Source organism: Macaca fascicularis, chromosome 5, assembly GCF_037993035.2.
Source record: "Macaca fascicularis isolate 582-1 chromosome 5, T2T-MFA8v1.1".
In the NCBI taxonomy this organism is placed as follows: Eukaryota; Metazoa; Chordata; class Mammalia; order Primates; family Cercopithecidae; genus Macaca; species Macaca fascicularis.
This window is the reverse complement of record NC_088379.1, coordinates 125,657,178-125,729,266: the sequence shown is the minus strand read 5'-3', so window position 1 is coordinate 125,729,266 and position 72,089 is coordinate 125,657,178. Positions and strand designations below refer to the sequence as shown.

The following is a 72,089-nucleotide window of genomic DNA, read 5'->3' as shown; positions in this document are numbered from 1 at the left end:
TACTTTTTCTGCATCAATTAAGATGATCATGTAGTTTTTATCTTTCATTCTGTTAATGAAATGCATCATGTTGATGTATTTGCATATGTAAAACCAGTCTTACATGCCAGCAATAAATCCACTTGGTCCTGATGTAGGTACACACTGTGAAATGATTACAGCCATCAAGGTCATTAACATATTCATCATCTCACATAGTTAACATTTGTGTGTGGTGAGAATATTTAAGATCTACACTCTTGGAAAATTTCAAGCATACAGTGTATTATAATAATAACTACAGTCATTATGCTGTAAATTCAGTTTCCAGAACTTTTTCATTTTATAACTGAGAGTGTGTGCCCTTTAACTAATATTTCCCCATTTCTTCCACTCTTTGACATTTGATAATTACTCTTCTGTTCTCTGTTTCTATGAATTCTACTTTTTAAGATTCCACATATAAGTAAGATCATGTGTTTTTCTTTTTGTACTTGGCATATTTCACTTAACATAATGTCCTCTAGGTTCAATAATATTGTCCCATATTGTCCTTCTTTGGAATATGCGTGTGTATATATATATACACACACACATACACACATATGTATAAACACACATATATATGCCTCCACATACAGACACACACACGCACACACATGTTTTCCTTATTCATTCATTCATAAAAGAACATTTAGATGGTTCATTTTTTGGCTTTTGTAAATATTGCTGCAGTGAACATGCGGGTGCAGATAACATTTTTAGAAAGTATTTTTGTTTCCCTTGGACATATACCCAGAAATGGGACTGCAGGATCACATGGTAGTTTTGCTTTTTTTTTCAATTAAAATATTTTTAAAATGTGATTCCATACGAATTTAACCCCTTGTAAGACATACGTTAGCAAAAATTTTCTCTCATTCTGTAGGTTGCCTTTTTACTTTGCTGATTGTTTTCTTTGCTGCACAGAAACTTCTTAATGTAATGTAGTCTCATTTGTTTATTTTTGCCTTTATTGCCTGTGCTTTTGGGGTCATACCCCAAAAATTATTACCAAGACCAACATCAAGGAGCTTCTCTCCTATATTTTCTTCTGAGTTTTATGGTTTTAGGTCTTATATTTAAGTCTTTAATTTTTATTGATTTTTGTGTAGGGTATAAAATAAAGATCCTACTTATTTATTTATTTATTTTTTGCAGTTGGATATCCAGTTTTCCAACACCATTAATTAAAGATACTATCCTTTCCCCATTGTATATTCTTGGCATCTTTGTGGAATATTAGTTGGTCATATAGGCACAGATTTATTTCAGGACTTTCCATTGTATTTCAGTGCTCTGTGTTTTTGTTTTTGTGCTGGTACAATACTGTTTACTAGTGAAGGTTTGTAATAGAATTTGAAATTAGGAGGTGTGATGCCTCCAGATTTGTTGTTCTTGCTCAAGACTGCTTTAACTATTCAAGGTCTTTTGTCACTCCATATGAATTTTAGGATTGTTTTTTCCTATGCTGGCAAAACATGCTATTGAAATTTTGATAGGGATTGCATCAAATTTATAGATCACTTCAGATAGTATGGATATTTTGACAATGTATATTTTTTTGATCTATGAACACAAAGTGCCTTTCCTTTATTTGTGTCTTCTTCATTTTTTTCATTAATGTTTTATAGTTTTCAGCGTACGGATGCTTCATTTTCTCATTCTTTGCTCTTAAAGCTTAACTGTTGTAATGGGAATCAGAGAATTTGAATGCTTCAAATTTAAAATTTAAAAGTTAGGCTTCAGTTTTAAAATGGTAGATTTCCTGCAGACCCTTATGTGATCTCTCCTAACTTTCTTCTAAAACAAATATAAAGATGGGCCAGGCATGGTGGCTCATGCCTGTAATCCCAGCACTTTGGGAGGCCGAGGCGGGCAGATCACCTGAGGTCAGGAGTTCAAGACCAGCATGACCAACATGGAGAAACACCATATCTACTAAAAATATAAAATTAGCCAGGCATGGTGGTGCATGCCTGTAATCCCAGCTACTCAGGAGGTTGAGGCAGGAGAAATGCTTGAACCCAGAAGGTGGAGGTTGCAGTGAGCTGAGACCACACTGTTGCACTCCAGCCTGGTCAACAAGAATGAAACTCCATGTCATAAAAAAGAAAGAAAAGAAAAGAAAAAAGAACTATGAAGACACAGATAATGATGAAAACACTCATGATAAACATTAGAACTAATAACTAACCCATAGCAAGAATCTGAAAATTTCATTAAAAACAAATTTCATGGAAGTAGATTGCACAGGGTAATGCAGAGCCCATACTTCCAGAAAACAGAGAATTTGACATAGTTTTTGAAAACCCTGTCATAGTCTCAATATCTGTCTCCTGGCTCAGAAATACCAAAATTATACCAATCAGAAAAGTGTCAAACACACTTTTAAGGTGTGGGCACTGCTTTCTTGAGGTTGCCAGAGTGCTGCTTCCCATCCTACCCCCAGGCTTCACATTTGTGTCTTTCTTCCTACATTCAGTGACACTGCCGGACAAGAGGCTCGAATAGGAGTTAGGGAGGGGGATGAGCAATGAGGCCGAGGGGGCTAGAGATCATCCTTTATATACTGGATCTAGGAAGTGTTCTTTTAGGAGTATAACCTGGAGATTTTATGTTATTAGATACCGGTCTTTATTTTGTGTCCAACAATGAGGCAGTAAAGGGAAGTAGCAGATTTTGACTTAGGGCAGCAGAGTTGTAGTAATTGAAAAGATGAGAGATGCCGGTGGTCTAGCTAGGAACTATGCATATTAACCTGCAGAAGGGAGATAGTGTTTCTCTGAATATTCAGAGCAAGGTCATATTTCTAAAAACATTGAAATATGAGAACAGGAAACAATCTTACAGAGCTGTTTGGTATTCTTAGTAGGATAACAGAGGTATGAAACAGAAACCCATGCAAGAAATTGAAAAATAAAAATGTAAGCTTTATGAGGGCAATAATTGTTTCATTACTGCTCTATTTCCATCGGCTTGTTTAACAAAAACTGATGAATGAATGAATAAGATAAAAAGATAGATGGATGAGATAAAGAAATATTTCTGGGAAACTAAATGTAGAAATAACAGAAATGAAATCTGCGGTAGGAAAAGACTAAGAACTGGAGTAAGTATTGAATGTAAAAAATAAACAAAATCGGCCAGGCACGGTGGCTCACAACTGTAATCCCGGCACTTTGTGAGGCCAAGATGGGTGGAACACAAGGTCAGGAGTTTGAGACCAGCCTGGCTAATATGGTGAAACCCCACCTCTACTAAAAATATAAAAATTAGCTGGGCATGGTGACGGCGCCTGTAGTCCTAGCTACTCGGGAGGCTGAGGCAGGAGAATAATTTGAACCCAGGAGGCAGAGGTTGCAGGGAGCCGAGATCACAACACTGCACTCCAGCCTGGGTGACAGAGTGAGACTCCGCCTCAAAAATAGAATAAAATAAAATAAAATAAAATAAATTTAAAAACACACAAAAATAGGCAAATGAGCAAAGTTATTTAAAATATATGTTGAAATATTTTTATTACACTAAAAGATATACCTATAATAACTTAATATATAATATAGATAATTTAATTCCAGGAAAAGGTGAGACAGAGATATTATGATCAACATACAAAAATTAGAAAATAAGCAAAGGAACATTGCTTATGAAGTAAGGAACAATCTATCTAGTAAGAGAAAAATATACAAAGTGATAATTCTTACACAATATGATAATTGCCAGCTTAATATGATAGAGCAATTTGGGTCACACTGCACGAGGAAGTGACATATAAACTCTCTTGAAGCATGCATAGGATTTATCAATGGGAAGGGCATTCCAGAGAATTTTTAAGGATGTAGGGTATTTAGGAAATAGTAAATAGTTTGGTATGGCATGAGTAGAAGAAGTGAGGAAAAAATACTGCAGAAAATTCATCTAGAAAAAGCAGAAATAGCAAGTTTCCCCTTTTAAGTACAAATATTTATGTGTGTATATAATTAACTTTCTTGAACATGTGTGGGGATTAGTCATTTTGCTTTCAGGAAATGTAATGTGATATAGCTTTCATTGTTGTCTTGAATCTATATACAAATATTTTGTCATTTATGTTTACATTTTAGTTCCCTAAATAAATTTATGTAGGGACCCCTCTTACACTTCTTGCAAAGTACAATGAAAAAAATCCTGAGTATTGGAGTTGGAGAGATCTGGCATCCAATCCACATTGCCAGATGTTGACTTTGATCAAGGCATTGTACTTATGTAAAGCACGCTGTGTGACAGCCTGTGATTATGATGGCTCTTAAAATCATTTGACTTGGAAGAGATAGCCTTATTGTATGACTTACAAATTTTGACTTAGGCCCATATAATCCTGCATTGGGCCTGGAGCACAGAGTAAGTTCTATTTCTATTAATTTCTCTCTGTGGTGTGTGTTCAACACAGTTAACTACAGGTCCTTTTTAATATTAATAGTAGGATCTCTGGAAGTAATGTTTACAGTAAATTAATGTGACGGGGGAAAGAAGCCTTATGTCATGGTTAAGAAGGCAGACTCTGGCACCAGAATGCCTGGATTTGCATCTTGGCTCTCCCACTGATGAGCCATATGACCATGTGGCTTTCTTTCTCTGTTTCTCCATCAGTATGATGGAGAAATAATGACTTACCTTACAAGGTGGTCATATATTAAAAGAGTGAATATATGTAAAGCACTTGGAAGAGTGGCTGGTACAGAGAGAGCACTTAATAAATGCTGGCTAATATCATTACTGAAAAGCTAGGGTGGGCACGGTGGCTCACACCTGTAATCCCAGCACTTTGGGAGACCGAGGCAGGCAGATCACAAGGTCAAGAGATCAAGACCATCCTGGCCAACATGGTGAAACCCTGTGTCTACTAAAAATACAAAAATTAGCTGGGTGTGGTGGCATGCGTGCCTGTAGTCCCAGCTACTTGGGAGACTGAGGCAGGAGAATCACTTGAATTTGGGAGTCGGAGGTTTCAGTGATCCAAGATTGCACCATTGCACTCCAGTCTGACGACCGAGCAAGACTCTATCTAAAAAAGAAGAAAAAAGAAAAAAAAAGAGATAAAAAATTTGTTGCATGATTACCAGCAGAAGTGTGTCTTCCTCATTAATTACCAAAAAGGTCTATATTATCTTCCTGTGATTAGGTATAAACCCAAATTTCTTTTTTTTTTTTTTTTTTTTTTTGAGTCGAAGTCTTGCTCTGTTACCCAAGCTGGAGTGCAGTGGCACAATCTCAGCTTACTGCAGCCTCTGCCCCCGGGTTCCAGCAATTCTCCTGCCTTAGCCTCCTGGGTAGCTGGGATTACAGGTGCATGCCACCACACCTGGCTAATTTTTGTATTTTTAGTAGAGATGAGGTTATGTCATGTTGGCCGGGCTGGTCATGAACTCCTGAGCTCAGGTCATCTGCCCGCCTCAGCCTCCCAAAGTGCTGGGATTACAGGCATGAGCTACCGCGCCCGGCCTGAACTCAAATTTCTAAAGTCAGAACAGAATAAGATCTGCTAATTCACATGTGAATTCGGAAGCCATCTTAATTATATGTCACTTGAGAAACTTGAGAAACTGTTGATATCTCAGTTTTTTTATCTGAAAAATAGACATAATATTACCTACTTCTACTTTTGATATTAAATCTGTGATAACACATTCAAAGTGATGATCTAAATGCATAACATAATAAACAATCAGCTCTTGTTACTATTATTGATCATTTTCAAATGACCTTTTTAACATTTCTGAATAAGTGTAGGAATATGGCTGTTGAATCCAACAGCCAAAACTTGAACTGTTTTCCTGTTGTAATCTAATCTAACACCAGTGAAATCAAGTACACTTCTTTCATTCTTTGATAAGGCCAGGTTGTCAAATATTTATGCATACTGATAACAGGAGAAAAATATTTTTTATATTGACCTTCTCCTCCTAAAACTCTTTTATTTTTTTCCAGTTACATAGTCATTTATTATCATTATCAAGTGTTACGTGTTGTACGTCATTCTATGTGCTATGCTTTTCTTTCTTTTTTATTATTATTATACTTTAAGTTCTAGGGTACATGTACATAATGTGCAGGTTTGTTACATATGTATACTTGTGCCATGTTGGCATGCTGCACCCATCAACTCGTCAGCACCCATCAACTAGTCATTTACATCAGGTATATTTCCCAATGCAGTCCCTCCCCCCTCACCCCTCCCCATGATAGGCCCCAGTGTATGATGTTCCCCTTCCCAAGTCCAAGTGATCTCATTGTTCAGTTCCCACCTATGAGTGAGAACATGCGGTCTTTGGTTTTCTCTTCTTGTGATAGTTTGCTGAGAATGATGGTTTCCAGCTGCATCCATGTCCCTACAAAGGACACAAACTCATCCTTTTTGATGGCTGCATAGTATTCCATGGTGTATATGTGCCACATTTTCTTAATCCAGTCTGTCACTGATGGACATTTGGGTTGATTCCAAGTCTTTGCTATTGTGAATAGTGCCGCAATAAACATACGTGTGCATGTGTCTTTATAGCAGCATGATTTATAATCCTTTGGGTATATACCCAGTAATGGGATGGCTGGGTCATATGGTACTTCTAGTTCTAGATCCTTGAGGAATCGCCATACTGTTTTCCATAATGGTTGAACTAGTTTACAATCCCACCAACAGTGTAAAAGTGTTCCTATTTCTCCACATCCTCTCCAGCACCTGTTGTTTCCTGACTTTTTAATGATTGCCATTCTAACTGGTGTGAGGTGGTATCTCATTGTGGTTTTGATTTGCATTTCTCTCATGGCCAGTGATGATGAGCATTTTTTCATGTGTCTGTTGGCTGTATGAATATCTTCTTTTTAGAACTGTCTGTTCATATCCTTTGCCCACTTTTTGATGGGGATGTTTGTTTTTTTCTTGTAAATTTGTTTGAGTTCTTTGTAAGTTCTGGATATTAGCCCTTTGTCAGATGAGTAGATTGCAAAAATTTTCTCCCATTCTGTAGGTTGCCTGTTCACTCTGATGGCAGTTTCTTTTGCTGTACAGAAGCTCTTTAGTGTAATTAGATCCCATTTGTCAATTTTGGCTTTTGTTGCTGTTGCTTTTGGTGTTTTAGACATGAAGTCCTTGCCCATGCCTATGTCCTGAATGGTATTACCTAGGTGTTCTTCTAGGGTTTTTATGGTATTAGGTCTAACATTTAAGTCTCTAATCCATCTTGAATTAATTTTCATATAAGGAGTAAGGAAAGGATCCAGTTTCAGCTTTCTACTAATGGCTAGCCAATTTTCCCAGCACTATTTATTAAATAGGGAATCCTTCCCCCATTTCTTGTTTTTCTGAGGTTTGTCAAAGATCAGATAGCTGTAGATGTGTGGTATTATTTCTGAGGACTCTGTTTTGTTTCATTGGTCTATATCTCTGTTTTGGTACCAGTACCATGCTGTTTTGGTTACTGTAGCCTTGTAGTGTAGTTTGAAGTCAAGGTAGCGTGATGCCTCCAGCTTTGTTCTTTTGACTTAGGATTGTCTTGGAGATGCGGGCTCTTTTTTGGTTCCATATGAACTTTAAAGCAGTTTTTCCAATTCTGTGAAGAAACTCATTGGTAGCTTGATGGGGATGGCATTGAATCTATAAATTACCTTGGGCAGTATGGCCATTTTCACGATATTGATTCTTCCTATCCATGAGCATGGTATGTTCTTCCATTTGTTTATGTCCTCTTTTATTTCACTGAGCAGTGGTTTGTAGTTCTCCTTGAAGAGGTCCTTTACATCCCTTGTAAGTTGGATTCCTAGGTATTTCATTCTCTTTGAAGCAATTGTGAATGGAAGTTCATTCATGATTTGGCTCTCTGTTTGTCTGTTATTGGTGTATAAGAATGCTTGTGATTTTTGCACATTGATTTTGTATCCTGAGACTTTGCTGAAGTTTCTTATCAGCTTAAGGAGATTTTGGGCTGAGACAATGGGGTTTTCTAAATATACAATCATGTCATCTGCAAACAGGGACAATTTGACTTCTTCTTTTCCTAACTGAATACCCTTGATTTCTTTCTCTTGCCTGATTGCCCTGGCCAGAACTTCCAACACTATGTTGAATAGGAGTGGTGAGAGAGGGCATCCCTGTCTTGTGCCAGTTTTCAAAGGGAATTTTTCCAGTTTTTGTCCATTCAGTATGATATTGGCTTTGGGTTTGTCATAAATAGCTCTCATGATTTTGAGATACGTTCCACCAATATCGAATTTATTGAGAGTTTTTATCATGAAGGGCTGTTGAATTTTGTCAAAGGCCTTTTCTGCATCTATTGAGATAATCATGTGGTTTTTGTCTTTGGTTCTGTTTATATGCTGGATTATGTTTATTGATTTGCATATGTAGAACCAGCCTTGCATCCCAGGGATGAAGCCCACTTGATCATGGTGGATAAGCTTTTTGGTGTGCTGCTGGATCTGATTTGCCAGTATTTTATTGAGGATTTTTGCATCAATTTTCATCAGGGATATTGGTCTAAAATTCTCTATTTTTGTTGTGTTTCTGCCAGGCTTTGGTATCAGGATGATGTTGGCCTCATAAAATGAGTTACGGAGGATTCCCTCTTTTTCTGTTGATTGGAATAGTTTCAGAAGGAATGGTACCAGCTCCTCCTTGTACCTCTGGTAGAATTCAGCTGTGAATCCATCTGGTCCTGGACTTTTTTTTATCGGTAGGCTATCAATTATTGCCTCAATTTCAGAGCCTGTTATTGGTCTATTCAAGAATTCAGCTTCTTCCTGGTTTAGTCTTGGGAGAGTGTAAGTGTCCAGGAAGTTATCCATTTCTTCTAGATTTTCTAGTTTATTTGCGTAGAGGTGTTTATAGTATTCTCTGATGGTAGTTTGTATTTCTGCGGGGTCGGTGGTGATATCCCCTTTATCATTTTTAATTGCGTCGATTTGATTCTTCTCTCTTTTCTTCTTTATTAGTCTTGCTAGCAGTCTATCAATTTTGTTGATCTTTTCAAAAAACCAACTCCTGGATTCATTGATTTTTTGGAGGGCTTTTTGTGTCTCTATCTCCTTCAGTTCTGCTCTGATCTTAGTTATTTCTTGCCTTCTGCTAACTTTTGAATGTGTTTGCTCTTGCTTCTCTAGTTCTTTTAATTGTGATGTTAGAGTGTCAATTTTAGATCTTTCCAGCTTTCTCTTGTGGGCATTTAGTGCTATAAATTTCCCTCTACACACTGCTTTAAATGTGTCCCAGAGATTCTGGTATGTTTTATCTTTGTTCTCATTGGTTTCAAAGAACATCTTTATTTCTGCCTTCATTTTGTTATGTATCCAGTAGTCATTCAGGAGCAGGTTATTCCATTTCCATGTAGTTGAGCGGTTTTGATTGAGTTTCTTAGTCCTGAGTTGTAGTTTGATTGCACTGTGGTCTGAGAGACAGTTTGTTATAATTTCTGTTCTTGTACATTTGCTGAGGAGTGCTTTACTTCCAATTATGTGGTCAATTTTGGAATAAGTGTGATGTGGTGCTGAGTAGAATGTATATTCTGTTGATTTGGGGTGGAGAATTCTATAGATGTCTATTAGGTCTGCTTGCTGCAGAGATGAGTTCAATTCCTGGATATCCTTGTTAACTTTCTGTCTCATTGATCTGTCTAATGTTGACAGTGGGGTGTTGAAGTCTCCCATTATTATTGTATGGGAGTCTAAGTCTCTTTGTAAGTCTCTAAGTACTTGCTTTATGAATCTGGATGCTCCTGTTTTGGGTGCATATATATTTAGGATAGTTAGCTCTTCCTGTTGAATTGATCCCTTTACCATTATGTAATGGCTTTCTTTGTCTCTTTTGATCGTTGATGGTTTAAAGCCTGTTTTATCAGAGACTAGTATTGCAACCCCTGCTTTTTTTTGTTCTCCATTTGCTTGGTAGATCTTCCTCCATTCCTTTATTTTGAGTCTATGTATGTATCTGCATGTGAGATGGGTCTCCTGAATATAGCAAACTGATCGATCTTGACTCTTTATCCAGTTTGCCAGTCTATGTCTTTTAATTGGAGCATTTAGTCCATTTACATTTAAGGTTAATATTGTTATGTGTGAACTTGATCCTGCCATTATGATATTAACTGGTTATTTTGCTCGTTAATGATGCAGTTTTTTCCTAGCCTCCATGGTCTTTACATTTTGGCATGTTTTTGCAATGGCTGGTACCGGTTGTTCCTTTCCATGTTTAGTGCTTCCTCAGGGTCTCTTGTAAGGCAGGCCTGGTGGTGACAAAATCTCTAAGCATTTGCTTATCTGTAAAGGATTTATTTCTCTTTCACTTATGAAACAGTTTGGCTGTATATGAAATTCTGGGTTTAAAATTCTTTTCTTTAAGAATGTTGAATATTGGCCCCCAATCTCTTCTGGCTTGTAGAGTTTCTGCCGAGAGATCTGCTGTTAGTCTGATGGGCTTCCCTTTGTGGGTAACCCAACCTTTCTCTCTGGCTGCCCTTAAGATTTTTTCCTTCATTTCAACTTTGGTGAATCTGGCAATTATGTGTCTTGGAGTTGCTCTTCTCAAGGAGTATCTTTGTGGCGTTTTCTGTATTTCCTGAATTTGAATGTTGGCCTGTCCTACTAAGTTGAGGAAGTTCTCCTGGATGACATCCTGAAGAGTGTTTTCCAACTTGGTTCCATTTTCCCCCTCACTTTCAGGCACCCCAATCAGATGTAGATTTGGTCTTTTTACATAATCCCATACTTCTTGCAGGCTTTGTTCATTTATTTTTCTTTTTTTTTCTTTAGGTTTCTCTTCTCACTTCATTTCATTCATTTGATCCTCAATCACTGATACTCTTTCTTCCAGTTGATCGAGTCAGTTACTGAAGCTTGTGCATTTGTCACGTATTTCTCGTGTCACGGTTTTCATCTCTGTCAGTTTGTTTATGGCCTTCTCTGCATTAATTATTCTAGTTATCAATTCTTCCACTCTTTTTTCAAGATTTTTAGTTTCTTTGCGCTGGGTACGTAATTCCTCCTTTAGCTCTGTGAGGTTTGATGGACTGGAGCCTTCTTCTCTCATCTCGTCAAGGTCATTCTCCGTCCAGCTTTGATTCGTTGCTAGCAATGAGCTGCGTTCCTTTGCAGGAGACAATGCGCTCTTATTTTTTGAATTTCCAGCTTTTCTGCCCTGCTTTTTCCCCATCTTTGTGGTTTTATCTGCCTCTGGTCTTTGATGATGGTGACGTACTAATGGGGTTTTGGTGTGGGTGTCCTTCCTGTTTGTTAGTTTTCCTTCTAACAGTCAGGACCCTCAGCTGTAGGTCTGTTGGAGATTGCTTGAGGTCCACTCCAGACCCTGTTTGCCTGGGTATCAGCAGCAGAGGCTGCAGAAGATAGAATATTGCTGAACAGCGAGTGTACCTGTGTGATTCTTGCTTTGGAAGCTTCCTCTCAGGGGTGTACTCCATTGTGTGAGGTGTGGGGTGTTGGTCTGCCCCGGTGTGGGAGATATCTCCCAGTTAGGCTACTCAGGGGTCAGGGACCCACTTGAGCAGGCAGTTTGTCCGTTCTCAGATCTCAACCTCCGTGTTGGGAGATCCACTGCTCTCTTCAAAACTGTCAGACAGAGTCATTTGCGTCTGCAGAGGCTTCAGCTGCTTTGTTGTTGTTGTTGTTGTTGTTGTTTAGCTGTGCCCTGTCCCCAGAGTTGGAGTCTACAGAGACAGGCAGGACTCCTTGAGCTGCTGTGAGCTCCACCCAGTTCGAGCTTCCCAGCCACTTTGTTTATCTACTTAAGCCTCAGCAATGGTGGGTGCCCCTCCCCCAGCCTTGCTGCTGCCTTGCCGGGAGATCGCAGACTGCTGTGCTAGCAATGAGGGAGGTTCCATGGGCATGGGTCCCTCCCGGCCAGGTGTGGCATATAATCTCCTGGTGTGCCTGTTTGCTTAAAGCGCAGTATTCGGTGGGAGTTACCCGATTTTCCAGGTGTTGTGTGTCTCAGTTCCCCTGGCTAGGAAAAGGGATTCCCTTCCCCCTTCCACTTCCAGGTGAGGCGATGCCTCGCCCTGCTTCAGCTCTCACTGGATGGGCTGCAGCAGCTGACCAGCACCAATTGTCCTGCACTCCCTAGTGAGATGAACCCAGTACCTCAGTTGAAAATGCAGAAATCACCTGTCTTGTGTGTCGCTCGCGCTGGGAGTTGGAGACTGGAGCTGTTCCTATTTGGCCATCTTGCTCCTGTCCTAAAACTCATTTTGAAACAAGAGAAGTGACAGGTCCTATATTCGGTTTGACATTGTCTGATAGTTACTTAAAACAGTACTTTCATTATTTCTGTTTCTCATATTCAACTAATTGCTTACTTCATTTTTCCTGTCAGTATGTTCAGTTGGATAAGGAATTGATTCTTAACTTGATGTTATTGTAATTTTCAGGTATAAAGCTTTTCATCTTACATTACAAATTAGACTAATAGCTGGTTTCTTCTTATTGTCTCATCTTTTAGTCTATTTCTTTTCCCAGGTTGATGTTATTTACTCTATATGGTAAATATTTTATACTATGGTATATAATTTGGGAATTATAATTCTGAATATAATTTGCTTTAATTAATCTAAAATATTTTATATTATTTGATTTTGACTATTTAAGATGGACACAAAGGAGCTAATTTTTTTTTTTCCATCAAAAATCCAGAATTGTCGCCTACGTAGTAGCACTATTAATATCTGTAGAGGCATTCTGCTTTTAAGTCAAGTTCTACATGTCCAAATTAGTTCTCATATTAAAAGTATCTTAATTATTTAAAGTATTTAAAGTATTAAATTTATTCTAAAAGAACAAATTTATAACACAAAACAAGCATCTACACTATGACTAAAACATCTGATTCCAACTCCAAAAAACATTGACAGTTCTCATTGTCAGTATTTATTTTGTATGTTATACAATCTCTCAATGGTAGGACAAATAAAAATAAACATCTTGAAACTTGTACTCAAACTTATTATTCATATACAAAAGATCTTGTTTGGAAAGTTAGGAAAGTATATACTCCTTTCTGTTTTTGTAATTTAGCTTTATTTAAGTGTTTTGAAACTATGTCTAAAATAATCATATGTAGAATAAGAATAAGTTTCGAAAAGGAAAGTAAAATATGCCTTTCTCTCTTTGTAAATAATAAACAAACAATAGTACTGTTACTATGAAGATCTAAAAAAAAAATGTTAACTTTACTATATCTTATGGTAAAACAAGTGACTGCAGGGAAGGAGAGGTGAATGTTCCCAAGGTGGAAGCTCCACTTGTCCTCAGAGAAGGAATACATTTTGACTATGACTGTGGGGAAGGCATAAGCTGGCTTAGAAAATTGAGAGCTACTTACTTAGTGTTTTAAATAGCCGATTTCTTCAAAGTGAAAAAGTTTCAATACAATGTGAAGTCAACATTGCTTTTATAGACATTATTAAAACATAATCCCAAACTCGAGTAAAGTTTTATGTAAATGATTGTTTTGAACCTCTAAAAATTTAAAATTCAACTTAATTTATTTTTATTAGATGAGATCCTGGCTAGGTTCCACTTCCTAAGGCTTATTATACTGAGTTTATTTTTATGACTAATTATCCTCACCTACATAAACTTCTTAGATTTTGGAATACTTAATTGACCAGTCAAGTGTGTTTGCTATCTAGATGACAGTTACCTATCATGGATCTTCAAAAGGACCCAAAATTTGGACCAGATGCCATCTCCTCAAGGGTACAGGAGGAACCGAAGCATCAAACTGTGACGGTATTGGCCAACATATGTAGCTCATCACTGCGAACAAGTGCTCAGCCTGTGTATGGAGTGGTGTACTGTCACCATGATCCATAACTATTGGAAGAGTTCCAGAAACAACACAAGGGATTACGCATTAATATAGAGCAGGTGGCAGGTAAGCACTGACGATAGGTTAAATGAGTGAAGGAATGAATGTGGGGTTGAATGAATTACAGGTTGACATAATTTGAATATGTAGGCAAATTCCTAGCCAAAAAAAAAGAGTACTTGTGTTTAGAGACTCATTGTGCAGAAGTTGGTCTGGAACCGATACAAAGAAATTGGATTTTAAGTGCTCTAAGCAACTAAATGTCTTATAAGATTTGCTGTTTTCATCACAAATTCATAGTTCCAGGATGGCCTTTATTTTTTTCTACATAAAGGGAAATAATAGTAATTTTATATCTTAAAGAGAAGAGCAAAATCTTTAATATTTGCCTTTTAAAAATAAAATGATAGGGCAGCTCCAGGAGATCCACATGGGCAGGTGAAGCTCCTATACCTCCAATCTGAATCATCTGAATAACAAGAAAATCTCACATCTCTTTAGATTTCACAGGCTCAAGCAAATGTGAAATATTTGACATCTTCGCCTTAGTATTTTCACACATAGAAAAGACACCTTCCAAGGGTAAGTAGCAAATTTTCTTTTCCTGTTGAAAGCTAGTTTTGCAACTCAAAGAGCAAAAAAGGAAAAATATTGCTTTAGAATTTTCTGAAATGCTGCAACTCACATGCGGTTAACTCTTCCTCCACTGAGTGTGTCTGCACGAGGCCCCAAATCAGAATCTTAGTTGTTGAATTGCTGAAAATTTAGAACTCATCCTTTTAACCAGTCTACCATGTACGTGAAAATCAGAAAAGGTGTAAAAATTTTACATTTACAGTATTAAATTCTTTCAGTCTTAGTTACACATTAAGTTGTCACTTAAGTTTTAACTGGCTAAAATTAGGCTTCTTAATTTTCAATAACACTCGGTAATTTTAATTGTGCAGCAGCTATTTCATTCATGCTGGTTGTGGCTGCTACAAAATTAAAGACAAGGTGGTTTTTGCATATATGTATCATTATTTTTTGAAAATAAACTCAGGGATCATACGAGGCTGAGATTTGTGGTCTATAAGATGTTGAAGATAAAAAAAAAATCTGCTGCATTTTCAAGGAAGAATGGGGTTCAATGGGGGCAAATAAGGCATTTAGGGAAGCAGTGAAGAAAAGTGAGAAAATTCTAGAATGCCATTGACACAAGGGAGAGGAGTATATATTTAAAACTTTAGTCTACAGGAAATGATTATAGAGATTTAGGAAAGGGTGCAATATAATTACGGTTTTGTTATTAGGGAGGGTATTTTGGCAACTGTGTAGAATAAAATACAAATAAGAAAAACAAGGACTTGGAAATGTGGTGCTATGTAAGGATAAGCATCAGGCACTGGTTTCAGACAGACCTCTGTTTGAAACACAAGCCGAATAAGCACACATTGCAACCTCTTGTTTCTTTCTGGACTTGAGCACCAATCACATTATGCTCCTTCAGAGGTACTAGCAGTGGCTGAGTGATACCTGCTCCTCTTAGATATGTCCTCCACCTCCACAGGGTCCACCATCTCAGCTCCCTGGGTTCCCAGCCACCAGGTGTCATCCTCTTTTCAAAGGCCTGATCATGAACTCTATGAGCCCCTACCTCAAACTCCCAGGGTCTGTATTCTCAATCTCCATCATTTTATTCCCTTAGTCCTAGTGGAACTGTTTCCTGCAGTTATCTGTTTTGAGTTTTAGTACCTTTTGGCTTTTCTTTTTTTTAGGACTTCAGAGCATGTGTGAGCCAATCTCTATATTACAGTGTTGTATTGCAATACCCATGGTAGTTTCTGTTTTCCTGGCTGGACTTTGACAGCATGAGGATGAGCAGGTGTATTATCTGTGTAGACAACATGGCAGGAACATCAAAGGATAAAAGTATGGGACATGGTCAGGGAAGACAAGTAATAGGATGTGATTAGACAACATAGCTGAGCATGAGATGTCCTGAAAGTTCAGCGAGAGGACAATTAGGGTGGGATTTTTTTTGCTGTATTAAGTATCTCACTGTATAGTAATGGAAACAAAACTGATTCCCATAACTTCTATCATCCATCCCAGTAATTTCCTCAGTGATACACTGATACAGTCTGATTCTTAAAATGTGACAGTTTTAAAAATATATGGAGATCTTTAAGCTTCTCTGTCAGATTACGTGGCCTGTAGGAACATTAAGAGAGATGTCTAGTAGGCAGATGGATATGTGGTTCAGAGCTTCACAAGGGCAATCTAGACTAGAGATATGTATTTTGAAATCATCAGTATGCAGATGACAATTAAATTTAAGGAGGTCATTGAAGTCACCCAGAAAGCAGGCAGAGAGAGAGAAGAGAAAGAGAACATTTATGGTAAAATGTGAGAAGCAGCAATAATTTCCATTATTTCTCAGTAGGGTTGCCGTGCTTTAAATAAGCCAATCTGATTTCTGTTTCTCATGTCATTTACAAATTCCTGCCTATATCCCTGGAATCAGTTACCTGCTATTTTCCAGCAATACTTGCTGAAAAGGCAACATAGGATAGTATAACAGGCATGGGCTTCATTTCGTAAGGCCTGGAGAGTTTGAGCTCTGCTTATATTTTTATTTTTTATTTTTAGAGATGGGGTCTCACTCTGTCACCCAGACTGGAGTACATTTGTGTGATCATAGCTCACAGCAGTCTCCAACTCCTGGCCTCAAGCAATCCTCCCACCTCAGTCTCTAGAGCAGCTAGTACTATAGGTATGCACCACCATGCCCAGCTATTTTTGTTGTTGTTGTTGTTTTGTATCTTTGTTTTTGTGTCTGTATGTTTTGTTGTTGTTGTTGTTGTTGTTGTTGTTTTGCTTCTTAATGGTTAGGGATACTCTAACTTCTAGGATGCTCTGTTTTCTCTTCCATAATATAAATAACGGCAGTACTTTCTTCTCAGGGTTGTTGTATGCATCGAGTCATACAGAAACAAATTGTTGGAGAGTTGCTAAACATCAGTTTCCACTAAGTAGTCACTGTAGGTAGAAAGAGGAAGAAGTGCTCACAATCCCGTGGGACAGACAGATTCATTATTTGATGAATATAATGCCTTGTACAAAGTGGAACAATATAGAATGCTTCAGGTATGGGACAGGGAAGAACTGACAAAAGAGATTGTCTTTGTATAAGCTGGGTCTTGAAGAAAATATGGGAGTTAATGGAATGAAAATATCATAGTACGGTATTTGGAATTTAATGTTTAGTAAAGAAGTTTATTTATTCCCCTTTGACTATCTTCTTCTAACCCTGGCTTAAAATTTAACTACTTCAGAAAGATTTCCTAAGCTACTTGGCTTCCTCTGTACTTCCCTTTAGTTCTTTATTCTCTTGAGCATGCATATATTATTCATTTTTGTCCATATTTTATTTTTAAGTAGAAAGAAATCTTATTTGGGAAAATGATTTTTAGTATTCTTTTGGAGTCTGACAGTGTTCAATAAATAGTAAACCCCTTATAAATTTTTAAACTAATTTTATCACACAAATAGCAGGCTAAGTGTGTTAATGAAAAAGATATTTACAATCTTTTTGATATTTAGTGAATATCCAATTTTCTCTTACATAGATCACAGATCAAAAGTAGGTGATGGCAATGTGAAGATCATTGAGAATATGGCAACAGCAGCCTTCACAGCATGGTAGGAAATGGGTATCTGAGTGCAGTGGCTGGAGGAAGGATTTTTGAGATGAGAAAGTAATGACAAACTCTATAGACAACTCTCTCTGTGGGTTTTGCTCTGAAGGTAGTATATGAATATGGTGGTACTTAATGGGAAATATAAGGGCTGAGGATGTCATTATTTTTTAAATAGTGGGAGGGTTGTAGAACATGTTTGCATATTCATTGAAATGTCCCTGTAGAAAAGGGGACATTGATGACATAGAAGGAATCCCTGAGGCCCTTAGGAAACATCTTTTCCCTCTTCTGGTAAATTGCAGAATCTGAAATTGAAGGCCACCAAACTATTTTTAGGTTAAAAATTATCCTGTAATTCCATAACTCTTTATCCTTTTGTTTTGGGATCATTATCCTACAACGGATATAACTATATAACTGTTACAGCATTACATTTAAATATAATTATATTTCTAATCAAATATGAAGTAAACATATAATAGGATGTTACTCTGATTTTATATTGTATGTATCCGTCTCAAATCACTAAAAATAAGACTTTGTATTGTTCAATGAAATTTCTAGTACATATAAAACATGATAAACTTTTTAGTATAAGTTACTCAAGAACTTTGAAGGCAGAGGAAATATTTTCACAAAGATATATCTGATAAACCAGGCAGGGTTCTTGTTACACCCTCCTGAAAGAGACTTATGTTAAGATCTGACGTCTACGAGAATCACTCACAGCATGGATTAGGAAGTGTACCCCACTTTTCAGGAAAGTATTTTCACAACCTGTGAAAAGGAGGGGGGCAAGTGGCTTGACTTTCGTTAAGTGAGCCATTTCTGTTTACTCTGAGGAAGAGTAGGCTGGCTGTGGCATCTCTCACTCCATTGACAGCTAGTGTTTTGTCTGCAGACTTTTCTGTCTGGGTGACTCCACTTCCTCTACCACCATACATTGCGGGAGCCTGAGAACTCACTGTGTACATTGGAAACAAAAAGCAGATTTGCTTGATCCTTGAAGAGAGGGAGAAGAGTTTTGTTTGTCTGATCCCTTTGGCCACCCTCTGTTCTGTTTTGGAAACACTGATTGTTGCAAAATGTTCTCAAAACCACACTCACCTTCACCCCTGAGTTATGCTTCACAAAAGAGACTGGTACAAAGCAATATTTAAAATGTTTTCACGTGATCAGTGGTTTCAATTTGGAATCTGGGGCTGGTTTATGGAAGAGATGAGAAGGAAATTTTTTCCTGTCCTGGGGATTTTGTATGTTTTTTCTGTCTCTTAGATTTTCCCTTTAAAATGTGGTTGTGAAAAGCAGATGTTTAGTAAAGCTGAAAGCCTTGGAAATATGCATCATTGCGTGGTAACTCAATACCTTAGGGTAGATACTGTCTGTAGTAGCAAAATAGATCTTTTTTCTATGTCTACCATGAAATGATAGCCATTGAAATGATGCAAAATATGACCTGTATATTTAGTCTTCATTCAAATCTATTTTTTGTTTAAAGAAACCATGCAATGCCAATTAAAACAGTTTTTTTCTTTAACAAATCAACTGCATATTTATTTTGCTAATGAAAGAGAATCAGATAAAAACACCAAAAATTAAATTTCTGCCCTAAGTATCATAAATGAATACCAAGGTCCTCTTAAAAGCTTAATGAGATCTCAACCTGGCCCCTAATAGCAGTGTCTGATGTCTGACATGTTGGCAATATATAGTGAAATGTCATTATGACTGTTATTATGGTATAGTATCATAGAGAGCTAGAAATGCCCAGGACATCAATTGTATTCTTTGTATTGTTGTAAGGTGTCCTTAAATCTCATGTAAACAGTTGCAGACATTCAAAGTTTGGATACTTACCTAGCAGAAACATTCAAAATATGGAGTGTTTGTTCAAATCATTGTTCTAGTGAAAATAACATATTGAAACCACTTTGATTTTCTGACATTTGTCTGTGTAAGGCATGTAATTCATTACACTGATTTTATATTGAAGAAATAAATTTGAAACAAACATTTTATTCCAGCAGAGGCTAAAATTCATAATTGTTTTCCTGAATACTAGGTAGCTAATCAGTCGCTGATACATTAACAAGTTATTCATGATTTTCTTGCTTTCACTATGAAGTAAATAAAAAGAGGCAGTTTGGCTAGGATATCATAATATTGTAATGATACAGTGCTGATGATAATTCTGTTGGGGAAATACAGTAGCTGTCCTTGCTTTCACCAAAGTAATAAATAAGCAAACTTCCATCTTATATATAATCTTTTCTCAGTTTGTTACTTTCTGAAAATTGCTTTGAAAGTCTATTAGAACTGTGTAAAATACAGCATGCCATTTCTTAAGAATAGCACACAATGTGGAGAACACTTTATTAAAAAGTAAAACGTTTATTTCACTGACTGGATTTGGTAGCATTCTCCTACAGTGTCAACTCAATCTTTTTTGAGTAACCCAGCCTCTCCACCCTTATTTAATCTTAAGTTTGTAAATTGAGCATTGTGGTTATCTACTGCTGAATGTGTATTTGAGAGCTGTTTCTTATTTCTGATTTTGGCGATATCATGTTGGCTTTTGTGTAATGCGTATAACAACAAAGACAGTGCCTCCTCCCAGAATGTGTTCACTGGATGTCTTGTCACCTGATTTTACTAATCAACCAAATGTATTGTTCTTTAGAGCTAGCCCCTTTAAGTCATAATTGTCCGATATTGAATTATAAAAATACAATTTCAGGCTAAATTAGCAATAATCCTTTTGGATGCCTATGTATACCAGAGAAAAATGAGGGCCTTGTGTCTTCCATGTTATAAGTTGAGGAATCTTTCAGCTGTATGGAGAGCAAGGAAAGGGAGAGGCTGTAGGAAGTGGAAGGAGAGGCAAATATAGCTACAGAGACAAAGGGAATAGCCACAAAGGCAAAGGGTCAGTGAGCTGTGTGAGTCTGATTTTATTGAATGATCAATATGAACCTTTTTCTAGATGTCAGGCTTTTGAGTATCTGATTAAAACTGTGACTGATCCTTTAAATAAACACAAATATACACATACACAAAATTGTTGCATAAAATTTCTAGCAATTCTTAGGTCTCTGGAAGCCTCAGGTTAAGAACTCACACTGGGACCAATGGGGAGGGGGTTCAAAGCAGAAAAAAAGATGGAGATCAGCATTTTATCCTACTGGGAATCTCTCAGAGAAGAAAATAATAAGGTCAGAATAAGAGGAAGATGCAAAAGGGTTCACATAAGGCAAACTAATGGCATTGGAGCAATCACGGCAAGATTGAAAGTGAAATAGAACTGCATAAAAATTATCTGGAAGATTTGTTATTTTATGGGAATCAAACGGATGGGAAAATTGTTCAGAAAAACTGAAACTTTTTCAGAACTCACTCTGAAGGAGATACGATTTTGACAGATCTTGAGTTCTTGGCAGACTCTGAGAAGGTTATCTGGGTTGCTTGAGTTGCTGACTACATCAGAGTCAGAAGGGATGTGGTTGCCCTTGGTAAGAAAGAGTTTAGGAAAGTTAAAAATTTCATATGATTATGACTTTGGGATCTACTGAGAAAGCAGAAGCAGGGTACTGGAGTTTAGTTTAACAGGGAAATGTATTTGGGTCAGGGAAGAAAATGTGCAATTTGAAGTGTCCCTCAGCAATTCAGTGTGATGGGAATCATGGTGGGTGGAGCATGGAGTCCTCAACTGAACTGAGGGCAGGACAACACATGGTTTGAACAGCATGTGGTTATGCCCTGATGCTGATTCGGTGACGTGAGAATCAAGAGACTCAAGTGCCAATGCTGGATTTACCACGAGCTTGTGAATTTAAGAAAGTTATTTTACTACTCTGGACCTGTTTTTTCCTGCTCAGAAAAGGGCCACAGGAGGCCTAAATAATCTCAAAGATTCCTTGCAACTCTAGAGATCTATGACACTGCAGAGAATCGAAATGAATAGAAAGAAGAGCCTCAATACATCAACAATGTTTTACTTATTTTCAAAAAAGATTCCTCTCTTTGATGCTGACTCAGACCTGTGGATGTGTGATTAAGAATTCTAATTATGTTAATATCATCAATTTCCTGAAGTAGAAGAATGACAATTCTCCCAGGGAAATCTTGACAATTGAGTGTTTCCACTAGCAGTTGAGAGTCCGTATGTTAGTTAACATTTAAAAAACCAAATACTTCATTTATTTACTCTGTTTGCTGTGTGGAAACTTACCACTGCCAGCTTCAGCCACAGAAACATTCTATAAGAAGCAGTGTGGTTTCCAGATGAGGGCAAGGGGATAGTGTTTTCCAAGCCTGCTTCAGGGAGCATCTGAGGCATTTCAGAACATTTTACATCTTGGCACAGTGAACCTGCTGTGAATTCTCTGTGCCTGACTGCCTGTCTGCTACCCCAATCATTACCCTCTTATTTGGGGAGACAAGCACAACTGGCAACATGTGTGGAATCAAAGAGCTTGTTCCAGTAGTCTCAGCAATGCCTCATGTCTTCTGTTCAGTAGATTCCTGCAGAATGAAGCTGGAAGGGCCACTTAGAGGATCTGATTCTAACCTCTGCATTAAGGAAAAATCCAGCTCCTTTTATTCCTTAACTGGAATCTAGGGTCTCATAGTGCCACTTACTGTTTTGTAAAGTGGAGTGAAGATTGTACCAATAAGAAATAAAGAATAGTTATTTCGTGTGTACTTAAAGCTGACATGTACTTTGCATGTTGTGGTCAGTAGGCCTTTAATCAACCTACACCTTGCTATGTGCAAACCTATTGGTCCGTAGTCTTGTCTAAAATTTCCAAGATAATTGTCCTATAGTATTTTAGAAAAGAAATAATTATTTGACAACGATTGTGGTGGTCGGGGGAGGACACATTTGACACACAGTTGTGGTGGTAGGGGAGGACACATCACATCTGAGATCTTTATCTCATTTGGTGGTTAAAATGTGGGATAAAATACATGAATTCAGACTGAAAAAAGAGATGTGAGCTCATTCTACTCTCCAGTGGACAGGTACCATCCATAGCAATTCCCATCCTGGGTGTTTTGAATGTTTGGAGAAATGAATGTACAGAATTATTTAATAATATCTGGCTTGGTGGCTCATGCTTGTAATCCCAGCACTTTGGAAAACCCAGGTGGGAGAATTGTTTGAGCTCAGGCATTCAAGACCACCCTGGGCTGTACATAGTGAGATCCTGTCTCTACCAAAAAAGTTAAAAATTAACTGGACATGATGGCTTGCACCTGTGGTTTCAGATACTCGGGAGGGTGAGGTGGGAGGATCGCTTGAGCCCGGGCATTCAAGGCTACAGTGAGCCAAGATTGCATCACTGCACTCTAGTCTGTCTCTAAAAAATAAATAAATTTTAAAAATCACAATATGTGTTACTCAAAATGTATAATAATTATTGCCTGTAGTTCAATTGAATAAAAGTATAAAACTAACTAAAACATTTCTTATTTCTGATTTCAACAAATCCACAACTCACAATCTTCATGGTGTTCATATGCAGTCACCTTTTGTTACAAGGGCACATGGTTCAAGATGTGGACAAACAGTTTGCTCAGGCTTGAACAGTCTGAAGAACGAGAGAGGATGTTTGGAGTTCCACATCCCATCCAGACAACACTAGCAGCAGGATCCCATGTACAGAAATGCCCATATGTTCTTTAGTAAATGTATTTATGTCTTCATTTTATTTTCTTTTTTAAATTATACTTTAAGTTCTAGGATACATGTGCAGAACGTGCAGGTTTGTTACATAGGTATACAAGTGCCGTAGTGGTTTGCTGCACCCATCAACCCATCATCTACATTAGGTATTTTTCCTAAAGCTAGTGTCTTTATTTTTTTAATGATACATGGGTCCTCTAAAGTATTAAGTCAAAGAAAGAAGCCTCTTTTTCTTGTGCCTAAATCAGACTGATGGACAACCCTCAGATTTATTTTTAAAATATAGCATATTTTGAAGAGGAAAGATTTATAATGTCATTGAATGCTATAACAGAGGAAAGAAATATGATCTATTGTGTAACATAATATATATATATATATATTTCTAAGTCCTAGAGTATTATCCTTTAGCACCATCATATTTATAGCAGTGATATTTTTCTTCCCTTATCTAAAGTACTGCTTGCATTTAATTATTTATTTTCAAGTTGGTATTTTCCTTAGTTGGTATTTTCCTTAGTACTGAGATGGGCTGTGTTATCACTAAATTTCTGCACTATAAAGTTACCTTTACCTTTTTGCAAAGTATATTTTGTGTGGAGAGGTACTTTGAGCTATGTAAACACCTCAAAAACAGCTTTGAATTTATTCATATATTTATTTATATCCATAAGCCCTCAATACTTCCTATTTTATTTAATGAGTTGTAATCCATTATTATGATTTCTTTTGACGCTTAAATTATTGCCAGTAGGAGCCTGTTCATGCTTCTTGGCCTTTTTTTTTTTTTTTTTTTGATATGTTCTCATTATTCTTTGAGCATTTCATTTCTGGAACAACAAAATGTTCTAGACTCATCTTGCTGAAGCTTGCTTCCCCAAACCTAGAATTAACCATTTTTTTCCCTAAAAGTTCTGGTTCCTTTTACTTATTAGTAAAATATTTAGAAGCCATGATCTGAGAACTAGGTGTGCTGGTTATTATTGGAATGTCAGCATCCAGGCTCTCTCAGTGGACAGCACTAAGGAATATAAGTGTGCTTATAATACTCTTATTTATATTTAAATTTCTATCTATCTACATATCATCTATCTATCAATCTACTATCTATCTATCTATCTATCATCTATCTGCTATCTATCTACTCTCTATTTGTCATCTATTTATAATACTACATGGTTCATTCTAGTTTTCTCCCCTTCTTTATTTATTAATTCACTTCTTTTGACAGTGAGAAACTTTGTTCTCATTAGTGAATTCCTTTATATGTAACCAACTTCTCACATTTGTTGCTACCATCTCTCCCATGTGGATGCCCTTCTACCCTGTTGTCTCCATGTGCTAAGATGCTTTTCTGCATAAATGTTCTTTCTACTCCTTTGGGGTCCATCACTCCATGCCAGTGCACATGGACACCCTACTCACCTTTTTGGAAGTTTGTCACTGTGTGTTTGACTTTCCCTTCTCTATCCCATTTGTCCTGTGGCGATAGCCTCTTCATTCTCCTTAGGCTTTGATATTCAATGTCACGTCCCCCTTCTGCATGGACTTCCTCTTCATTCTGCTTGGGCTGTGATGCCCAGTCTCTTCTGTTCATGTATGTGGGTACCACGCATGCTCCAGTCTCCATGGCAAGCCACCTCACCATGTGGATGCTGTCTTCGACATGCACAGCTGTGACAGTCCCAGCCTGTCCTCCTAGAGAAGACCTCTTTCTATGGCTCTGACATTCTGCATTGGGACACCCCAGGTATAGCTGCTTCTTCAATCAGTTTGAGCTTTGAATCTCTGTGCCAAGCTCCCTCTCTCTGCAAGTACGCATACTTTCCTTGGTTTCTGTTACCCAATACTGAAACACTCCCCTGCGTGAAAAGCCTTCTTACCCCACTTAGGCTCCAACATTGTAAGTCAGGCTGGCCCTAGGTGTGGATTCTCTTTTGCATACTGCTCGAGTTCTAACACCCCAGGCCAGGCTGCTCCCACATGTGAATGCTCTCTTCACTATACTTTGGACTTGACACCCTGCATGGTCAGTGTTTCTATGGGACACTGCCTTACTCTGCTTGGGATCTAATACTCCATATGCTGATGGTCCATGGAACCACTATATTGCTCCTGCTGAGGCAGTGACACGCTGCTCCAAGCCACTGTGGCCCCACACATGGCCAGAACAATGATCTACTGTGGCAGGCAGAATAATGGTTTTCCAAAGATGTCCACATCCTTTTCCTTGAAAGTTTTTAATGGCACAGGGGAATTAAGGCTGCACATGGAATTAAAGCTGCTAATCAGGAAGTCTTGATATGGAGAAATTATTCTAGATTATTCTGGCAGATCCAATCTAATGACAAGATCCTTATGAGTGGCAAAGGGAGGCAAAATAAGGAGAATTAAACAGATGGCAGCTTGAGAAAGACTTAGCCCAATGTTTCTGTGTTTGAAGATGGAAGGAAGCCATGAATCAAGACGTGCAGGGAGCCTCTAGAAGCAGGAAAGGGTGAAGAAATAGATTTTCCTTTAGAGACTGCAGAAAGTAATGCAACCTTGCTGACACCTTGATTTTAGGTCAGCAAGTGCCATTTTGGAATTCTAAATTCCAGAAATCTCAGATAATACATTTGTGTCATTTTAAGTTTCTTAGGCTTTGATACTCAATGTCATGTCCCTCTTCTGTGTGGCCCTCCTCTTCATTCCACTTGGACTCTGACACCCAGTCTGCTCTGTCCACATATGTGAACACCTAGATTTGTAGTAATTTGTTATGGCAGCAATAGAAAACTAATACTTACTTGTTTTGTCACACCCAACAGCTTGAGGACAGAATTGCTCAGAAAGGGAAAGGAAGAAAATGAAGAAAGGAAATGCATGTTTTTATCTTTTGGAGATAATGTCATAACCAAAATGAATAATCTTGATTGTAGAAACTTTAATTAATGGAAGAATGATTTGATTTTAGAGTCATTTCAAGGGTAAAGAGGGCCTTGCAGCACTTCTGAAATCATACTTCTTAAGTAACTAGTACTTTTGTTAGTGTATGGGATGCGCATGAAGCACATCACAGCCCAAACTGGAACACTGTCACAGTCAGAATCTCTTTTACACAGGCAGAATATACACTTTAAGGCATGTTGAGGCAGAGAAAAAGCCTTCAAATATAGAAGAATTGTTAGTTACACAGTGTCATTCAATTTGTCAAGTGTTTCTGTGTAGCTCATTTATTCCTCGTAATGAACTTTCTCCATTTTAGTTTATGATTAGTTAAGGAGGCTCAGGAATATTAAGACATTTGTCCAAGGGCTTTTGAGTTACTAAAACTGGAGAATTTTAGTGTCCTGACCCTGAGATCAGGGCTCTTTTTCTCTATTGTGACATCTTAAGTCCTCTAATGACATTTTGCCTGCTTGTCTCTTGCAGATTCATTTCCTATTTTCTGTAACTCTTATTTGATTTGTTTGTATACTTAATTTATTTGTTTATACCTTTACTTGAAATTTGCACTCATCTACATTATAGGCCATGAACACAGGGCCAAGAAAACTTAGCAAGCACAAACATGGATTCTGACAGGAATGAGTATTTTTCTTCAGTTAGAAGCACTCTGCCTGTTACTCAGGTGTGTCCTCATTTCCAGGGCTCAGGAGGGAATATGTTGTACATTATATCCTTAAATTCTGCTAAAGGGAAAGAACTATAATTTTGCAATGGAATTGCATGGCCACCCTGTGGCTTTTCCATTAAAAACGATTCAAAAACAATTTAATTCAGTTTAACTGCAGTTGGGCATCGTAATAATTGTAATAAAGAAAGTAATCAGGATGCCCATTGATTTTGCATAATCTCAATAGCTCCATCCAGAATTTCAGAGAACATATTTAAAATTAGCAATTTACTTTCAAGTTTTCTTTTTGGAGAAAGTTACATGTACTCTAAAACATGTCTCCAGGATTGTGAAAAATATATTTTAATTGATAAGGAATTACTAAGATGAAGAAACATATTCTCAATATTCCGGAATGTGTAAAGTTTTTTTTTTTTTTCTAATAGTTGACAGAGCTAAACTGGGAAAATTTTTATAATAGGAACATTTTAAAATAGGAACTTCCTATTCTTTGAGAATTAAACTCAAATCAGATGATGATTCAATTAACACAGAATCAGAACGAAGAGTATAAGATAACCGTTAAGAATAATTCAGAAAGCTGTGAATATCCCAGCGAGCCATCTTTTTCAGTTATAGAGACATACTTCCCATGGGGAGAAAACTAGAGCCCAAAAGTCCCTATACACATGAATAAATTCTTATACTTTTAATCTTTATTTTCTACAAAGTCAGAATACTATAACAAAGTATTATTTTTTCACTTTTTATTATGACAATTTTCAACAAAGCAGCAAATTTTTAAAAAAATTACAGTAAACACTAGAATACTTACCACCAACTAAATTATACCATTAACATGCAATGCTTGGGGTTTTTTTTCAACTTTTATTTTAAGTTCAGGAATATAGGTGCAGTTTGTTATACAAGTAAATTGCATGCTGTGGGGGTTTGGTGTACAGATTAATTCATCATGCAGGTAATAAGCATAGTATCCAACAGGTATTTTTTCAATCCTCGCCTTTCTCCCATCTTCCATCCTTAAGTAGGTCCCTGTGCCTTGTTTTTCCCTTCTTTGTATCCATGTGTACTTGATGTTTAGCTCCCACTTATAAGTGAGAACGTGCAATATTTGGTTTTCTGTTCCTGTGTTAGTTTGCTTAGGATCATGGCCTACAGCTCCACCCCTATTTCTACAAATGATATGCTCTTGTTCTCTTTTATGTCTGCATAGTATTCCATGGTGTAAAATATACCACACATTCTTTATGCAGTCTACGGTTGATAGGCATTCAGGTTGATTTCATATGTTTGCTATTGTGAACAGTGCTGCAATGAACATACACATGCGTGTGTCTTTATGGTAGAAGGATTTATATCCCCTTGGATATATACCCAACAATCGGATTGCTGGGTTGTGTAGTCATTCTGTTTTAACTTCTTTCAGAAATTGCCAAACCGTTATCCACAATGCTGAGCTAATTTACATCCCCACCAGCAGTGTATAGGTGTTCCCCACTTACAGTGGGCAAAGGACATGAACAGACACTTCTCAAAAAGGGGTCAGATAGTGCCTGGCACATAGTGGATATTCTATATAAATTTGCTGAATATCACAACTTGTGAGATGCCACTAACAAACACTCAACAAACTAATTATGACCTAAATATTTATTGTAGGGAAGAAAAAAGGCAGGAAATAATCTAAGTTGTAACTCAGTGATTTCCAGCTCATATGCTGACCTAATTTTCTTGGTCATCTTTGCATGGCTGTTTTCTAGGCACATAAAATTCAACATATCCAAATAAAGTATCATCTTCAAACCCTTCTGTATTCCTCATAGTGTGAATGGTGCCAATATCCACAGAGTTATCTGTGCTGAAGACCTATAGAAATACTTTTTTGGGGGGGGGGACAGGGTCTCTCACTCTGTCAGTCAAGTTGGAGTGCAGTGGCATGGTCATAGCTCACTGCAGCCTCAAACCCCTGGGCTCAAGCAATTCTGTCGCGTCAGCCTCCTGAGAGTAGCTGGGATTATAAGTGCGCATCACCATGCTCTGCTAATTTTTAAATTTTATTTTTGTAGAGACAGAGTCTCACTATGTTGCCCAGACTGTATTCTTATATTTCTATGTCCAAGATCCAGGGTTTACACACAGCATTTCTCATCTGTTTTGCTTACTGGTTTCCTAAGTGATGTTTTTGGCTCCACCTCAACTCTTCCCCCACAATCCATTCTCCACATGGTAGTTGATATGGGCTGATTTTGTCTCCTCAAATTTGCTCTCCTATATGTTGAAGTCCTAAATTCCAGTACCTCAGAATGTAACCTTATTTGGAGATAGGGTCTTTATAGAGGTAGTCAAGTTAAAATGAGGTTATTAGCATAGGCTCCAATTCAATATGATTGATGTCTTTATAAAAAGAGAAAATTGGATACAGAGAAAATGTAGAGGGGAGAAGATATGAAGACACCTAGGGAGAAGAGCCATCTACAAGGCAAGGAGAGAGGACTGGAATAGATGCTTCATGATATGGTTTGGATTTGTGTCCCTGCCCAAAGCTCATGTTGAATTGTAATCCCCAGTGTTGGAGGAGGGGCAGGTGGGAGGTGATTGAGTCGTGGGGGTGTATTTCCCCCTTGCTGTTCTCATGGTAGTGAGTGAGTTTTCAGAAGATCTGGCTGTTTAACAGTGTGTAGCACCCGCCCCTGCTCTCTCTTCCTCCTGCTCCGGCCATGTGAGATGCACCAGCTTCCCTTTAGCCTTCCACCATGATTGTACGCTTCTTGAGGCCTCCCCACTCATGCTTCCCGTACAGCCTGAGGGACCGTGAGCCAATTAAACCTCTTTTCTTTATAAATTACCCAGTCTGAAGTAGTTATGTATAGCAGTGTGACAACAGACAAATGCATTTCCCTCAGCCCTCAGAAGAAATCAACTCTGCTGAGACCCTGATTTCAGACTTCTGGGCTCCAGAACTGTGAGATCATGAATTTCTGTTGTCTAAGCCACTCAGTCCATGGTATTTTGTCATGGCAGCCCTAGAAAATTAATACAGTTGTCAAATCAATAATTATTTAAAAAATGCATTTGAAAATCTTCAAATTATTTAATAGCTACCGACTGCTGTGACAAAAATATAAAGCCTTATCTGTAATATGGCTTTCAGTGTCTCACATCTCGTTTCAGTCTCCCTCATTTTTCCTCTTGTGTTTCTCTCTATCCTTTTGCTGAAAGGATGAAAAAATACAGATATCTATTATTCTTCCACATAGAAGCGTTCCATTTTATTAATTACAATGTCTAATTAAATTAGTATCTGGGAATAGTATCCAGTCACGTAAAGGATAATTTTTTTTTGCATTCATAAAGATTTCCTCCTTTTGTAATGTGATCACAAGACCCCTTAAAGCAACATATCCTCAAAGGTTTGTTTACAGATGATGAAGTACTTTATTGAAGGGCCTAAAACCTGAATTACTACTGATTTGAAGTATTAATTAGAAATTAAGAATAAGCAACCACGTAATTATAAGAAGTAATAAACAATCAGATGTGTGTCCGTGAAAAGATTTTAAACTGAATGTAAGCTAAAACACTGAAATAATGTACCAACTAGATTAAAATGAGACCCCTGCCAACCTAACCACAGTATCCCTGTATATACCCCTGTCTCTGTAAACATTGTGCCTATAGCCTTTGCATGTGTTGCATCTTCTACCTGTAATAGAATAGTCTTTTCTTTATTTCTCCACCCTCCGTGGGACAACTAGATATTCTTAGTTTTCTTCGAGGCTTACATTAGCTTCTTCCCATAGATACCTCTGTGGAATACAACTGAGGTCTGGTTAGATATCAATCATTCTTTAGACAAATATTGACTGAAGGTCTACTAAGTGTCTATGATAGGTCTATGATAGAGGCTGAGGATACAGTGATGAAGTTTGGAATGGCTTCTGCTTTGGAGAACTTATAGGCTAGTGATAAAATCAGGTAACAAAGTGAGTAAACCAAATAAAGGGAATATTCAGTGACTGTGATCAGTGCTGCCTGTAACAGCCAATAAGGACATTACAATATAACCTGAGATCTGAAGGACTAAAAGGATGAGAAAATGCTAGCAATTAGAAATGTTAAAGGGAGAATATTCTTGGCAATTGAAAAATTTAAGATTCAGAATAAAAGTGGTATTTAAGGCCATAGCATTAGATGAGATTACCTAGGAAGGAAATATATATGAGCAAGGATGGAGGAGGAAAGATGTTGGGCAGTGGGGAGGTATGAGAGAGAAGAAGGATGAGGAAGAGGAGGGAAAAAGAGAAGAAGGAGAAAAAATAAGCATGTCGAAAGCTAAACCCTGAGGAAAACCCGTATTTAGAGGTTGGAGAGGGAAGGAAGAACCAGCAAGTGTTCTTATTTGACATAAAGTGTCTTCTGAAGTAGGAGAAAATCTGAGACTGTGGTTTCATAGAAAAGAAGACATTTCAAAAGAGAATGAATGGCTTACTATGTCACATACATCTGAAAATTTGTGTAAGATACAGGCAGAAAATTACGTGTTAAATTTTGTAACAGGAGGTCATTAGTTACCCTGACAAATGCCCTTTTTTATGAAGTGATGAGGTGAAAACACTACAAGTTGTTTGAAGAGTGAGCAAGAGAGAAAGAAATAAAGACAACAGTTTAAAATGTTTGCCTATGAAGAGGAGCAGATAAAAATGTTTTGCGGTTTGGGTCTCTCCTAAATGCCTGCATATTACCCTATAATTTATCCATTGTGATCCAGAGTATGCTATGTGGTAAATGCCTGCATTCATTCATTTATTCACTCACTCACTCATTCACTCCTTCATTCAACAAAAATATATTGGACCACAGACTATTCTACATGCTGAGTGCCCAGTTAAACTGTGAACTCGGATTTATACCCAGCAGTTTTACAGATGTGTCCCAAGTTCTCAGCATAGTACCTCTCATGTAGTGATGCTCAGTAGGTTTTCTTGGCTTGGTAGCTGGAATTTTTAACAGAACTACCCAGCCACTGGGGATCATTGTGTTCAGCATGGTGTTAATGGTATGCTCAGGAGAGTCAGTTTCCTGCTGCTGAGACCCCTCAGGAAGGCCTGGTTCCTACTCCTCTTTAGGTTAGGTTGTTCAACATTCCCTCCGATTCGCTGAGATAATCCCATAACTTCCCTTTTGATTTAAACTGGCCCAAATCAGATTGTCTTATTTAAAACCAAAGGACCTTAACTAATGCAATTTCCCCCATTGTCATTGTGAAACTACTTAGGCTTTCTCCACCTGGGGTTCATAATAGTCTACAAAGGACTAGATCAGGAAAGAGGGCCATAGGACTTAAGAAGCCTTCTCAAGGTGACCAAATTAGTGAGGCACCAGGCAGGACTCACCTAGGCAGTCTAGTCACAGACTCCTTTTCTTTTGACCACTAGCTCTTCTGAGAAAAGAGCTCTTAGTTTCTTCTGCGAAACCAAAGAGTTGATGTAGTATATTCAACATGCATCTTCAAGCTTACTCCAAAGAACTATTCTTAAAAGTTGGTTCCTGAGAGAACAATATGAAGACCAAACTTTGGTCATGAGGGCTTGACCAGGCATAGAGGTTACAGTATTTGGAAGTGAATTCTTGAAATAATCCTCCTGAGTATTTGTTCTATATCAGTGCTTTTAATAAACATTGAGTAACAATCTGTTCTAAGTTGTATTCAATGTTAGGAACCTGGAACGTGACTGTTTTCTTATTGCTAGCTAAATATACAGTCATATGCCTTCAAAGACGTTTATGCAGGAGCTTTATTTTGAGGAGGAAGTGAATAAAAAATCTAAGCGAATGCCTGTAGACAACTCAAAGAGTCTCCTTTGAAAGGTGTTTTGAATCTGCTTTTGTGAACAAATGAATGGACTTAAATTCTACTCTATGTGGCATGGCTGCAAAACCCGAGCACATCTGCAGGTGGTGTTGAGCTCAGAGGTTAGTCATATCTGTTCTGAGAACTCAAATCCACACCCAAAGCTTTGACCATCATATTCTCCATAGCTATGTTGGAAATACTCCATACCAATTCACTATTAAGACTTGGAAAGAAATTCAGAAGCTGATACTTTTGAGATTAATATTGCTTTCATGTACAGTAAGTTAAAAAGCGATAAACCCAGGCAATATCTGTGATTTGGCAAAACACGTTTTGAAGCAGGTCACCTTGCTTGCTGTGAAAGTGTAAATTAAATATTTGTCTACTTAATGTAGAAACAAAATAGTTAGTATCCATGTTATAACAGCAGCAGAGAAAGTAGGGAGGTGGGGCTTGCACTACAGATTGGTGGGAAAGGACACTCAGGAAGAAAGGAATATCACCCTTTGCCTTTTTCCTCTCTGTGACCTACATATGACTCATAAGACTTCTTCGAATGCTTTTCCTCCTAATTTAAACAATCGCCATTTCACATAGTACTGCAAAACGTTGTTGACTCAGCACAAGTTCTGCAAATATTTTCAGGAGAAGCAACTGCCCATCTTCCCCCATCCCATGCTTTTGTGTAACAGTAGCTTCGCATTTTATGAGGCTTGGATACAACACATTTTAAATACATTCCAAGCCAATTCAAATGTGATTCTACTTGCAAGTATCTTCTGGGATGGTGATGAAAAAAAAATTCAAAAAATCATGGAAATGGAGGCCGTTTTTACATGGAACATATTTTCTACAAGTTACCTTGCAGTTTTGTTCTTTTTTCTTCCTTATGTGTTTTTCTTTTTTTCTCTGCCTGGTATTGGTGCTCATAGTGAAAAAGTAACAAGCACAGAAGGAAATGTTAATGTGGTTTTAGAACTTGTGTTTTTTTCAACAGAAGCTTTAGGGTAAACAGAACTTTGTTCTCACTGAGCTAAATCTATAGAACATATTTTGATCTGATAGCAGTTTTGATCATAAACACAAATACAGATTTTAGATCGGAGGAAGATATTGGTAAAAAGCACTCAGTAGAATACATTCCACATTCTCAGAGAACTCAAAGAGAGATATTTTGTCCAGATCTTGTTCATCTGGTATTTAAGTACGTTTCCCTATAAACTCTGGGTGCCTTAGCACTGGCATGACAGTGAGTACAACTTCCCATGGAAGGCTGCTGACTCCCTCATTTTTTAGATACCTGCTCAAAGAACCTGCAGGGGGAGAGGGGGATGTCTTTGCTTCAGTGAGTCACAAGAAAGCATGACTATAGTTTAAAGCTTAAAAGAGAGACACAAAAGGTAAGAATACAGGTTATTTTAAAAGTAAAATTTCAAACATCTTTATAGAGAACTATAGATGATACTGTTCTCATGAGGCGCCAACTGAGTTTCATAAAGAGAAATGTGTGCAATAGCTCTAAAACGGTTACATTAGCTCACATCCTCCCAGAACTCCAATTCGAGTTGGAATTGCCCCTAAGACCAATTTTTCTCTTTTCATATTGTATCCTCCATTCCAAAAAAGTTTCTACAATTTTGTATTGCCAAGCAAGGTGTTTTTCACTCCTTGTCCCACAGATGTGAGATAATATCAGATGGGAGGAAAAATGAAACCAAGTGGTCTCTAGAAGTGGATATGATTTTTATAAGCATGTGAAATACAATATATATTTAACACAGCACAATTTTTTGAACTCACTTTTCAGCATAAGCTCACATAGGAGTTCAGGGTTGGATGATGTCATTTTGCTAGAGGGGAAAGTGACAAATGTGTTCATTGACACAAAGGTGCAAATGATAAAAAATGATTAGACTGACTTACTTTAATTCTGCCTTTTAAAAGATATGTATCAACATAAATGTGGGAAGAAAATAAAATATGCTGGATTATTTTACTCAAGAACATATCTTGGGATTCATTTTGAAGTAGATGAAGCTCTTTCTAGATAGGAAAAATATGAAGAAGAAAAGTAAGAGACATTTTGACTGATCATGCACTCAGTGTACAACTGTGTTTTCATAGTTGTTCAAAGGCAAACCTGTAATGTTAGAACAGAGAAAATACCAGCAATCTACATTGGCATTGGTGATTTACAACGATAGTCTCTGTACCATGCAGTCAAAACATTCTGTGGTGTGTGACTGCAGAAGATATTTTGGAAGACTGAATTTCCTCAGCTTAATGGTGACCTTGTAAGAGGTTGGAGCTTGGAAATTTTGTACAAATACTATTGTGATGAGAGCAAAATGCTGTGTCTATAGAATTAATCCATTGGTGCTCATCAAGTGAATATTACTGATGTGATGCCATGCTGCCTAATGGTTGTATCCTCATGGTAATAATGGTTATATTTAAGTTGAACTTTCCTACTCAGATTACATTTTGAAAATGCCTTGGGATTTAAGTGGTTTTCACAACTATCTCATCACTTGATCAATAGAAAACAAAGCATAAGTCCAAACTATCTATTTAGAAATAAGTGAGCATCTATTCACAGCTTAGCTACTCATCTCAATATGTGTCACTATCTTACATGTGGTGTAGGACATTCTATTTCTTTTCTATCAACTTCAATCCCTTTGTGAACTTGATTTGTTGACTTTACTCCTTGGGAATGCTCTCTAAACTTCCTATGAATTCAGGAAACCTGATATGAATTTCTGTACAGGCTATGAAATTGCCTCATAAAATACTCCAGATGGAAACAAAGCAGTTGGGTTTTAAAGGAGGAGTGGAGCAAGAAGTGAATTGGAATATTATAGTGTTCTTCCATAAGAGGTAGATCTTATGGTTCTTTGCATACTTTTGTGCATGTGTGACACATTTTATAGTGTGCTCATACCACCCCTATACAGAAGTTGATTGCAACAGGGTACAAAAGGCAACTTACAAGGTATCCCTTTCTGAACATATCATGATACATACTCTGGTTCACTTTGACTTAGAGATAAAATTGAATGTGCCCATAATCTGGCTACAGTTATTTAGAATTTTTCCTTTATCCTAAAATAACAACAAATAAGCTTGAATTTTTGACCGGTTTCGTATGTAAATCATCCCTTCGGATCACTGATTGACAAGCATAGACCAAAATTTATCAAGTAAATATGAAAAACAAAAGCAAAAAGTGAAATAAATAAAAAAGGATGAGGCATTCTGTAACATTTATTTATTTTAGTTATGATTTTTAGTTTTTGTGGGTACATAGTAGGTATACATATTTATTAGATGTTTTGATGCAGCCATACAACATATAATAATCACATCATGGAAAAATGGGGTATCCATCTCCTCAAGCATTTATCTATTTTGTTACAAACAACCCTATTATACTCCTTTAGCTGTTTAAAAATGTACAATTAAATCATTATTGACTATAGTTACACTGTAGTGCTATCAAATACTAGGCCTTATTCATTCATTATAATTTTTGTGCCCATTAATCATCCCCATACCCCCACCACTACCCTCTCCAGGCTCTGGTAACCATCCTTCTACTGTCTATCTCCATGGGTTCAATTGTTTTGATTTTTAGATTCCACAAATAAGTGAGAACATTCAATGCTTGCTTTTCTGTGCCTGGCTTATTTCACTTAATATAATCATGTCCAGTTTCATCCATGTTGCTGCAAATGACTGAATCTCATTCTTTTTTATGGCTGATACTACTCCATTGTGTGTAGGTATCCAGTTTTCTTTATTGATAGATCTGTTGATGGACACTGAGGTTGCTTCCAAATCTTGGCTATTGCAAACAGAGGTGCAACAAGCATGGGAGTGCAGATATTTATTCAATATACTAATCTCCTTTCTTTTGGGTATATCCCCAGCAGTGGGATTGCTGGATTGTATGGCAGCACTATTTTTAGTTTTTTGAGGAACTTCCAAACTGTTCTCCATAGTGGTTGTATTAATTTACATTCCCACCAAAAGGGTATGAAGATTCCCTTTTCTGCACATCCTCGTCAGCATTTGTTATTGTCTGTCATTTGGATATAAGCCATTTTAACTGGGTTGAGATGATATTGTAGTTTGGATTTGCACTTCTCTGATAATCAATGTTGTTGAGCACCTTTCCATATATCTGTCTGCCATTTGTGTGTCTTCTTTTGAAGACTGTATATTCAAATCTTTTGCCCATTTTTTGATCAGATTATTATAATTTTTCCTATAGAGTTGTTTGAGCCCTTTATATATTCTTGTTATTAATACCTTGTCAGATGGGTAGTTTGCAAATATTTCCTCCCATTCTGTGGGTTATTTTTTCACTTTGTTGATTGTTTCTTTTGCTGCGCAAAATCTTTTTTAACTTAATATGATCCTATTTGTCTATTTTTAATTAGATTGCTTGTGCTTATGGGTATTACTCAAGAAATCTTTTCCCAGACTGATGTCTTGGAGAGTTTCCCCCAAGTTTTCTTGTAGTATTTCACAGTTCGATGCCTTATATTTAAGTTTTTAACCCATTTTTATTTGATTTTTTTTATATAACAAGAAATAAGCATCTAGGTGCATTCTTCTGCATATGGATATTCAGTTTTCCCAACACCATTTATTGAAGAGAGTGTTTCTCCTCAATGTATGTCCTTGGCACCTTTGTCAAAAATAAGTTTCCTGTAGGTGTGTGGTTGTGTGGATTTGCGTCTGGGTTCTCTATTCTGTTCCATTGCTCTAGGTGTGTGTTTTGTTTTGTTTTGCCAGTACCATGTTGTTTTGGTTACTGTAGCTCTGTAGTATAATTTGACGTCAGGTAGTGTGATTGCTCCAGTTTTATTCTCTTTGCTTAGGATAGCTTTATTCTGGGTGTTTTGTGGTTCAATATAAATTTTAGGTTTGTTTTCTCTATTTCTCTGAAGAAAGCCACTGGTATTTTGATAGAGATTGCATTGAATTTGTAGATTGTTTTGGGTACTTTTGACATCTTAAAAATATTGATTCTTCTAATCCATGAACATGGAATATCTTTGCATTTTTTGTGTGTCCTCTTCTATTTATTTCATCAGTGTCTTACAGTTTTCATTAAAGAGATCTTTCACTTTTTGGGTTATGTTAATTCTTAGGTATTTAATTTGTGACTATTGTAAATGAGATTACCTTTTGTATTAGTCTGTTCTCACAATGCTATAAAGACATACCCAAGACTGGGTAATTTATAAAGGAAAGAGGTTTAATTGACTCACAGTCCTGCAGGGCTAGAAAAGCCTGAGGAAACTTACAATCATGGTGGAAGGGGAAGCAAACATGTCATTCTTCACATGACAGTAGGAAGGTGAATGAGATCCGAGTGAAGGGGAAGCCCCTTATAAAACCATCAGATCTCATGAGAACTTACTCACTATTACAAGAACAGCATGGGTGAGTGATATCATCCCCATGAATTAATTACCTCCCAGTGGGTCCCTCCCATGATACATGGGGACTATAGGAACTACAATTCAAGATGAGATTGGGTGGGGACACAGCCAAACCACATCATTTCACCCCTGGGCCTTCCCAAATCACATGTTCTCACATTTCAAAACACAATCATGCCTTTCCAACAGTCTCTCAAAATTTCAACTCATTCCAACATTAACCCAAAAAACCAAGTCTAAAGTCTTATCTGAGACAAGGCAAGTCCCTTCTGTGGGTGAGCATCAGCTGAGTTTGGTCCAGTCTTGCTTTCTGATATAACAAGGGCAGCACTGAGTCCAAAGCCTCACAATTTACTGAGTTCTCCCTCTCCCCATCTCCCAGAAATGCTCTCCACACCACACCACTGCTACCAGGGGTTGGCAGAGGGGTGATGTCAGTGATTCAAGACTATTTTTCCTGTGTCTTCAGTGACTCTTTCAGAGATATGAAGTTAAAACTAGGTCCTGTAAATGCTCCTCTCATTTTTGGTTCATATGAAAGTATGTGTGTGTGTGTGTGTGTGTGTAGATAGTTGTTAAATTGGTGTCCTTGTTGGGGGATGATTGTTAGACTCTTTTATTCTGACATCTTATACCACCTGGAGTCTCCACTCTAATTTTTAAATCTATCTCTAATTTTTAAATCCATATGTCTAAATCCAAAGCCTATGATGTTTATATCCTTAAAATATTTGGAACCCATTATTTTCTGTTAATTTTCATTGTCACTATTTGATTCAAGTTATCATTATTTCTTGTTTGGAACTCTGCAAATTAGTTTAGACTTTCTTTCCCTGATTCCTAGTCCTCTCTCCACTGCCACCAGAAGGATCCAGGCAGAAATGTATATCTCAGTAATTATCCCACCACCCAAAGCCATCAATGTTTCTTCTTCATTTTGTAATAAAATCACTCTTTGGCTTGGCACTGAAGACCATTTGTGACTTGTTCCCAGTCAACCTGTATATCATCAGATCTTGCCAATCTCTATTCTCACCTCAACCTGCAACTGATCCAAAATGTTTGCTATTCACTGGGCATATCATATTCACCATTGTTCTGGAGGCTTTCTATGAATAGATTTCTTTTCCCCAAAAGACAATTCTAGTGAAAAGACCCTTGTGTATGATGTATCTTCTTATTCCAAATATCATGTCATCCCAAGTCTTTTTCTGACTCTTCAGTTCACAACTTCTTGGTCACCCAGGGAGAATTAGAGAACTTGCCATGCTATAGTGGAGAGAACACGGGGTCTGAAGTCAGACAAATTTGGCTTGGATTACTCACTCACTCCACCATTATCTAGCAATGTGATCTTGATCAAGGTCCAAGATTTCTATGATCTCAATTTCTATTACTCCCAGAATAGTTGTCAAAATTAAAAAGAGATTTTGAGTAAAAATATTCAAACAATGCCTAGAATATGATAGGAATTCGATTCACATTTCCTTTACCTGTCACCTCTGTTTTGTGATAATATCCCTATAAAATCCCTGTTTTTATATCCCTATAATATATTTGTTATGTTGAATTGCATTCTTGGAATACAACATCCTTCAAGGCAAGGACTATTTAGTATTTATCTACATAAACCCAGTACCCCATGCAACGTCCACATTAAGTAGGTATTCAAAACATATGGGATGAATAAATCATAAACTGTTGCTCATATTTGTGCAAGAAGATATTAATTATTATGTCCTTGTGCCTATAAAAACATGTATGAAAAGTTCAATGTTTTATTAAAAATTATTTCATGGCTGGGTGTGATGGCTCACGCCTGTAATCCCAGCACTTTCGAAGGCCAAGCTTGGTGGATCACTTGAGGTCAGGGGTTTGAGACTAGCCTTGCCAACATGTTGAAACCCTGTTTCTAGTAAAAATGCAAAAAGTAGCTGGGTATGGTGGCACAAGCCTATAATGTCAGCTACTTGGGAGGCTGGAGCAGGAGAATTGCTTGAACCCAGGAGGTGGAGGCTGCAGTGAGCTAAGATCGTGCCACTGTACTCCATCCTGGGTGACAGAGTAAGACTCCATCTAAAAAAAAAAAAAAAAAAAAAAAAAACTATTTTATATGTGTTAGGGGAGGACATAGAGATTTAAAAGGTGATAGAAAACCTTAGTATCAGAATTGAGAATTAAAAATATATACTACAGGGGCGGAGCAAGATGGCCGAATAGGAACAGCTCCAGTCTCCAACTCCCAGCGCGAGCGACACAGAAGACCAGTGATTTCTGCATTTTCAACTGAGGTACTGGGTTCATCTCACTGGGGAGTGCTGGACGATTGGTGCTGGTCAGCTGCTGCAGCCCGACCAGCGAGAGCTGAAGCAGGGTGAGGCATTGCCTCACCTGGGAAGCACAAGGGGGAAGGGAATCCCTTTTCCTAGCCAGGGGAACTGAGACACACAACACCTGGAAAATCGGGTAACTCCCACCCCAATACTGCGCTTTAAGCAAACAGGCACACCAGGAGATCATATCCCACACCTGGCCGGGAGGGTCCCACACCCACGGAGCCTCCCTCATTGCTAGCACAGCAGTCTGTGATCTACCGGCAAGGCAGCAGTGAGGCTGGGGGAGGGGCGCCCGCCATTGCTGAGGCTTAAGTAGGTAAACAAAGCTGCTGGGAAGCTCGAGCTGGGTGGAGCTCACAGCAGCTCAAGGAAACCTGCCTGTCTCTGTAGACTCCACCTCTGGGGACAGGGCAATAACAAACACAGCCGAAACCTCTGCAGATGCAAACGACTCTGTCTGACAGCTTTGAAGAGAGCAGTGGATCTCCCAACACGGAGGTTGAGATCTGAGAAGGGACAGACTCCCTGCTCAAGTGGGTCCCTGACCCCTGAGTAGCCTAACTGGGAGACATCCCCCACTAGGGGCAGTCTGACACCCCACACCTCACAGGGTGGAGTACACCCCTGAGAGGAAGCTTCCAAAGCAAGAATCAGACAGGTACACTCGCTGTTCAGAAATATTCTATCTTCTGCAGCCTCTGCTGCTGATACCCAGGCAAACAGGATCTGGAGTGGACCTCAAGCAATCTCCAACAGACCTACAGCTGAGGGTCCTGACTGTTAGAAGGAAAACTATCAAACAGGAAGGACACCTACACCAAAACCCCATCAGTACATCACCATCATCAAAGACCAGAGGCAGATAAAACCACAAAGATGGGGGAAAAAGCAGGGCAGAAAAGCTGGAAATTCAAAAAATAAGAGCGCATCTCCCCCAGCAAAGGAGCGCAGCTCATCGCCAGCAACGGATCAAAGCTGGACGGAGAATGACTTTGACGAGAAGAGAGAAGAAGGCTTCAGTCCATCAAATTTCTCAGAGCTAAAGGAGGAATTACGTACCCAGCACAAAGAAACTAAAAATCTTGAAAAAAAAGTGGAAGAATTGATGGCTAGAGTAATTATTGCAGAGAAGGTCATAAATGAAATGAAAGAGATGAAAACCATGACACGAGAAATATGTGACAAATGCACAAGCTTCAGTAACCGACTCGATCAACTGGAAGAAAGAGTATCTGCGATTGAGGATCAAATGAATGAAATGAAGCGAGAAGAGAAACCAAAAGAAAAAAGAAGAAAAAGAAATGAACAAAGCCTGCAAGAAGTATGGGATTATGTAAAAAGACCAAATCTACGTCTGATTGGGGTGCCTGAAAGTGAGGGGGAAAATGGAACCAAGTTGGAAAACACTCTTCAGGATATCATCCAGGAGAACTTCCCCAACCTAGTAGGGCAGGCCAACATTCAAATTCAGGAAATACAGAGAACGCCACAAAGATACTCCTCGAGAAGAGCAACTCCAAGGCACATAATTGCGAGATTCACCAAAGTTGAAATGAAGGAAAAAAATCTTAAGGGCAGCCAGAGAGAAAGGTTGGGTTACCCACAAAGGGAAGCCCATCAGACTAACAGCAGATCTCTCAGCAGAAACTCTCCAAGCCCGAAGAGAGTGGGGGCCAATATTCAACATTCTTAAAGAAAAGAATTTTAAACCCAGAATTTCATATCCAGCCAAACTAAGTTTCATAAGTGAAGGAGAAATAAAATCCTTTACAGATAAGCAAATGCTTAGAGATTTTGTCACCACTAGACCTGCCTTACAAGAGACCCTGAAGGAAGCACTAAACATGGAAAGGAACAACCGGTACCAGCCATTGCAAAAACATGCCAAAATGTAAAGACCATCGAGCCTAGGAAGAAACTGCATCAACTAACGAGCAAAATAACCAGTTAATATCATAATGGCAGGATCAAGTTCACACATAACAATCTTAACCTTAAATGTAAATGGACTAAATGCTCCAATTAAAAGACACAGACTGGCAAACTGGATAAAGAGTCAAGACCCATCAGTCTGCTGTATTCAGGAGACCCATCTCACACGCAGAGACATACATAGGCTCAAAATAAAGGGATGGAGGAAGATTTACCAAGCAAATGGAGAACAAAAAAAAAGGGGGGTTGCAATACTAGTCTCTGATAAAACAGACTTTAAACCATCAAAAATCAAAAGAGACAAAGAAGTCCATTACATAATGGTTAAGGGATCAATTCAACAGGAAGAGCTAACTATCCTAAATATATATGCACCCAATACAGGAGCACCCAGATTCATAAAGCAAGTCCTTAGAGACTTACAAAGAGACTTAGACTCCCATACAATAATAATGGGAGACTTCAACACTCCACTGTCAACATTAGACAGATCAACGAGACAGAAAGTGAACAAGGATATCCAGGAATTGAACTCATCTCTGCAGCAAGCAGACCTAATAGACATCTATAGAACTCTCCACCCCAAATCAACAGAATATACATTCTTCTCAGCACCACATCATACTTACTCCAAAATTGACCACGTAATTGGAAGTAAAGCACTCCTCAGCAAATGTACAAGAACAGAAATTATAACAAACTGTCTCTCAGACCACAGTGCAATCAAACTAGAACTCAGGACTAAGAAACTCAATCAAAACCGCTCAACTACATGGAAACTGAACAACCTGCTCCTGAATGACTACTGGGTACATAACGAATGAAGGCAGAAATAAAGATGTTCTTTGAAACCAATGAGAACAAAGATACAACATACCAGAATCTCTGGGACACATTTAAAGCAGTGTGTAGAGGGAAATTTATAGCACTAAATGCCCACAAGAGAAAGCAGGAAAGATCTAAAATTGACACTCTAACATCGCAATTAAAAGAACTAGAGAAGCAAGAGCAAACACATTCGAAAGCTAGCAGAAGGCTAAAATAACTAAGATCAGAGCAGAACTGAAGGAGATAGAGACACAAAAAACTCTCCAAAAAATCAATGAATCCAGGAGTTGGTTTTTTGAAAAGATCAACAAAATTGACAGACCACTAGCAAGACTAATAAAGAAGAAAAGAGAGAAGAATCAAATCGACACAATTAAAAATGATAAAGGGGATATCACCACCGACCCCACAGAAATACAAACTACCATCAGAGAATACTATAAACACCTCTACGCAAATAAACTAGAAAATCTAGAAGAAATGGATAATTTCCTGGACACTTACACTCTTCCAAGACTAAACCAGGAAGAAGTTGAATCCCTGAATAGACCAATAGCAGGCTCTGAAATTGAGGCAATAATTAATAGCCTACCAACCAAAAAAAGTCCAGGACCAGATGGATTCACAGCTGAATTCTACCAGAGATACAAGGAGGAGTTGGTACCATTCCTTCTGAAACTATTCCAATCAACAGAAAAAGAGGGAATCCTCCCTAACTCATTTTATGAGGCCAACATCATCCTGATACCAAAGCCTGGCAGAGACACAACAAAAAAAGAGAATTTTAGACCAATATCCCTGATGAACATCGATGCAAAAATCCTCAATAAAATACTGGCAACCCGGATTCAGCAACACATCAAAAAGCTTATCCACCATGATCAAGTGGGCTTCATCCCTGGGATGCAAGGCTGGTTCAACATTTGCAAATCAATAAACATAATCCAGCATATAAACAGAACCAAAGACAAGAACCACATGATTATCTCAATAGATGCAGAAAAGGCTTTTGACAAAATTCAACAGCCCTTCATTCTAAAAACGCTCAATAAATTCGGTATTGATGGAACGTACCTCAAAATCAGAAGAGCTATTTATGACAAACCCACAGCCAATATCATACTGAATGGGCAAAAACTGGAAAACTTCCCTTTGAAAACTGGCACAAGACAGGGATGCCCTCTCTCACCACTCCTATTCAACATAGTGTTGGAAGTTCTGGCTAGGGCCATTAGGCAAGAGAAAGAAATCAAGGGTATTCAGTTAGGAAAAAAAGAAGTCAAACTGTCCCTGTTTGCAGATGACATGATTGTATATTTAGAAAACCCCATTGTCTCAGCCCAAAATCTCCTTAAGCTGATAAGCAACTTCAGCAAAGTCTCAGGATACAAAATTAATGTGCAAAAATCACAAGCATTCTTATACACCAATAACAGACAAACAGAGAGCCAAATCAGGAATGAACTTCCATTCACAATTGCTTCAAAGAGAATGAAATACCTAGGAATCCAACTTACAAGGGATGTAAAGGACCTCTTCAAGGAGAACTACAAACCACTGCTCAGTGAAATAAAAGAGGACACAAACAAATGGAAGAACATACCATGCTCATGGATAGGAAGAATCAATATCATGAAAATGGCCATACTGCCCAAGGTAATTTATAGATTCAATGCCATCCCCATCAAGCTACCAATGAGTTTCTTCACAGAATTGGAAAAAACTGCTTTAAAGTTCATATGGAACCAAAAAAGACCCCGCATTGCCAAGACAATCCTAAGTCAAAAGAACAAAGCTGGAGGCATCACGCTACCTGACTTCAAACTATACTACAAGGCTACAGTAACCAAAACAGCATGGTACTGGTACCAAAACAGAGATATAGACCAATGGAACAGAACAGAGTCCTCAGAAATAATACCACACATCTACAGCCATCTGATCTTTGACAAACCTGAGAGAAACAAGAAATGGGGAAAGGATTCCCTATTTAATAAATGGTGCTGGGAAAATTGGCTAGCCATAAGTAGAAAGCTGAAACTGGATCCTTTCCTTACTCCTTATACGAAAATTAATTCAAGATGGATTAGAGACTTAAATGTTAGACCTAATACCATAAAAATCCTAGAGGAAAACCTAGGTAGTACCATTCAGAACATAGGCATGGGCAAAGACTTCATGTCTAAAACACCAAAAGCAACGGCAGCAAAAGCCAAAATTGACAAATGGGATCTCATTAAACTAAAGAGCTTCTGCACAGCAAAAGAAACTACCATCAGAGTGAACAGGCAACCTACAGAATGGGAGAAAATTTTTGCAATCTACTCGTCTGACAAAGGGCTAATATCCAGAACCTACAAAGAACTCAAACAAATTTACAAGAAAAAAACAAACAACCCCATCAAAAAGTGGGCAAAGGATATGAACAGACATTTCTCAAAAGAAGACATTCATACAGCCAACAGACACATGAAAAAATGCTCATCATCACTGGCCATCAGAGAAATGAAAATCAAAACCACAATGAGATACCACCTCACACCAGTTAGAATGGCGATCATTAAAAAGTCAGGAAACAACAGGTGCTGGAGGGGATGTGGAGAAATAGGAACACTTTTACACTGTTGGTGGGATTGTAAACTAGTTCAACCATTATGGAAAACAGTATGGTGATTCCTCAAGGATCTAGAACTAGATGTACCATATGACCCAGCCATCCCATTACTGGGTATATACCCAAAGGATTATAAATTATGCTGCTATAAAGACACATGCACACGTATGTTTATTGCAGCACTATTCACAATAGCAAAGACTTGGAATCAACCCAAATGTCCATCAGTGACAGACTGGATTAAGAAAATGTGGCACATATACACCATGGAATACTATGCAGCCATCAAAAAGGATGAGTTTGTGTCCTTTGTAGGGACATGGATGCAGCTGGAAACCATCATTCTTAGCAAACTATCACAAGAACAGAAAACCAAACACCGCATGTTCTCACTCATAGGTGGGAACTGAACAATGAGATCACTTGGACTCAGGAAGGGGAACATCACACACAGGGGCCTATCATGGGGAGGGGGGAGGGGGGAGGGATTGCATTGGGAGTTATACCTGATGTAAATGACGAGTTGATGGATGCAGCACGCCAACATGGCACAAGTATACATATGTAACAAACCTGCACGTTATGCACATGTACCCTACAACTTAAAGTATAATAATAATAAATAAATTTAAAAAAATATATATATATACATATATACTACAAACCACTTATTTGGTTCCCCAAAATATACCCAAATTAATGTCCCCCATGACGTCTGTAAAGTCAGGTAGCTGATAAGAACAAGCCTATCCCTTGTTCTTAATCTCATTTTCTTGTAAAGAGTAAAAATAGAAAACAAAGCACACTCCACTGATAAGGGTTGAAATGTATTATTGAAATAAATGTGTGATTGATAGAAAAGGTTGTGACTATTTAATCTACCAAAGCTCATCAAATTTACGATGAGCAATTGTAAAACCAGACATATAAGGTGCTCAATCAAAACAAAAATTGCTTGGAAAGGCTTTTTTATACTAAGTATTGCTAAAATGGAAGACACAAACCATATAATATACTTTTAATGAGTTAATGAGTAGTAACTAAACAAAAAGTCAAGAATCAGGACTAGTGTTCATTCAGCTATTCATTTAAAACATCAATCAATCAATATTTATTGAGTATCTGCTATATTCAGGCAATGATAGAGTTGGAAGATAAATGTTTGAAGAAGGCATGGGCATTCCTTTCACAGAGCTATGTTCTAAGGTGGAGATAGACAATAAGCTAGCAAACAAATAAGTGAACACTATAACTGAAGGTTGTAAAAAGTATTTTATAAGACAAAAAGTGCTATTTTAGATATAAAGTGGGAAAAATTTACTTTATAGTAAGCATCTCTGACAAGTTGACTTTTAAGCTGATACCTGAATAAACCAGTCATGATAATTGTGCTGGTGACAGGGTATGTTTTTCATGTCTTAGACATAGCACAGACTGAGTCTTCAAACTGGGAAAAACTATAATGTTCTAGGGATGGCCACAGGCCACTGTACTTGGAGAATAATGAGCAAGGGGCAGGATGGTACCAGATGAAGTTAGAGAGTTGTGTAGGGGCCAGTTATGCAGGACCTGGCAGGTTATGGCAAGAAGATAGGTTTTATTTTAGGTACAATGAAAAGAAGTTGAATGTTTTAATCAGAGGAGTAATATATTTAATTTTTGTTTCAAAGAGATCACTCTGACTTCATGGGGGATGAGCAAGAAAGGAAGCAGGAGATCAGGCATAAATGAAGGATTGGACAGAAAAGTGTGATAGGGAGAGGCAGAAGAGCCAATGGATTCAAGATACTCTTGGAAGTAACAGACAATAGTTGCTGCTGAGAGGGATATAGGAATGGGAGATTGGCTGGAGCCACAGAATGGATGGTAAGACCATTTACGGAGGCAGAGAAGTCAAGAAGAGCAAGACTTGGAGCTAGAGAATGGAACAGGAGAGTTCTGTTTTGGCCATGTTAAGATTGAGAAGTTTATGAATTGTCCAATTTTATATACAAGAAATAAGGAACTGACAGAAGTGGGTCTGAATAAAAAGCAAAAAGTTCCAATATCAGGCTATAGAGGAGCCATCAAAGGACTCTTAGAAGCAGAAAGTCATGAAAAGTGTCACTGCAGAATCCAAAAAAGGTGACTAGTTCAATAAGAAAGAAAAGTGAGAGAAAGCCAGACCTCTACTCAGTACTAGTGTTAATTATATTCTTCTGACCTGTAAACAACTCATGTTGCATAAAAAAGGGAACTAAGGAACTTTTTGAATGATCAGTGTTATGTATGATCAGCAAGCAGAAGGAGAGATGATTGGAGATATCACATCCTTTTAAAAAAAACTCTTGAAGAGGAGTAAGAGTCAACTACTTTTAGAAAACTCTTAATAGATTAGAGAAAATGTCCTTGTTAATCACTGCAACATTAAGACTGTTGAATTAAACTGCATAAATAGTAATATTGATAATAGAGATCTTTTCACCGATTGACTTTGTTAAAGTATTAGAGATTCAGTCTTTGGTCAGATGTCTAGGGGTGAATCTAAGTTACCCAACAAGTCATTTCAAATATCACAGTCTTGCTGACAGATGGGGTTTAAGCATTTCTCATAAAAAGCTGCCAGAGCTGACTTCTGAAACTACTAAACCTTTTGCTAAACATTTACTTCTGGCAGTAACTGTGCTTTTGTGAGCCTGGGGCTAAATTTCTGGAACATGAGATGCAAAGGCAGCAGAAAGACAAACAACATCAAACTATACCTTCAGAATTCACTGTGATGATTCTCAAATCACACTTTTGATGATAATTAAGCTGAGGCACACTGGCAAAGTGACTTGCCTGAGGTCGTATAGACAATTCCAAGCCAAGGTAGACCCAGTGGTTTCTGATTCCTAGTCTTGAACTGTAAACACCCAATCAGTTTAATTATTAAAATACAATTGCTACCATATGGAAGAAAAACCTAGGGGACTCAGATATCCTCTGCCTGAGTCATTAACTCTGAATAATTATTTCTTGTGATCAGGCAACCAAAAAGGAGAGAATACCTTTTGTTTTTAAAAAGATTTGGTTTTAAAAATTAACCTGTCTCTTCACAAGTTGTTAAAATCGACATAGCTCTTTCTAATAGACAAGACATTTTCTTCAGACAAGAGGTGGTAAAATTGTTGTCAGTGTACTTGGCAACTCTTCCTAAGACTATTTAGAACTTTGCCAAAAAGGCAAAACGTGTTGAAATGAAAGAGTTGCTTCAATTCACTGACCCAAGATGGTTATTTCACTGCAGAGTATTTGAGGTATAAGAACAATACAATTTACAATGAAAATCTTTAATCTTGATTCAAACAAAAAATGTCGAATGGGTCAATTTTCTCCCCTAGGGTAGGAGACACCTGGTTATTGTAAGGTTATTGAAGACACCCTCAAAAGGCTGAGCTGTGAAAGGAGCAATCAATTTTTTTCCCTGTCAATTTTGGAACAGTTGTGCATAGTAACATAGACTTCATTACACAACCAGGCTTGGATCTACCCAGCAAGTCCAAGGAATTCCATGATTCTAGGTGGATGGACAAAGTTTCCAGGCTATCACTAGTGAGGCCAAATTTAAGCTAGGGCCCTAGATGTCAGCTGCTTCTGCTTTCCACAGTCATTTACAAGAAAACACAGAATAAGCTTTGGTTTCTCAGGTTCTTGGATGACTACTGGTGGGGCTAACTAACACAACTATTATAGGAACGAGAGGGGAAATTTTAGGTCCAGATTGTGTAGGGCTCAGAGTGTCTTGCTAAGTTGTCACACTAAGATATCTCTGTATGTACTGGAGGAACATGGGAAGCTTTCAAGCAGAGAGTAACATAATCAAATTTTGTGTAGGAAAGTCCATCTAGTAGTGACATTCTGGCGAATTAAAAACGGGGAAATGCTAGGTCAGATAACTAAACCTTGGATGTGAAAGACCACATCTGACCTCAAAGATGACTAGATCTGGGGACACTAGTGTGTTCAATTCCTGCCACCTCCTACTCTTCCTCCCTTCATGAAAGAGCTCTATGTCCTCCTACAGTAGACAGGCAGATGTGGGAGAACAGGGCAGTGGAACATGTCTACTGAATGTTGCGGTCTCACATTTTCACAGTTTCACAATCAAAAAGGAAAAAAGCCTTCTTCCCATACTTCTGTTTTGAAACCTGTGGGAAGGAATCCCATTGTTTTGGTATGTGAGGTGGTCACCGTCAATGTGTCACTCTGGACAGAGAGTTAGTGCTTGAACTATCTATTGAACCTGAGGAGTAAAGGATGACAGGCAAAGAGGAACTTCCCTCAGAAACAGTCAATCCTCTTGCCAGAATAACGAAAGAAGAAATCATCATAGGTATCTGTTGTAGCTACCATTTGAACTTGTATGTGAAAAAGAGGGGAAAGTCAAAGATCACTTATGCTTAGTTCCTAAGTGACAAAGAGGCTGAAAGTACCTCCAAGCAAGGTGCATTAGGGGAGGGAAAAAAAGGGGGGAAAAAAGATAAAGTGAGTGATAAATATAAAATTGAAAAATGTTGAATGCGACTGCTAAACTGGACAGTCACATTTGCTAAAAGGAAATAGCAATGAGGATCTGGAATTCAGAGAAGTTGGTAGAGTGAGAGATTTGGAGAAAAGAAAGATAAAGTTTAAGTTATGAAAGTACATGAAATCACTTCAGCAGAAAATGTGAGAAAAGACATGCGTTTATATTAAAGGGTTTATAAAAGAAGAAGATTTGTGACTACAGCAAAATACCACAAAAGGCAAAAGAAAAAGTAAATTCAGTGTCAGAAAACTTGCTTCACCTGACTGAATGCAGCAGAAGCTGGGGAAAATTAGAAATATTGAACAATAATATAAATGTAGTAACTAGAAAGGCTATTGTAATTCAACAGAGCAATTGTAGTAGGTAAGGTGAGTTGAAAGCTAGATAGCTTTTGTTTAAGAAAAGGCTGAGAAATGAAGCAGAGGAGAGAGTGAGTTTAATGTATTCTTTCAAGATATTTATCATAATTTACATAGGTTTATATTTTGGGGTGAAAAATAACTTGAGGTTAAATCTCAAATATTACCAAGTTCTTCCAAAAATGAAAGAAATAATAAGAACAGGTCTAGTCTGCAACAATAGAAAATTTTAATTCTGCAATAAGTAGTTGAACAATACTAGGGTACATATCACAAGTAAATAATATGGACAAGAAAAATCTACTTGTAGATTTAAATTGACAGGCTTATTATTTACATTAAAGAATTTATCAGATAATTATAACTTTTTTCTTTTCTTTTCTGTGGACACTTTATTTAATTTTAGACTCTGGGTGCATGTGCCGGTTTGTTATATGGGTATACTGCTTAATGCCAACGTTTAGACTTCTAGTGAACCCATCACCAAAATAGTGAACATTGTGGTCAATAGGTAGTTTTTCAACACTCACCCCCTCCCCATACTCCTCCCTTTTGGAGTCCCGAGTGTCTATTATTTCCATATTTATGTCCATGTGTACTCTTTGTTTAGCTTCCACTTATAAATGAGAATATGAGTTATTTGATTTTCTGTTTCTGAATTATTTCCCTTAGGATAGTGGCCTCCAGCTCCATCCATATTGCCGTGAAGGACATTTTTTCATTATTTTTATGGCTGCATAGTATTCCATGGTGTATATACCATATATTCTTTAGCTAATCAATCATTGGTGGACACTTAGCTTGATTCCATTACTTTGCCATTGTGAGTCATGGAATAATATCACAATAGTATTGTGATAAACATATGAGTGCTGGTGTCTTGATGAAATGATGTCATTTCCTTTGGGTGAATACCTAGTAGTGGGATTGCTGGACCAAATGGCAGTTCTAATTTTAGTTCTTTAAGAACTCTTCATACTGTTTTCCATAGGGATTGAACTAATTTACATTCCCACCAAGAGTGTATAAACATTCCCTTTTCTCTGCATCATCCCCAACATCTGTTATTATTAATTTTTTTTTTTTTTACTTTTTAATAATAGTCATTCTGACTGGCATAAGTTGGTATCCTATTGTGATTTTAATTTGCATTTTACTGGTGATTAGTAATGTTGAGTATTATTTTCACATGTTTGTTGACCACTTGTATGTCTTCTTTTTGATAAGGGTCTGTCCATGTTCTTTGCCCACATTTTAATAGGGTTATTTGTTGTTGTTAGTTTGTTGAGTTCCTAGGAGATTATGGATATTAGTCCTTTCTCAGACGCACAGTTTGCAAAATTTTTTTTCCCATTCTGTAAGTTGTCTGTGTAGAATGTTGATTTTGTTTTCTTAAGTCCCATTTGTCTACGTTTGTTTTTGTTGCATTTGCTTATGAGGTCTTAGTAATAAATTCCTAGGTCACTGTTCAGAAGAATTTTTCCTAGGTCTTCTTTTAGGATTTTTATAATTTCACGTCTCACAATTGAGTCTTTAATCTATCTTGAGTTAATATTTGTATATAGAGTGGGACAGAGGTCCAGTTTAATTCTTCTGCATGTGAGTAGCCAGTTTTCTCAGCACTATTTTTTGAATAGGGTGTTCTTTGAACATTGTTTATTTGTGTCAATTTTGTGAAGATCAGTTGGTTGTAGGTAAATGGCTTTACTTCCGGGTTCCTATTCTGTTCCAGTGATCTATGTGTTTATTTTTATATCAGTGCTATGCTGTTTTGGTTACAATAGACTTGTAGTATAGTTTGAAGTCACATAATGTGATGCCTCTAGCTTTGTTTGGGTTATTCAGGGTCTTTTTTGGCTCCATATGAATTTTTGAATTATTTATTCTAATTCTGTGAAAAATGATTTTGGTAATTTGATAGAAACAGCATTCAATCTGTAGATTCCTTTGGGCAGTATAGTCATTTTAGTGATATTGTTTCTTCCTATCCATGAGCGTGGAATGTTTTTACATTTGCTTGTGTCATCTACAATATCTTTCATCAATGTTTTTCAGTTTTTCTTGTAGAGATCTTTCACATCCTTAGTTAAATGTACTTGTAGGTATTTTATTTTTTTGCGTGTGGCTGTTGTAAATTGGATTGAGCTTCTGATTTGGTTCTCAGCTTGAATGTTGGTGTATTGAAATGCAGCTGATTTTTGAGCATTAATTTTGTATCCTGAAACTTTACTGAGATCATTTATCAGGTTTAGGAGTTTTTTTGGAGGAATCTTTAGAATTGCCTAGGTATAAGATCATATCATCAGCGAACAGAGATAATTTGACTTCCTCTTGTCCAATTTGGACACCTTTCCTTCTTTTGACTGATTGCTGTGGCCAGGACTTCCAGTACTATGTTGAATAGGAGTGATTGAGAGTAAATTTTCTCATCTTGTTCTAGTTTTTAGGGGAAAATGCTCTCAATTTTCCCCATTAAACATAGTGTTGGCTGTGGGCTTAGGAACTATACTGCCCATAGTAATCTACAGATTCAATGTAATTCTTATGAAATTACCAAATCACTTTTCACAGAATTAGAATTATATATATCTTTATATTTCGAGGTATGTTTGATGCCTCATTTGTTGAGGACTTTTATCATGAAGGGATCTTGAATTTTATTGAATGCTTTTTCTGCAACTGGTGAGATGATAATATGGTTTTTGTTTGTAATTCTGTTTCACATTTATAGATTTGTATATATTGAACCATCCTTACATCCCTGGAATAAAGCTAACTTGATTGTGATGAATTCTTTTTGATGTGCTGCAGAATTTGGTTTGCTAGTAGTTTGTTAAGGATTTTTGTGTCTATGTTCATCAGGTGATTTTGCCTGTAGTTTTCCTTTTTTGTTGCTGTGTCCTTGCCAGATTTTGGTATGAGGATGATACTGGTTTCATAGAATGTTTTAAGGAGGAATAACTCTTCCTGGATTTTCTGAATAATTTTAGTAGTTTGGTACCAGATTTTCTTTTTGTGTGGTAGACTATGGGTATGAATGCATCTGGTCCTGGGTTTTTTCTTGTTGGCAGATTTTTTTTTTTGTTTCTCATTCAATTTCAATTTTTTTCTGGTTTAATCTGGGGAGGTTGTATATTTTCAGTAATGTATCCATTTTCTATAGGTTTTCTAGTTTATGCACATAGAGGTGTTCATAGTAGTCTAGAAACTAAGATGATCTTTTGTATTTCTCTGGTATCAGTTGTAGTATCACCTTATCATTTCCGATTGTGTTTAGTTGAATCTTCTCGTCTTTTTTGTCATCATTTTAAATTAAGAACCAACTTTTTGTTTTGTTGATCCTTTGTATAATTTCTTTGCTCTTCATTTCCTTTAGTTCTGTTCTGATCTTTTTAAATTATTTTCTTCTGCTGGCTTTGAGTTTGTTTTTTTCTTGTTTTGTAGTTCCTTGAAGTGCAATATTAGGTGGTTAATTTGAGATCTTTTTATCTTTTTGATGTAGTAATTTAGCACCACAAATTTTTGTCTTTACACTGCTTTGGAGATTTTAGTTTGTTATGTCTCTATTTTCATTGTTTTCAATTTTTTTTTTTAAATTTATGCCTAAATTTATTTGTTTACCCCAAAATTTCTCAGGGGCAAGTTTTTTAGTTTCCATGTACTTGTGTGGTTTTGAGAATTCCTGTTTGCCTGAAGTTGTGAGAGCAGAGGGGCTCACTGACAATTTGGTGGTCAGCAGATTGTCAAGAAAGTGAGGAGAGCAGAGAAGCACCCCCATCTACCTTTCCATTGGGGTTGATCTCTGCCAGACTCTTGCTGCTTTCCTTTTCTGTGCCCCAGCTTCTTCCCATGGGCTCTCCAACAGGTCCTGTCTCTCTTCCCTCATTTGGAACCTAAACATTCACCTGTAACTTTAGTCTTTCTGAATACAACTAGCATCTGACTTCCCTAGTTAACCATCTTGAAAAACATTTAAAAAAACAATTTTTCAGAAAAAAAAATATGCTCAGTGTATAAACCCTTTGCTTGTCTGGAGAATTTGCTTCTGTTGGAGTCTTGGCTGGAGATGGGGTACATTAGTTAGCTGAGGCTGATGTAACAAAGTACCACAACCTGGATGGCTTAAACAAAAGAAATGTCTTACTTCTGGAGGACAGAAGTCTAAGACCAAGGCACTGGCAGGATTGGGTTCTGTGGGCCTTCTGAGGGCTATGAGGAAGACTCTGTTCCATGCTTCTACCCCAACTTCTGGTGGTTTGCTGACTATCTTTTGAATTCTTCGGTTTGCCCAGTTTCGGATATGTCTTTATGAGCAGCGTAGAAATGGACCAATACACTGCCCTTCTTTGTCTTTTTATTAACTGTTACTGGTTTAAAATCTGTTTTATCTGATAAAAGAATAGCAACCCCAGCTCTGTGCTGTTTTCCATTTGCATGATGTATCTTTCTTCACCCCTTTACGTTGAGCTTGAGGGTGTCCTTACAGATTAGGTGGGTCTCTTGTAGCAGTAGATGATTGGGTCTCTCTTTGTTTTTCGCTTATTATCCAATTTGCCAATCTATATATTTTAAGTGCAGCATTTAGACTGTTTACATTCAAAGGTAATATTGATATGTGAGACTTTGCTTCTGTCATAGTTTGTTAGGTAGTTACTTTGAATCACCCAATCTCTGCCTTAATATTCACATGGAATTCACCCTGTGTGCTTGTCTGTCTCCAAATTTCCCCTTTAATAAGGACGTGCATCATATTGAATTAAGAGCCCACCTTACTCAAGCACGACCTCATCTAAACTATTATTATATATAAATATGTCTCTAATGACCCTATTTCCAAAGGTCACATTCTAAAGTACTTAGGATTAGGACTGCAACAAACAGATGTTGTCAATACACAATTGAATGCATAAGACTTTGAGGCTTTGCTTCCAATATGGGATTGATATCCCCAAACCCATATGAAGTGTCTTCTCTCTGAGACTTTTAGCCTGAATCTACTAATGTGAAGGAGGAGAGTTAGCTGCTGTGGCAGATGCTATTTTGCTAATGTTCCATAGAAGAGAAGGCAGTGAGGTTGAAAGTTGAGGGGCTCAGTGGGGAGGATACAGTTGTGGTTGCACCAGGGATAGCATTTTAATTTTGTCTGGGTTCTTGATGACCTACATTCCCTTGGTTCCTTCCTATTCTTTTAGCTTTATTTGCCCACATGTCTCCAAAATTTTGAGTTGTTTAATAACTTCCCAGTGAAAGTCCTGTTTGGCTCCAGTTAGCCAGAGTTAGTTTCTGTTGTGTATAAGCAATAAACTTGTCAAGTGCACATAGTTCATGATATTTTATATCTTTTGGATTCATCCTACATTAAAAAGTAAGAAAATAATTCAATTGCATAAATCAGAAAATTCTTTAATTAGACCTTTAAGGTTAAACAGCCATTACGATGAACAAATTCCATGGTACTGGAAATAATATGGTTTTGTTTCTAATTGAGTTTAAGGTAACTAGCTTCAATCTGAGTAAATGAGACCTATATTATGATTAAATTATATATATCATTGAATTCAATTCAACTGACTTCATTATCAGGTAACTTCAGGTATAGTTACTGTTTTTTGTTTTTTTCTTATAATTTAAAAAATACTTTCAAGTTTTTGCTTAAAAGTATTTGTCTTCTCATCAATTAATAATTTAAATCCCAGATCCCACATTAAAGTGCAAATACTCAGTATTTTATTTTATTCAAAATTTTTATTACAAAAAGCAGTTTTATTTAGAAAGATCGAAATGATTGTAAGCTAACTAGAATAGCTAGGTTACACAAGAAAGGACTCTTTAACATTCCCTCTTTGATGTCCTCTAAGATTTAGATCCCATTTATTTGTGCTTTGTTCTTGTTTTAGACCTCTAACTTCAGACTTCAGTTAAGCAGAAACATGGCTTACAGTATTTTAAATTTAAGTTTCTTCATATTAATAAAAAAGTTATAGCATGTGATAACTAAAAATAAAAAAGAACACATGAAATTTCTATAGTATTTGAAAATAGCATCTCTATTTATCTACTATATATTTTTCAGAGATAACACTAAGTTAATTAGGGCTTATGAGACACATTTACAATTATAATGCAGTGATTCAAAAATTAACTACATTTATGTTAAAACATCTTTTTCTCCCATACAGAAAAGGCGCTATTGAAGAATTATGCTACTATTCCTTGCTGAGATGGATGAGGGAAGGAAAAACATAATCTTATTAACTTTTAAAATTATACTTCATTTATGAGGTAAGGAATTTATGAAATGAAACACTAAGCATCATATTTCAGGTCAATTTTGTGATATAAATCAGTTGTATTTATAGATTCAAAGCTAAGCTTGAAAAAAGTCTCAGAAGCTAAGGGGTTGATGACCCTATAAACTGTAAAATGTGTTAACACCAATAAATTCTGCTCCCTCAGTTCAAAGGGCATTTGATTATACTCTGCACTGTCAGTGCTACTCACATCGGAGCTCATCTCGGGATGATAAACAAGGCAGGCCTGTAATGTATACCAGAGAATGACAAGATGCACCTGTCCCTACAAGTTTTGAGACAAAACAGTAGGCACTCACAGACAGCTGTGAGAAAGTCTACTCATAGGCTCACCAACAGGCAAGAAGAAACACCCGCAGCCAGTTTAGACTACAACATCATAATGTTTGCATTGGTATATCTTTTATTTTTCTGAGATTATTTTGAATAGAAAATTATGTTGGCTAAAATCTAATAGTAAAATTCCTTTGTGTATAATAAAGGACTGTTGATCTCTGGTGGCTTTCATTTCTATGCACAACATTTTAAAGTATTTTAATAAGTATTATGTAAATAAATGCTAATAAATATTCAATTGGCAGAACATGAATTATGATATACTAACCTTTAAATAATTTGCCTTATGGTTTTTTTATCAGTATGATTTTTAAACATTCTGAGAGATTGATTTATACCTCTTTAAGAAGGAAAAATTTTTTGCCTTAATAGAAATTTTTCCAGGCCTGAATGTTTTACTTTGCTCATTTATGCTTAATCATGCATATCTCACAAAGAACCACCCCAACAAAACAGATAACTATTTAAAACTTATTACAAGATGACTAATTGAAATACTGTATGTTCAGTTCTTATTTTTAACAGCTGGTACTTGTGCTGGTTTGTTATCAAAGGAATATTTACTGAGTATTTGGTATTACTTATTATTTGGAACATACATAGGAAATTATTTCTGCTTTCTTGTTATGTATATTCTGAAGAAAATCTGTGTAACCTCCTTTGCAGAATGTGGTGTTTTGTTTGTTTATTCATATCTATTTTATTCTAAAAATTAATTTGAAACAGATTTTACATTCTTGGAGCATTGATTTCAATTTTTTGGTCTGTTTTTTCATGATTCTGAGAAAAATTACAACCAAAACAGAAATTTCATATTTTAGTTTGAAAAATGTATCTTGACAATTTTTTTAAGTTAGGAATTTCAAGTCAGAAATTTCTGTGACCCCATTATATTTTGACAGACATTATTATTTCATTTTAGAGCTTGCAATTTTCATTGAAATTATCCATTTTGAAATGACTATGGAAAAAACCCTTACAACTTACTAATTCATTATTAGGTTGATTACAGGGTCAACTATTCAATACTTTGTGTTTGCATATTTTGTGAAACATAGTATCGAGTTGGATTTTAAATATTTTTGCTATGTTAATTTCTAAAGGAAGGATTTTGGGTCATGAGATGAATTTAATAAATTGCAATTATTTGGAGAAAGTCTGTGAATCAATTTAATAACTTAATAGTTTTAAAAGTCTTCAATAAAGTTAAAGAAAATAAGTATTTTCTTTAACGCACACTTGAATGTAAGGCACGCTTAATATAAAAGATTGTCTTACGTTCAAATAAAATGAAACAAACATGAAAATTATGAGAATTAGTTTCCTTTTTATTGGTGTTGACAAATCTAAATAATTACTTACTGCAATCTGTTCTATCTTGATTAACACTATGGTAGACTATAATTAAAGTAAAATATGTTAGAATTTCTACAATATATTTTATTCTATATTGTATATTTCTTGTAGGAATACATCTCAATGGAGAGTGTTATATTCCCATAGCTACAATTAAAGAATAAGATATTGATCTGATAAATGGTTACTCAGTAAATGCAATGTTGCTCATTACTATGATTATTTCATGGAGTATTAGTCTATTTTATTTTATTATACTTTAGACACTTAGAATATTCATAGTGTTCTTGGTATGTGGAAAGATAGTGCTGACAACTCATATAATTTAGAGACTGGCTTTACCCTGTATTGGATAACAAAACTTATTAACAGTAACCAGTCATGTGTTTTTTCCTAGAGAAGAGTAAACAAATCAGAATTCTCTTTAATAAATGCATTAATGACCCAACCAAAGTAGAGGCTTAAGTCCCTTTCAGTTTTATTAATCTTTTTTTGCTTTCCTAGCAATTTTTGCATAAAGCTCTTGTTGGATGTTGGTAGAAATTTATTTTTTAAATATATTTTTGTTCCTTGTCAACATCTTTTCACCAGTCAGACCATTTTATGTTCCTTTGGTAGATTTTGTAGGAGAGCAGTTGTCATCTATGGAAAATTACCGACAATATTAACAATGCCAGGTGAGAGTAATTACAAATGAATGTGTCAAATACATGTTGGACATGTGGTATCAGCGTGTGCATGAATTACATTCCTGTCTTCTCACAAAGATCGATTTTCTCTGTTTCCTGTAAATGGTGCATTCACTGGGTATTGCTCTGCTGCATGCAACGCATGCCACATTTTTGGCGTTCAATGGATATTGAAATCATAATAAAAGAGTAGGCTTTTTTTCTTTTTTAATATAGTGACACAACGGATGTTTTCAAACACTCTTTCATAATATATTTAAAGAATACAGTTGTGGGTAGAATTTAAAATGGCTATTGAGAATATCAACAACAAATACTTTATATTTTTTAATATTTTGAAAACTAGGATTTCTGTCTCCCACCAAAATAAATGACTCCCTCTTTCTGCTTGGTCCTTGCATTTTTAACAGTCATCTCCCTTGCCACCGAAGGGTTCACAATGCTTGCAATACACACCTGTGGTCTACACATGAATTTCTCATCATGTTCAGTCATAATAGGTGTAAAAAACCTAATTTTGGGTAATTTGTCATTGGAGAAAGTGAAAATAGTTTGTATTAATAAAAGAAACTATGAGATACTTCCCACGTGTTCTGCAGACCATGGAATTGTATGAAACTCTTGTAAAAGCAAGGTGAGTGTATCCAGATATAGTTCAATGGGGCAATAAGACCATAGCCATCAATTATTTGAAGAAAGCCTGTCTGGACACAGTCATGCCAAGCACCTGAATCCACTTTAATGGTGGAAGTGGACACATATGCTTGGGAGTTCAAATCCTTTATGAGTAACACTCACTTATGATATATAGACAGAATGCAAAACTATGGATTTTTTTTTCCTTTAGCAATGTGATTATTCTGAAGTACATGCCTTATATATCCTTTTGAATGTAGTAACATTGTGATTGTTATTTAGAAATACTTAGAAGCTAATCTTTGTTATGGTACCAAAGACAATAATTGGTCCTTTCACATAATCTGGCAAGTATAATTGTTTCCTTGTTAAAAAATTAGGAACTTTAATTGATTCATATTAATATTGAAATAGTATTTCTCTTAACAAACTTGGTTGGAAGAGTCTCATCACCTTTGGACAGACTCATTCCCAGGAGCACCTGTATTGTCAATATTATATCTCATTCTCACAAAAAAGATGATGGAGTAAATGATATTTGATGGTAGAGCAATGTGATTTAAAGCTTATTACTAGATTCAGGTTGGACATACTTATTCATTTTAAAATGAAGAACATGTATAAATTTACTAAAAACCCAAACATTCTTAGATTCAAACATCTTTGGACACAAGCATATTCATACTATCCCGTGCATGCATTCCTTTCTTTCACTCTGTAACTACCATTTTGAAATGCAGTGAAATATGCAGATGGCTAAGAGAGCCGCAAAATACATTATAATGGATAAAGAATGTAATTACATCAGAAATAAATGTACTTTTTCTGAAAATAGAGATAGTAATTAAATAAGAGAAAACACTTTTTATTGTGATTTTTGCTAAATTAATCACACGTATTTTCACAGCATATATATATAATATTACATGTACACACATAGTATATAGGTAGTTTATAATTAGATTTTTGTATATCTCTCCTTATGAATTAAATAATTAAATCTCAAAATTTCAAGTGTTAAATATATTAATCATAATGCATTAGGAATAAAATATAAACATTTAAACTCAAATGATGTTATAAAATGAAATATGCAAAGTACAGTTTTCAAAGTATGCTCCTTTCATCTAGAAACCAGTTTCCTAAAACTCTTTAGTCTCATATAACCCATCATCATCTTGAGAGGCTCATAATTTAACTTAATATTCTTTGTTCTTTCCAAATAGTGTTTCCTAACCAGATAATTTTGATTTTTGTTTTGTTTTGTTTTCCATTATTTCAGCTTTGGCAATGAAACCACTCAGTGACGACCTGGGAAACAGAGAAATCAGACCTATGAGATTTGTGGAATCTAATATAGTTTCACTGCAGGGGATTTCAACGTGTAAATCCTAAATGCAAGAAAAAGAGCCCTAACGGTTAACGTTTACGTACTTTTTTTTAATTTTAAAAATTCCAGGTTCCCATCAAAATCTATCAATTCCTGGGCAGCACCATAGTGTGCACATGGGGACAAATAAAGTAAAGCTAAAAGAGCAAAATATACATGAAATATGTACAGCTTGTGCAATTATGAATACTTTTTAAAATCTCCTCAGGATTTGTATCAACTTATAGCCGAAAGTTTTTTCTTTCATCGAATCCCTCAAAGCACCTCCAAGAAAACAGCTCTTGGAATTTGAAATTCAATTCTAAAGCCTGTGGCAAATCTGGAGCACTCTGGCTTCATGCGCATGCTGTGTCTACTACTGTGCTCGTTAATGCCTTCCTTGGGGAACCACTCAGTCAGTCACCTTTCCATGTAGCTGGAATTCAGCAGTATTTATTTTTTCCCTCTTTGTTCTTCACTTCTCAAGTCTTAAAACTGACATCTGAGGAAATTGTGAGATATGTGAGAAAGGAAGAAAAATAGAAATAAAACCATGACCATATATTAACTAAAAAGCAGGAATAAAACAGCATGCAAGTGTGTGATTTTTAGTACAAAAAAATTAAGGAAACAAAAGGAAATGGAGCATTATTAATATCTACTCCAATTGAATATCAGGCATGAATAACTGTAACCTTTAGTACCACTAAACTGTAAAATTATTACCAACAGGATATGGTAGGATCCTATTTTTCGAGTCATTGAAAACAAAAAAAAAGAATTATAGGGTATATGTGGGTGAGAAAGCAGGCCAAAGGCTTATTAGCTCCATCTTCTGCATCTCATATGATGCCATGGACTTCAGTTAAAAAAAAATAGATCAGAAAGACTGAAAAGTGTTCAAATTACTAGTCTCCTAAAACAGAGGTATAGAGATATCTTTTGCAGTGCTAGGTAATTCTTTCTCTTCAATTGCTACTCTAAGTAATTACCTACATAGAACAAACTACATTTAAGAAGAGAGATTGATAATTTTCATCATTGATTCCATAACTTTCCTTTTGTTTTTTTCCCCACTTTGAATTTGAAACAAGGTAACAAGAATTATAAATCACTTTAATGTCTATATTTATGGCTGGCAATACAGAGGCCATGTGGGACAGGGCAGGGGGGCAGAGTTTCAATGTTTAACACTCACAGTGATTCATGAAGGAATGTTTCATCTTTGATGTAACTCAGGGATTTAGGGACAAGCAAAGCCTCTACAGGAAGGGCTCCAAGCAGATCAATGTGGCACCAAGGTTATGATGCTAAAGATTGAAATAGTGGCAGTGAAAGTTTAGATTTGAAAACCATAGGGGACGTTAGAGAAAATAAAAGCATAGTAGGTTCAGATTTACAAAGATTGTGCTAGAATGGCTTTGCTTATAGTCAATGGGGTGAATAAGTAAATGATCCTCAATTACTTGATTTACTTTTACTAAAGGTTGTATGATATCACGATTGAGTGCTTCTATATGAAAACCAGAGGTCCTTAAAAATGGAGCAATTTTATGGGCTTGTAAATGGGGCAGACACTTTGAAGAACAGTTTGGCAGTTCCCCAAAATGTGAAACATAATATTACTATACGATTCAGCAATTCACTCCTGGGTATATTTCCCCAAGATAATTGAACATAAGTACCCACAAAAAATTGTACATTAATATTCATAGCAACATTATTCAAAATAGCCAAAAAGCAAAAACATCTCAAATGTCTATCAAATAAAGAATGGAAAAACAAAATGTGGTATACATACATATATATATATATATATTCATTCATACAATGGAGTATTATTCAACCATAAAGATGAATCATTAAAACATGAGACTTGAAAACATGCTAAGTAAAGAACCCAGCCACAAAAGGCCATACATTATATGATTCCATTTATATAAAATATCCAGGCCAAGTAATTTCATAGACACAGAAAGTAGATTAGTGGTTGCCAGGCACTAGAGAGAGACGGGAGTGGGGTGCGACTACTAAAGGGTATTGGATTTCTTCTTTGAAATCATGAAAATATTCTGAAAACAGGTAATGATAATGGCACAGCTCTGTTAATACACTATGTATCACTGAATTAAATGTTTTAAAAGCACAATATGTACACATATCAATGGGAGAAGAAGGTCTTGAAGTATTACAGTGAAAAGTTGCCTGTATTAGAACTTTGCACTTAGTTCTTTTATTTTAAGAACAAAAGATTGAAATTATAAATTGTAAATATACCTTTACTTCCAATGTTCCTTTAATTCTGTGTTATGATTGCCATGCCAAAAATCTGGTGACATTTCTAAGAAATGCACACATGCTATAGTAAATGTGAGTAGCTAGAAAAAAAATTGCCTGTAAGGGAAAATATGAATGCCATGAGAATATCATATGCCAAGTACAAGAATTATTATAAACTCATTGTGTAAATATTCCTAGTTTAGTAAAAATGCTATGACAGTTATCACTAGGAAGCATGTGATAAGGTCAATGAGTTTAAGCTGATAAAGAGTTTTGAGAAAATTAAAAGATATGCTATATAATGTTTATGATGGAACTCAATAATCCAAAAAAAGTGATTATTGAAGGAAAGGTTTTGGGTAAAATGGTAATTTTTTAGAGCAAGGATTTTGAATATAAAAGAGAGGAAACAATCCTGGTGTTTGTTGGAAGTAAGGCTTGGAGTTGCAAAGAAAATGAGCACTTAAACAAAGGATTTCTCAGCAAGGCAAATTTACTTCTGCAGAAGGGTACTACTCACAAGCCTGGTTGCCAGGAGAGCACACCAAACAAAGGAGGGAAGGGGTTTTTGTTCTTAACACAGCTTCTCCCTGCTACTGTGTCCTGCTTCCACTGGCTGGAGTTGGACTGCACAATCTAAGCTGAACCTGATTGGCTAACTTAAAAGGTGCAGGAATGAGGTTACCCTAGTAAGAAGGGCAGTTTCTGCAGGAAGAGCCATTGCAACAGGAGGGGTAATTTACAGAGTGGGTAGCAGATGTGGGCTCTGTAAATAAGGACCAGTGGGAAAGCGGTTTACTGAAACCAAGACAGGAAGGTACAAAGTATAAGGAAGTTAGTTTGGCCTTGAAAGTGGGGAACAAAGAACAAAGACGCTGAACAAGCTAAATCTTTGGAGAGAAACTTCTTTTCTATCTGACAATTTTTATCCTAAATTGGGACCCAGAAGTTCTGCAAGAGGTAACTGTAGGTGAACTATTAGGAATACTGTTTAGTGTACAACAACGTTAACATTCTAAAGGAATTCAGTTTGTGATTATGTAATTTTGAAAATGAAAACTAACAGAAAATGTGGGCAATAGTTGAAAGAAAGTAAAACTGAAAAAAATAAAACTATGGAGAGAAAGTCTAAAATCGATCCAAAATGATTCAGAGAAAGTCTAAGAAAAATCATCAAAAGGGCCAAGGGACCTGGAAAATAACCAAATATATTCACTTGAGAGAGCAAAAAATGTCAACATGGGAAAAAAGGCAGCTTTTATAAAATATAAGAATTTAATAAAATCAAGATATACAAGAATGCTTACCAAAAGTGCCATATATGATACAATGTTGGAAATAGTTGTTTCAAAACTAGCCAAATAAAATCAAAGAACTACTTTTGAAGAAAATTCTAAAACTAAGAAAAAAGTATGTTTACTAGGGGGAAACTTGGACATTTTGGGAATTACTTAATTGTCAGAATGCAAAAGCATGCTCTTGGGTTAAAAGGGGTTTGGGGATCCTTTTTTGGGACTGTAGCCAATGTTTGTACATATTACAAGCCATAAACATGCACATGCACATGCACACACACGCACACACACACACAATAGAAAAAACAATGTAATGTTCTCAAGTTTTTCTATTGGTTTACTTGTCTATTCCTATGCCAAAAATCACTATATTAATACATAGGTTTGCCATATTTTGATAGTGGTTAATGCAAATTTTCCTGGATTGTTCTTCCATCACCCCAGAAAGTTCTTTCATGACCCATTTCAGGCAATTCTCAACCTCTGTTTTGATTTCTATCACCATGGATGAATCTTATCTTTTAACTTCATGTAAATGGAACCACACAGTGTATATAATTTTATACCTAGCTTCCATCACATATCATAATGGTTATAAAGATTCATATATATTGCTGTTTCAATTTTTCATTTGCTTTTATTGCTAAGATTGATTTGTTCTATGCCTATAACACCATTTGTTTATTCATTCTTCTCTGGGGACATTTGGGTGATTTTGGATTGGAATCCTTATGAAAATATTCTCTATGTACATTTTTGTATAAGTTAATTTTTATGGACTGACATTTTCACTTTTCTTGAGCAAATAACTAGAGGATAATTTATTGCTTATAGGGAAGGCATGTATTTGTCTTCATAAAAACTGTCAAATGTTTTTCTAAACTGGTTATGTCATTTTACCTTTTGACCAGAAGTGTATTCGAGTTCCAGTTACTTTACCTGCTCATTAACATTGATTTTTACCAGTCTTCACAATTTTCACCATTTTGGAAGTGGTGAAGTGATAAGTTACTATGATTTTAGTTGTATATCGTTGATAACTAATGAGGTTCAGCTACTTTTCAAGTGCTTGTTGGACATTTGTATATCTTTTATAGTAAAGTTTCTGTTTAAATATTTGCCCATAATTTTAAAGGTTATTGTCTTTACATTCTATATTTACAGATGCATTTTATTAGTTTCAGGTATAAGCCTTTTATCAAATGTGTGTGCTATAAGCATTATATCACATTTTATGACTCTATTTTTCATTTACAAAGCAGTAACTTTAATGAGCACATTATAACTTTGATGATTAATTAAATTGAATTTAAAATTTTGAACCAAAAATTTAATTTTTGCTTTTATAGTTATTGCTTGAGAGTTGCCTTAAAAATCTTTGACTACCTCAAATTCATAAAGATGTTCTCCTATATTTTCTTCTAGAAATGCTATAATTTTAGTTTTCATGTTTAGATCCAGAATGACCTCAAATTAGCTTTCAGATTCTGTTATAAGCTAGAGGTCCACGCTCACTTGTTAAATATATTTATCCAGTTGTTCCAGCACAATTTTCTGCAAAGATTTTTCTTTCTCCATTGTGTTGCCTTTGTCTTTGTTGGATAGATCGCTTAGAGTTGGATCTATATCTGGGCCCTCTCTTCTGTTCCATTGATATTATGTCTATTCCTGTATCAATACCACTGTCTGAATTACTGTAGCTTTATGGCAAATCTTAAAATAAGATAGTATAGAATCTTCAACCATGTTTTCCTTTATCAAGGATTCTTTGTCTATACTAGTTTCTTTGGATTTGTATATAAATTTTAGTATCAGCTGTTCATTTTATATAAAATTTTTGGAATTTTTATTGGAATTGCATTGAATATGTAGACCAATTTGAATAAAATTGAATTCAAACAGTATTGACCTTCCCAATCTATGAACATGGTATATGGCATTATTGTGTCTCATTTGAGTTATCTCAAAAATGCTTTGTAAATTTGAGTGAAGAGTTTTACAATATTTTGTTATATTTATTCTTAAGAGTCATTACAAAACATATAAATTTAAGGGATTGTTCAGATTTTTTCAGAAACATTTCATATACAACATTGTGCTTTTTCTACCCAAACAAACATGATTTCCAGTAGTCTTTCTTTTTGCAATATTATCAGCTGTGCTGAATTCCTCTGTCAACTTGGCAGGATCACTACACTTTTTTCAAACTAGGAACTCTATATTCCAGAATCCTATTCCCTGAATGAATCTTCACAGGATTTGCAAGTGAGGAAAATTCACACACAATTTGGAAGATAAAAGTAAAACATAAATCATTCTTAGCAATTTTGGCCACCAGTCATGGAAGCTTTGCAGGACTCTTTACAAGGATCTTCTTAGCAACACTAGCATCCAGATATAGCACCATCATAGATCTCTGATAAGCTGGTATTTCATGGTCATAATGGATGCAGAAGTTTCTTGGACTCTTTTATGAGCTGCTGCTTTCTCTACCAGTGTTTTAAGCCAATGCCATTTATGGTTGTTTTTCTTTTTCTTGTTTTAAAGACAAGATCCCACTCTGCCTCCAAGGCTGAAGTGTAATGGCATGATCATAGCTCACTGCAACCTTGAACTCCTGAGTTCAAGGGATCCTCCTGCCTCAGCCTCCCAAGTAGTTGAGACTACAGGCACCCACCACTATGAATGGCTAATTAATTGTTTTTTAAGAACAAGGCCTTGCTATGTTGCCCAAGCTGGTCTCAAACTAGCTTCAAGTGATCCTCCCATCTCAGCCTCCCGAAGCACTAGGATTACAGACCTGAGCAATCGTGACTGGCCTGTGGTTGTTTTTCTAACTTTCTGAATACTGTCTACTGCAGGTTACATTCACACCACATTCACATGAATGTAAGCATTAATTCCTATATTAAGTTGCTTATTTCTGGAATCCTTAACTGGCTGTTTTCTTGGCAGAACCCAACTAAGAGTAACCGCTGATGATAAAATCTGAGATTCATTATTTAATTAGAGGTTATAAGTGAAGCAATTCTAATTCTATTATTTCTTTTTGTAAATTAAATAGAAAACTTCTGTTAAGAGAATATTTTCCTCATTATCTCCTTGGTTACCCTGAGGTATTATTTGTGGAGAAAAGGCAGGATACTTGATTCTTTCCCTTTACTGACTATTTCCTATTTATCAGTTACTCTCTTGTTCACCAGTTTTTTAAATTGTGAGCTAGTTTCTTAGGATCCAGAATGCACACAGAGAAATGAGAAATTGACTGATTATTTTTTATTGAATTTTGGGAAATCATTTCCTGTCTCTTCTCAGTCCGGTGAATTTTTCATTTCAGATATTGTTATATCATGGAATTTTTAATTTTAATTTTTTTAGTTTTTATTTCTGCTGAGATTTCACATCTGTTTTTGACAATTTTTTAAAAGTCCTTGAACATATTTATAATTCAGTAGTGCCCCTTATTTGTGGTTTCACTTTCCCCAGTTTCAGTTACCTGTATTAAACCTCAGTCCAAAAATATTAAATGGAAAACTCTAGAAATAGACCAATTATAAGTTTTAACTTGTTCTGAGTAGTGTGATGTAATCTCCTGCTGCCCTGTCCTGTCTTCACCAGAATGTGAATCATCCCCTTGTCTAGCAGATCCACACTGTTTGTGTCGCCTGCCTGTTAGTCACTTAGTAGCTAACAAACTACTTGAGTTGACTACAGAGTCGTGCCATGATCATCATTACCTGTTTTCAGAACATTTTCATGATCTCGAAAAGGAAACCCAATACTCTTTAGTAGTCACATCCCATTCCCCTCTCTCTCTAGTGCCTAACAGATATGAAGTAGTGATCAGATCAACTGTCCCAGTATAACAGTGTTTGTTCAGTAATGGCTCCAATGCATAAGAGTAGAGATGCTGAAAACTGAGATATGCAATGGAGAACCTTAAAGTGTTTCCTTTAAGTGAAACTGTGAAAGTTCTTCACTTAATAAGGAAAGAAAAAAATTGTATGCTGAGGTTGCTAAGATCTATGGTAAGAATGAATTTTTTATCCATGAAACTGTGAAGAAGGAAAAAGAAATTCTTGCTAATTTTACTGCTGCACCTCAAACTGCAAAAGTTACAGCCACAGTGTGAAAATGCTAACACAGGGTGTGGTATTACCTGTGGTTTCAGGCATTAACTGGAGATCTTGAAAAGTATGCCCACAGATAAGGGAGACTACTATAGTTTTTTTATGCCAATGCCAATATCTGGGTCATGTTGTATTTGTTCTATTGACTGTAAGTTTTAGTGCCATTATAAACTCAAGGATTTAAACATAGGTGTGCATCTATTCATTGTAGTCATCATTATCATTGATGCTTATATTATTTCATGTTTGGATAGTGGGTGCTTCTTCAAGTTGCCTCCTGGATCTTATGAACATGACCGTTGTGGGGGTATAGAAGCATCTTCATTTTCCAATATGACAAGATCCTCTAGATTGATTTCACATGTTGCCTGCCTGCAACCAGAAAGCAGCCATTTCTCCAAAAAGCTCTGGTTCTTTTCAGTGAGTGATGGTACATGGAAACCAAAGTTATGCTCGCAAGGTGCTTCCTGCTTCTGTTTTGTTTTGTTTAATGCTTCTATAACTTTTCAGTGGGTAGACCTAAAGGATAAGTGGGATTTTGGATAAATATTCATAAATTTTTTAATAAATCTTACAGTTTACATTCTGGATTATAGGATTTTAGTTAACCTCAGACATCTTACATCTATATCTTCTCTCTCATTAGAAAAATAACAGTTTTCAATGTCACACATGGTTCTCATTTTCTTTATCCTATGATGAAAAACAAACAATAGCCTCAGAATAAAAATAGAGCCTTATCATGAAAAATATAAAGCAACCTAGGATTATTTTTGGACCTCATTTTGTTCTTAGGCTGTGTCCCTTCATGGACATACAGTCATATTATTGCATTTTAAAGTCACTTAGTATTCTGCTTCAAAGCTGACATAAATATATTAATTAGAAAATAATATACTTATTTTCCAAATAGACAGTGTTCTCATATGATTAACTTAATTGTCACAGGTAAAATCTTTTGTTTTACAAGAAGATTCTAACTCATTGCACTAGAACACATCTTTATTTCCTTGAGACAAAATGGTTCCCCAATATATTATAAAATGTTTATATGAACATCCATATTTCAACCACTTAGATTCTGAGATTCTGTAATTGACATTTTGTTATATCTGCTTTATTACATATCTGTCACTCTAGCTACCCTTCTATCCACTAATCAATTCATCCTTCTATGTCAAAGTACACAGAGATAATATAGGGTTAAATACTTCAACTTATCTGGCGTTAACTATTGTTCAATATTTGTATCTCTTTTTAAAAAGGAAAGACTGCATATAATGCAAGATAATTCACAGAATAAAGTATATGATTTTCTGAATTTTGACAAATGAAAAGACCTGTGTACCTGCAGTCATTACCAGGATACGGATTAATGTTTACGTACAAAAGCACAACTATTTTAAAAAACAGCTTCTCACTTTTTGAATTGTACAGTGTCTGTGGGGATTCCCTAATCCAAATTCATAAAATAAATATCCAGAAGGCAGAACCTACACTTAGTGTTTGGGTAAATATTTCCATGCATCATTGATTATTTTGTATTAATTTAAAATAGGCTTATTTTTATATTCTTGTCTTCTGAGCTGTACTGTGCCATTTTCAGTGTGAAGGGCACTTGGAGAATAAACAGAAATCATGAACACATAGAAATTTGGTTGTGTGATGAATATGTCTACCTCTGACCGTGATTTAAACTGAAGAGTTGAATTTAACACTAGAATGTAAGCAGCCTGGGCTAGTTGTGTTGACACAATTCCTGGGAATTCTTTGCATCTGTTTCACCTTGTGAGGGGTCACAGCAGGGGTAAAAATAGAAAAGGCATGCTCTGTTTTTGCATTTTAGCCAAAGGACAGAGGGCACTATCAAAAAAAAGATTTAGCAAACTGTTGACACTTATTCATATTAATATCATTTTGAAACAAGCACTTTAAAAACAAAACTAAAATTATATAAACTCTTTGAGAGCCAAGATCTCAAAAAAAATGTAGGAACACCATATATCCCTTTATGGGGCTATGCCTAGGTATGTAGGTAATTATAGATTATAAGCTTGGCCATTATGACCGTGAAGACAAAGATTTATTTGGTCGATGTATATTTATTTCTCTACCATATTTATTTGATGATTATAAGATGTTACATGACCTGTAAGAAGGACAGTTGGTCCCCCTTTACCCTGACCACCACCCTATGCCATGGGAAAACTTTGTAATAGACCAAAGACAATTTCACTGGAAAAGAGCTAAATTGAACATATAAAGGAAAATCTTATTCAAGAAAACCACCACAACAAACCTTTCTCTCTCTCTCTTTATATATATATATATATGTTACATATGTTTTATAACATATGCAACATATAACATATATATGTTATATATGTGTTATATATATAACATGGTAAATGAAAGCCAATTGTCTCTTCAAGAATGATGAAAAACATAGCAACTTATTTATTTAGTTACATGGGGAGCATGTTTCTTCTGTTGGGCTTCTTTGAAGCAGAGCCTGACACAGGGTTTTGGGTGCATGCCACTTATTGAGGAAATGATTTTAGAACAAAAGGGAACAAGGGATGTAGGGCAGGCCAAGGGAAGAAGCTAAGTAAAGGTGTGGTCCCAGTTGGAGTCTATTGATAGCTTAATCCTTTGCAGAGCTCTGGAGGATGAATTATATCCTAGAGTTGATTCCACCTCAAGGAAAGTGGGAACTAACTTGTATAACCCATGTCCATTGGTCATTAGCTGGCTGCAGGTTGCATGAGCATTTTGGGAAATGAAGTGTCCCTGGTAAGGTGGCTACTGTTTAGCCAAGGGAAATTCCACCAAAAAGGGCCAGCTATGGGCAGTGAAAAGCTGACACTCACAGGGATGGAGGCTATGCCCCAGCTGGCAAGGTGA

The 72,089-nt window shown here is 36.5% G+C and overlaps 1 long non-coding RNA gene across 1 annotated transcript; it reads left to right on the top strand.

Annotated features, from left to right (window-relative positions):
- Window positions 1-13,701: 13,701 nt before the first annotated feature.
- LOC135970812 (uncharacterized) lies at window positions 13,702-57,065 on the top strand. Its single transcript, XR_010586661.1, has 3 exons — window positions 13,702-13,933; window positions 14,369-14,449; window positions 56,963-57,065. It is a non-coding gene; the product is annotated as an uncharacterized lncRNA (long non-coding RNA).
- The last annotated feature ends 15,024 nt before the right edge of the window (window positions 57,066-72,089 follow it).